The 60,948-nt window shown below is 37.7% G+C and overlaps 1 long non-coding RNA gene across 1 annotated transcript; it reads left to right on the top strand.

The window, feature by feature from the left end:
• The first annotated feature begins 2,099 nt into the window (after window positions 1-2,099).
• LOC120526830 lies at window positions 2,100-54,994 on the top strand. Its single transcript, XR_005633180.1, has 4 exons — window positions 2,100-2,161; window positions 41,086-41,633; window positions 50,653-50,831; window positions 54,480-54,994. It is a non-coding gene; the product is annotated as an uncharacterized LOC120526830 (long non-coding RNA).
• Window positions 54,995-60,948: the final 5,954 nt, after the last annotated feature.

Here is a 60,948-nt window from a genome sequence, read left to right as displayed (position 1 = left end):
ATTGACTTTTATGTAGATTTTGTCTTTAGACATTGTTTTTGTTTTGCTTTTTGGTTTTTGGACATTTGGCTCTGTTTCTGATTTTAAATTCTTGAATTGTGGATCCTTCTTTTGCATTTTGTTTTTGAATATATTTTTGTATTGATTCTTTTTGAATGTTTGTGCCTTTGTGTATTTTGAATCATTGGGAAATTGTTACTACCATTTTCTTTTTATAGTCTCCTTTTTTAATTTAATAAATTAAATATTATTTGTTTTCTTTCTTTGGGCCAGAGGTTTTAAATGGTTACCCACTCCCTTTATGTGTAGGTCGCAAGCCCATGCAGCATTATGGCTTGTTTGAAGATTTCCTGCCTTTTTACGTATAATACGACAAACACATTCACATTCATGTGTAATGTGACAAACACATATTGAGGTTGGAATGTCTGTCTGTGCTCATGAAACAATCTGCTTCTCAGTGGACTGATTTTATTGAAATTAGGCACACTTATTCTTCAAGGAAATTTGTCAGGAAAGTTCAGTTTTCATTGAGATATCTTGTATTGAGCTTGCTGTTCATATTTTTCAAATTTCAAAATCTCCCACTAAAAATCCTTGGAGAATTTGCAAATGTATCTATTTTAAAACAGAAAAATATTCTGTGTAACTTCAATTATGGATTAGTTTATGGTTTCAAATGTACCTTTAAAGAGTTCACTTCAACTTGTATATTTTCCTCTTTTACTTGTCCAACAGGTGCTCCTGATGTCATAATAGTTTCCCAAAACAAAGTCAAAGGCTTGTAATCCAGCTCACTTCCTCCTGCTGCTTGAGGTAAGTTAACCATAAAAGTAAAAATTAAAAAGTCACTAGAAATAAACATACGAGGAAAGGAGTTCTTTAAGTGCCGCTCTGTAAGCACAGAGCAAATCAATATCCAGTATACCCAGTATTTAGGTTACATTAAAAATAACCTCATGGCTGCATCGTCTTCACATTATAATGATTCTGTTACACTATAATTTATCGAGAAAGCTCCAGACCTGCTCTCCACCATGGTTGAAACCAGCCAACAATTTTACCTTGAGTCATCAGCAGAGATATGAACTGTCCATTGAAATTTGAACTACACTAAGTTACAGACCCTCCACGGCCAACAACAGCATATCAATTGATGCCATTTTTCCATCACTTGAATTGGTATCTGCTGCCTATGAAAGCTATTGAGCCACCACCAGCCTATCTGGGCTTTGTTTTTAAATACAAATAACATTGTATAGTGCTATTAAAAATTTGTATTTAATGTCATCTAGTAACTCATGTAATTGCATTCTGTTATTTTTGAATATGGTTTATTGTTACAAAAATATTTAAAAAACAGAAATCTAATATCTGACTTAATTCATGAAATGAATTAAAGAATTTAAAATGCTCCAGCTTTTAAATCAGTTAACTGAGTTCCTGAATACGCCTGAATGTCACGCCAAGTGCATGTTTGCTAAATTGCCTTTAAGTCTTTTAACCGGAGAGCCTAACAGATACCAAGAAAAGAGATAAATCAGCTGCAGCTCATTCAAATGCAGCAATAAGAATCTAAAACCAAGAACAGAAAGTCTGAACTCATTTCACCTGTGTGAGAATCATTATGTTGGCTGCTTATTTCTTTAAGAATTGATGTCAAATGAACTTGTCTATAAAGCCCTCAACTCTATTGCACTTTACTGTGTTACAGAATGTCTGTAATCCTAGTCACAATTCTTCAAACACTGGCTTGCTCAATGTTTCTAGAGTGAAGCATTAAAGATTTGTCATGGCAGCCTTCTGCTTTTATGCAACAAAAGTCTAACTAATAGAGATACATCAGGCTAATACTGTGTATTTCTTCAAACAAGCTATTAAAAAGACATTTTCTTTTAAATTTGGGTTGATCACCGTTTGTAGTACATCTGTTGCTACAGATTAAAACTAATGCTGTATAATCACCGATTTTATCTTTTGCTCTTGTTCTAAGAGGCATGTATGGTTGTTTTTATAGAATACAATTGTTGGTGGTTCTAATTATTCATATTTAATTTTTTCAGCTGCTAATCATTATTTTATTTTTATTTTCTGTTGTAGGTATCCTGTGGTGGCTGCCTGTGATGCTAGAAGGGATGAAGGTTCAGTTAGGGGTTGAATGGTGAGGATGTTTTTTGTGGATCATTTTTAAAGCATACGATTCTTATAAAAAGTATTCACCTCTTTGGATGTTTTTACATTATATTATAATACAATATTAAATCACAATAGATTTGATTTGGCTTTTTTGACAATGATCAACAGAAAAACAGTCTTGAATGTGAAAGTAAAAACTGATCTCTGCAAAGTGGTCTAAGTGAATTACAAATATAAGGAGGTGAATACTTTTTATAGGCACTGCAAAAACATAAAAAGCAGCTTGCCTCTTCTTTTGACAGACAAAAGATGTGCTGCCTCATCTTAAGGCAAGGAAGTATAGTGCAAATTATTTAACAATAGTTAACAACAAGTGTTCAATAAAACAAGTCCTATGTATTTACATGAGTTGCCTTTCTGGCTACAAAAGAGAACCTCGGCTTACTGGCAAGAACATGATGCTTTCGATCATTAAAGTGTTACACTCTCAGCATGTTATTAATTTAGCTGGCCAATTCCTGTTCAGTTTATCTTGCTATTGTAAACTTGTGTTTGACAAAAGACAGCGTTTTTGATTCAGTAATTCATCTCACTACATACACGGGAGTTCTATGATTGGTACTTATCCATTTTATTTTCATGTGTATCTTTCATTTTTTATTGTCAAAAATTTGTATTATATTTTTGATATTTCCATGCCACAATTTACTCTTCTGCGTTGTAACTCGGTTGCTGACATTTTGTGTTTTTGCTCAGCAACTGCACTCATTTGTTGTTAGTAACATCATGGTGTTGGCACAGCTATGGCGTGTAGCATTACGGTCAGGATCATATTTAATATGACTGCATGCTGTGTACTTTGTCCAAGTTCCTGGATTTAAAAACAAATTTTGGTGTTGTGTAGTTATTGGTTTGAATCTTCAGGGAGCTACATCTTGTTATTTTGACTGCAAGTTTTGGCCACGCAATATTCTGCCCTACCATGCCTACCTCAGACAGAACATAGAGGATAACCTTTGGCTTTAACTTGTAATTTATTTTATGCCTGATGTGCCAACTATTATTCTACTGGAGTGGAAAAAAGCACTATTTACGCATTTTGAAATCACTGGTTATAAAACTAAATACTTACAAATGCAATTAAATCTTGTAACAATAGCACCTTCTTGTGCCCATCCCGGCACAGACTCCTACGGAGGCAAGTATTAAAATCAAAATAAAGATTTATTTTTCTTCACTTGTGGGGCACGTCTTCCCCATGAAGCCCACAGGCAATACACAGTCCCAAACAAGCACTGACCACAACCAAAACACTGCCTTCTGGCACTACCACTCCTCCCTTGAAGCTTCGTCCTCTCCTCCCGACTCTGGCCACTGAGTGGTGGTGGCTGGCCCCTTTTATAGCCAACCGGTCCAGGCGATTGACCACCTGGTCTCAATTGCACTTCCGGGTGGGGCTGAAGATTTAGCGGTCACCCCAGCTCCCAACCGGGCTGTGGAGGACTTCATCGCCCATGGAGCCCTGCAGGAGGTTAGGGGATTAACCATCGACCAGGGAGGCTGCCACCAAGCGTCCCGGGGGAGGTGTTGTGTTGCCCATGGTTGCTCCACCGGAACATATGCAGCAGGGCCGCCCGGCCGGGTATGGGACACGGCCCCCCATCACAATCTGTATATCTCCAAAAACTTTACACTGATTTGTCATTGTAGACAAGCACAGTGGTTGACACAGCTGCTTAACACAGTGTTTCTAAACTTTTCTGCTGTTCTGGCACACTGAATGAAACATGAACATCAGAGCAGCCTTACCCCTTTGTAAATCAAGACTGATCGCTGGAGAACTTTGAATGCGATCATTGGAGTGCCGCAACCTGATCACGATCCACTACCACTATAAACAATAGCAACTCGTAATCCACCAGCTGAGAAACACTGACTTAATACATTTGACATCATTGGTTTTTCGATTCTGTTTCAAATCATTGATTCTGTTGGGTGCAGAATTTCTAATGTTCTCTTACTGGGGAAAAATCCAAAATGTTGTGCATGTTAGACAAACCTACAACTCTAAATTTGCCCCAATGTGAGCATGAGCGTGTCTGTGACTGGACCCTGTGATAGACTGGTGACCTTGAATTTATTTAACCTCCTTGACATTAATCCTGAGTGTAACTAGAGCTCAGAATTCTATGCAATTAGAATTGATTGCTGATACTGATTGAGAAATTGTACATTATAAATGTTAACTCATTTATTACATTATGGATTCAAGACTTTCTTTCAAATCATTCAAAGACAGGCAGAATACAGTACATGACACTTCTTCTGAAGTGATTATATTAAGCACAGGAACTCCACAAGAATGTGTTTTGTCTCCATTACTATGTATACTGTACTCGAGTAACGTAAGACAGAACAATGACCATTGTTCCATTGTCAAGTATGCTAATAGGATGCATATCTGGGGAGGATGGAAGTAATTACTTATGTTAAGTAATCTGTTTAGTAAACTAGTGCACAAGGGCTATATTACTATAAATGTCAAAAATGCATAACTCTGTATCAGTGTTCTGGGGGATGAGATAAAAATAGCGTCTGAATATGAATAGTTAGAAACTACTCTAGATAATAATCTTAATTGAATTATAAATACAAAAAATGCATACTTTAAATGCAATCAACACTTATTTCTCCTCCATAAAGTCATTTAAAATATTTAAAGTGGACAAGGACCTCATGTTGTCTTCTCATCACAGCGTGATCGTGTCAGTTATCACTCTCCGCTTCATTGCCTGGTCTAGTGGTGTGACAAACAAAATTTTTAAAAGTTTCCAGCAGATTACCAAACATGCAGCTTCAGTTGTTGGGGCTGACGTAGATGATTTGGTAAATGTGTGTCAGAGGGCAGTTTCCAAAAAACTGGAAATCATCTCAACTGATGACAGACACCCATGACACACAGAACTTAACTATAGTAAATCAGGGAGGATAGTCACTTTAAAGACTCACACAAATCCCTCAAGAAATTAATTTCTTCCTGGTTCCAAGCATGTTTTTAATAAGGTGTATTGGAGATAATAAGAAATTCCAGAAGTGTACAGTTTTCATATGTATCATGTAACCATGTAAGGTAAAAATGCACTATCAAACTGCTAGAAGCAGTTAGCAAAAAATCAGTTTTTCAAATGATGTAAATATTTTAAAATTTCTGTGTAACTTTTAACCTGTCATGTCTCTATGTGTTTGTTTTATTTTAACTTCTGTCTGTTATTGGACGCAACTGAGAAAGCAAATTTCATGTTTTCCTTTGTAAACATAAGTAAATAAAAACCTTGAACCTTGAAGGACATTATACACAACTCCACTGACTCATGTTTACAGAATGTGGTCCATAGCATTCATGAATATGAGGTACCTATTTTATCAAACTTACTCACAAGTGAGGTGAGTGTGTTGAGCAGATGGAAAAAGTACTTTGAGGCTGATGAATGAAGAGAATGAGAGAGAGAAGACGTTGGATGATGTGGAGATAGTGAATCAGGAAGTGCAACGGATTAGCAAGGAGGAAGTAAGGACAGCTAAGAAGAGGATGAAAAATGGAAAGGCTGTTGGTCCAGATGACATACCTATGGAAGCATGGAGGTGTTTAGGAGAGATGGCAGTGACGTTTTTAACCAGATTGTTTAATGGAATCTTGGAAAGTGAGAGGATGCCTGAGGAGCAGAGAAGAAGTGTACTGGTGCCGATATTTAAGAATAAGGGGGATGTGCAGGACTGCAGTAACTACAGGGGAATATAAATGATGAGCCACAACATGAAGCATATGCCAGGGTGCCCCGAGAGGAGCTGTGGTATTGTATGAGGAAGTCGGGAGTGGCAGAGAAGTACGTAAGAGTTGTACAGCATATGTACGTGGGAACTGTGACAGTGGTGAGGTCTGTGGTAGGAGTGACGGATGCCTTCAAGTTGGAGGTGGGATTACATCAGGGATTGGCTCTGAGCCCTTTCTTATTTGCAATGGTGATGGACAGACTAACAGACAAGATTAGACAGGAGTTCCCATGGACTATGATGTTTGCTGATGACATTGTGATCTGTAGCGATAGTAGGGAGCAGGTTGAGGAGATCCTGGAGAGGTGGAGACATGCTCTAGAGAGGAGAGGAATGAAGATCAGTAGGAACAAGACAGAATACATGTGTGTACATGAGAGGGAGGTCAGTGGAATGGTGAGGATGCAGGGAGTAGAGTTGGCGAAGGTGGATGAGTTTAAATACTTGGGATCAACAGTACAGAGTAATGGGGATTGTGAAAAAGAGAGTGCAGGCAGGTGGAATGGGTGGAGAAGAGTGTCAGGAGTAATTTGTGACAGACGGGTATCAGCAAGAGTGAAAGGGAAGGTGTACAGGACAGTGGTTAGACCAGCTATGTTATATAGGTTGGAGATGGTGGCACTGACCAGAAAGCAGGAGACAGAGCTGGAGGTGGCAGAGTTAAAGATGCTAAGATTTGCATTGGGCAGGACGAGGATGAACAGGATTAGAAATTAGTACATTAGAGGGTCAGCTCAAGTTGGACGGTTGGGAGACAAAGTCAGAGAGGTGAGATTGCATTGGTTTGGACATGTGTAGAGGAGAGATGCTGGGTATATTGGGAAAAAGGTGCTAAGGATAGAGCCGCCAGAGAAGAGGGAAAGAGGAAGGCCTAAGCGAAGGTTTATGGATGTGGTGAGAGAGGACATGCAGGACATGGACATGGGTGTAACAGAAAAAGATGCAGAGGACAGAAAGATATGGAAAAAGATGATCTGCTGTGGCGACCCCTAACGGGAGCAGCCAAAAGAAGAAGAAGAAGATAAAAGGACAATGCTCATACATACATTTAGAATATCCAAACTAGCCATTCTAACATTTTGTTTTATTTATAACTAAAATGAAAAAAGAATATTGTAAATGTGCTATTATGCTGTGGAAGTCAGTAGATGGATTGGGAGAGCATGGGAGGTCATGAGGTTGCTGGAAAGGGGTGTTTGGTGCTCCCAATATCTGTGCAAAAGGACGAAGGTCCAAGTCTTTAGAGTCCTAGTGCTTCTAGTCTTCCTATATGGACACTATCGAGTGACCTGAGATGAAGACTGGACTCCTTTGGTACTGTGTCTCTCTGGAAAATCCTTGGGTACCGTTGGTTTGACTTTGTGTTGAATGAGCGGTTGCTCATGGAGTCCCGAATGAAGTACATTACCTGCATCGTGAGGGAGCGTCAGTTACGGAACTACGGCCATGTGGCGTGTTTCCCCAAGGGTGATCCACCTCATAAGATCCTCATTGTTGGGGACCCAAGTGGCTGGACCAGGCCAAGGGGTCGCCCACTTAACACCTTGCTCTGGCAGATAGATAGTCATTTCCGGAGGGTGGGACCAGACCTTGTGTCTGCCTGGGTTGTTGCCAACTGGGATCCTGAGCTATTTCGTTGTGTGGTAGGTGTGGCAACACACTGTACCAGTCAGTGCATGCTCCCCAACTTCACTTGACTTGCTGTGGAACAACAGCTAAACCTGAAACCAAAAGGTTCCCCATGAATGACTGTTTGCTTACCAGGTTCCCCTATTAGTGAGGGTCAGAGTGATCCACATACAGAGACCAGACTAGTATATATGTCAAGCATCTGAAACATTTTAAAGTCAAAATCCTTTAGAACAGGAACAGACTTTGGATGCATACTATGTGAGGTATAACATTTGCAATTCACTTTGTACCTCAAAATTGTGGGCTATTTAATTTCATTAAAAATTTTTATATTCAACACCAAGCACATAATTTGATGATCAATGAGCACCGATATTATTCCCCAGGTTTTCCCATTCAGAAGTTAAATTCATAAATATTTCACATTAATCTATTTATGTCTTACTGTACTCTGCTTAGAGTTAAACTGGGTCAAACATAGATACATACTTCACTATTAAACTATGCCACTCTATTTGAAAAGCTCTAAAATTGTCACTGCCTGAAGGGCCTTCAGCGGTAATAAAGCTTACTGACTGTTGTAGTGTGATTTAATATGAAATCATAGAGACTTCTACTCAACTTTAAAAGGATTTTTTTATCTGATATTAGAGTTGTAAATCAGTAAAGAAATGTTGATTTAACTGTTTCTAGCCTTCATTCTGAAAACTGTAACAACCTGAAACATTAAGGAGGTCTTTAGAAACCATGTTGTCATACTTTAATATTCACTCCTCATAAGTGCTCTAAGGAACTTGCTTGACTTGTAATTTTAGTTCAAGATTAATGAGTTAGTTAATGTGGATTATAGTCTTCTGAAGAAGGCAAACAATGCAATGCTGCTTCCTTGTAGCTCACCACCTTTGTGAAATGTGCATATTCTTTCCAAGTTTTCTTCAAGATAATTCTGTTTTTACCCAAATGGTGGATGGGAGATGAACAGTATACAAAATCAAACTGAATTGAATGGTAAAAACACACATGCTTGGTTGATTGTGTGCTCCAAACTGGTCCTGTACGACAGTATTTAGGGTATGTGTCATAAGCTTGTGTGTATAATTCAGAATTGGTTCCCACCTTGTACCAAAAATGCCAATTTAGGAGTCAGCTTCTCACAGTTGTATAATAGATTTGGAAAATGAGGATTGTGGATATTAATGTACAAAAAATACTATAGTTGCACCCAGAGGAAGAAGTCTGTTTTGCATGAAAACTAACATACAGATCAAGTAATGTTAGAAAAGCTTAAAACAGTGCAAAGTATAAACTTCATGTAGGGGTCATTAACACTGGGTAAAGTCTCCAGAGATGATATACAAGAGGTTGTGTGTTATGGTATGTAGTTATATGTGCACTAGGGACACAGCTGAATAGGGAAGACTTTTGAAACCAAATTGCCAATTCCATAAAAGTGTAAAAATTTATGGCTGTGCATCCTCTGATTGGTGAATGACATTAGGCAAGTCTAGCTGGAAGGTGGGTGACATATTCTGCTTGATGTATCTGCAGCATGATGAAATCTCTATTTAGAAGCATAAGATGTGAATCACTGCTGTAGCTGACATCTCCCCACACCATGATAACCACTGTTCTGGAGATGCTCCAGTAACCACATGTGATCGTCTCCGAAAGAAAGGTGGAAGTGTTGACAACATATGACCCAATGCTGGTCTATGACAATGTATGTTACACAGGCCCAACATTGGTTGAGATGCATTTGGTGATGATGAGTGATGAGTTTCCACCTCAAGATCCCAGGTGTTACATTTTCCTGTCACAATGAAGCACACAAAAGGGTGCAGTCCATCAAAACCAACACAAAAGGTAGACCTAACTTTAATTAAAGTCAATATCCCAGAAACTGGCTCCACACCAGACATCCTACTCAAATGGCAGGCTTCAACCTGCACTGGCCAAGATAAGGGGATAAGGTTGTTAAAATTAAGTTGTAAATGAAGTTTACAAAAAAGATGAGAACTGTGAATTATTATTTTATAGTCATAGAATTTATTTTAGTAAAGAAATAAACAGCACAAAAGATAAAGCCTGAAACAAAATTAACAAAAAAACAAGAAACTCAATCCTGAAGCAGTACCTTAAACAATCAGGGTTCAAAAATCAATGAAGTCCAAACATTAATAATGAAGCAAGAAAACAAACAAGAATTAAAAAACAACTACAATGCCGAGGCTGCTTCTGCTTTATCTTAAATTCCTGCTTGGGTCCTGCCTCCATAGACTCCACATAAAAGAGACAATTATGCAAAATTACAAATTAAGCAATAAACAACACAATATCAAAGAAAAACACACAAAGATGAAACAAAACCAAAAACAACACATATATTAAATAAACATATTTGAGCTAGGGATATAAAACCTTGCCTAGCAGTCCATGGAAAGCACCACATTGATGCAGATGATGGAAGTGTTAGCAAAATGATCTGACAGCTTTTTCCCAAGTTCAATGGTCCTCCCTCTCATTGTTGTTTTTCTATTAGTAACTAATGCACTTTCTGATAGTTGTGAATGCCTATCTGCAATCATCCTCACTACTGTCGTGATTTTATCCTTGTTTTCGCTGTGTTTTGCTTTTTTTATTGACACTTTTTTGATAAGGTCATTTTGTTTTGGCAGGTCTCTTGGTTTTGGATTGATTGGCCATTTTGGATGACTTGACCCTGCAGGCATATAAAATATGCTTGCAAAGAACTCTGTTTATTCTGTTATTGGAATAAATACAAAGAACATGATTTTCATTGGGCGGCATGGTGGCGCAGTGGTAGTGCTGCTGCCTTGCAGTAAGGAGACCAGGATTTGCTTCCTGGGTCCTCCCTTCGTGGAGTTTGCATGTTCTCCCCATGTCTGCGTGGGTTTCCTCCGGGTACCCCAGTTTCCTCCCTCAGTCCAAAGACATGCAGGTTAGGTGTATTGATGATCCTAAATTATCCCTAGTGTGTGCTTGTTGTATGTGTTTGTGTCCTGCGGTGGGCTGGTGCCGTGCCCGGGAATTTGTTCCTGCCTTGCACCCTGTTTTGGCTGGGATTGGCTCCAGCAGACCCCTGTGATATAGTGGGTTGGTTAATGGATGGATGGATGATTTTCATTATTTTCATTGATAATTTAGGATTTTTTGCTTTTGACTTTTTGCTTTGTTCCTTTTTGCCTCTGTTATTTGGTTTATTTTGACCATTTGACCATCTGGTTTTGACTTTGTTTTGTACTTTAAATTTAGTTAGCTCTTTGTCCCCAATCCAATTTTTTAACTGTCTTTTTAAGGAAAAGCCTGTTTATTCAGCTCAGACACAATACCTACTATTGTCCTGCGCATATAGAGTAGCTGGAATGTGCTACAATAATCAGGCTAATGACTCAGCTGCACGAAGACCTGGCTCTATGATAGCAGTCATTTGTTTGTGTGATTGATGAAAGTATCATTGAGAAATCCAGTGACTTTGGATTTCGTAGCTTTTTCTGCTTCCTAAAGAGTGCAGATGGGATCAGCATTTCTGATAAGACATTTACAGACTTTGATCTTATGATTCGATGCTCTGCTCCTTAATTATTGTGGTTGCAATCCTTCACGGTAAACTTGCTCTTTTGCAGGATAGTTTCAGAGCATTGGTTGCCTCAGTAATGGTGATGGATTTCATCAAATCTTTCTTTCTGGAAAGGTCAAAAATACTGAGCCTATTCCAGAAAGCAGGATTAGCAGGTTATCCACAGTTTTAGCATCACAGATCATGTAATTCTGGCTTAATCTGTTCCAGAAATGCAAATTTGGCTTAATCCAGGCTTTCTGTACTGTAACTAACCTAATTTCCGTAAACGCCGATTTACTTTACACAGATATCACGCTAATCCTGTTGCCTTGACTTTTCTTTACATTTTACTTTGCTGTTTCTTCCCAGTGCCTTCCTCTTTGCCTTATTTGTCTGCAAGAATGCTGTCTCTGATTTACAGCTCATGGGTTCTACAGTTATTTGGGCCACAGTTACCAGAGGCCTTTTTAAGTCCCCTTCTGACATTGCAATTTTGCTGTGGTTTTAAGTGTGTTCTTCAACTTCCCTTATGCCTGTCATTTTTTGTCTCGTTTGTAGCTTTTTACCATTTTTGCCTTTGAGTTACTTGTTTTTGACTTTTGCTCTTGTATTTCCATTGTAAGATTTTTGGCCTTTTTTGATTAATTTTTTGTAATTTTCTTTTTTAATTCAATATTTTATTTTAAATTGTTCGGTAAATGAAAAATTAAAGAGAATGGTAATTTGAGTAAAATGACTATCTTAAAATAAGACAGCACTGTACGGTTTTAGTGTTTGTCTTATTGTTGATTTTTCATATTTAAAATTATATATTGAAATGTAATCATATTGTTACGTGTCAGCCTGCATTTGTTCCTTTGTTTATGTATGTTTTCCAGTTTATTGTTGTATTGTTTTGTTTCCGAGTTATTTTTATGTGCTTTTTGTATTTTTGTAAATGTTGTTCCTATTCTTATGTTTATTACTTAGTATTTACATTTTGTATTTAACTCTGTTCTACGTGTTACTGAGGGTAGAACTTCAAGAGTCAGGACTACCCTGATGTCACTGCTGCTGTTGCCACCTTCAGCTTTTATGTTGAAGTAAAATACATAGAGATTTATTGACAAATTGATTGTCGAGAAGATACTTTTAGGGTTTTTCTGTTTTTTACTTTTTTTTATTGTTTTTGCTCTGTCTAATTTTTCAGTTAGGGGTTTAATTTCTGGCCTTGTTAGTTCTAGGTTGCCTTTTAGGCAAATCCTTTTTCTCTGTTTTGTCTTATTTTTTGTGCTTTCTTTTTGTTATTTAAAATCACGTTGGCCTTGTCCCTTAAGCCAGAGGTGTCTCGGTTTTCCTCACTCTTGATCTGCAGTTAGTGCATTTTGTATGTTCATTGCCGTGTCTGCGTGGGTTTCCTCCGGGCGCTCTGGTTTCCTCCCACAATCCAAAGACATGCAGGTTAGGTGGATTGGCGATTCTAAATTGGCCCTAGTGTGTGCTTGGTGTTTGTGTGTGTCCTGCGGTGGGTTGGCACCCTGCTCAGGATTGGTTCCTGCCTTGTGCCCTGTGTTGGCTGGGATTGGCTCCAGCAGACCCCCGTGACCCTGTATTTGGATTCAGCGGGTTAGAAAATGGATGGATGGATGGATGGTATATACATTTCCATTCTGATGATTGATTTTCATCCTTAAAGCTCTGACTTTAGCTTTGTTTTAACAACATTTTTTTTCTGGTCCAACTCCTTTTTAAAAACTGTCAATTCTCCACCTCTAACAGCACACAGAGTGTTATTCATTCCTTCTAAAATCTTTCGCTCCTGCTTTCTCATTCTGGATTCACTTCCAGACTGAAGTATAAAGTCACTAAGATCTTTTTTGACTCATCACACTTCACCCACTATTTTTTCTTCTTGTAAATGGGTTAGGTCAAATAAGACCTGGACTACCAGGTTTTATGAGAGAATTGCTTTTACAAGTTGTAAAATGCATTAACTTAAAATCTTGACCTTATGAGTCTTCTACAATAACTTAATCTATACAGTGGGATGCAAAAGTTTGGGCAACCTTGTTAATAGTCATTATTTTCCTGTATAAATCGTTGGTTGTTACGATAAAAAATGTCAGTTAAATATATCATATAGGAGACACACACAGTGATATTTGAGAAGTGAAATGAAGTTTATTGGATTTACAGAAAGTGTGCAATAATTGTTCAAACAAAATCAGGCAGGTGCATAAATTTGGGTACCGTTGTCATTTTATTGATTCCAAAACTTTTAGAACTAATTATTGGAACTCAAATTGGCTTGGTAAGCTCAGTGACCCCTGACCTACATACACAGGTGAATCCTATAATGAGAAAGAGTATTTAAGGGGGTCAATTGTAAGTTTTCCTCCTCCTTTAATTTTCTCTGAAAAGTAGCAACATTGGGGTCACAAAACAACTCTCAAATGACCTGAAGACAAAGATTGTTCACCATCATGGTTTAGGGGAAGGATACAGAAAGCTGTCCCAGAGATATAAGCTTTCTGTTTCCACAGTTAGGAACATATTGAGGAAATGGAAGACCACAGGCTCAGTTCAAGTTAAGGCTCGAAGTGGCAGACCAAGATAAATTTTGGATAGACAGAAGCGACAAATGGTGAGAACAGTCAGAGTCAACCCACAGACCAGCACCAAAGACCTACAACATCATCTTGCAGCAGATGGAGTCACTGTGCATCGTTCAACCATTCGTGCACTTTACACAAGGAGATGCTGTATGCGAGAGTGATGCAGAGGAAGCCTTTTCTCCGCCCACAGCACAAACAGAGCCGCTTGAGGTATGCTCAAGCACATTTGGACAAGCCAGCTTCATTTTGGAATAAGGTGCTGTGGACTGATGAAACTAAAATTGAGTTATTTGGGCATAACAAGGGCGTTATGCATGGAGGAAAAAGAACACAGCATTCCAAGAAAAACACCTGCTACCTACAGTAAAATATGGTGGTGGTTCCATCATGCTGTGGGGCTGTGTGGCCAGTGCAGGGACTGGGAATCTTGTCAAAGTTGAGGGACGCATGGATTCCACTCAGTATCAGCAGATTCTGGAGACCAATGTCCAGGAATCAGTGACAAAGCTGAAGCTGCGCCGGGGCTGGATCTTTCAACAAGACAACGACCCGTAACACTGCTCAAAATCCACTAAGGCATTCATGCAGAGGAAGAAGTACAACGTTCTGGAATGGCCATCTCAGTCCCCAGACCTGAATATAATTGAAAATCTGTGGTGTGAGTTAAAGAGAGCTGTCCATGCTCAGAAGCCATCAAACCTGAATGAACTAGAGATGTTTTGTAAAGAGGAATGGTCCAAAATACCTTCAACCACAATCCAGACTCTCATTGGAACCTACAGGAAGCGTTTAGAGGCTGTAATTTCTGCAAAAGGCGGATCTACTGAACTAAATATTGATTTCATTTCTTTTTTGTGGTGCTCAAATTTATGCACCTTCCTGATTTTGTTTGAACAATTATTGCACACTTTCTGTAAATCCAATAAACTTAATTTCACTTCTCAAATATCACTGTGTGTGTCTCCTATATGATATATTTAACTGACATTTTTTATCATAACAACCAACGATTTATACAGGAAAATAATGACTATTAACAAGGTTGCCCAAACTTTTGCATCCCTCTGTATGTCTAAGACTATTTGTATTAAACAGATTTATTATTGACTGTATAGGAATGATTGTATGTTTGTATTGCTGATTTATGTATTATTGTTAGCCAGGGATCGTCCCCTGGCTGCTGATCTAATTCATGTTTCATGTCTCTTTTGTTCATTCTTGATTCTTTTATTTATGTTAATTATGTGCATCATCCTTTATTTTTGATTTTGTTTATGTATGTAAGCTGCCTATGTTGTGTTCCATGTGTTTTGTGGGTGGTCCACCCAGGAGGTGGGGCCTCCTGTCAATCACCACCAAGAAATGCTTTCCACCGTATAAATTTAGAGGGTCTCCCCCAGTTGCTGGTGAATGTGCTTAGGAATTTTGGTGAATTTACTGTGATTTTTTGGTTATGCTCAATTTTTTTGACTATGCATTAATTAATTCTATATTGGGACTTTCTTCACTTGGATTGCTTTGTGTTGCTGGTAATTTCCTTTTGCCTTTTTCGTTTTTTAGAGCTTCACAGTGTGACAGAGCCTTTTATGGGAATACACTTTTTTATGTTACAAATGTCCTGCATTTGCCCTAATATCTAGCTGAAGTTTGATTGGAAATCCCCTCCCCAGTAGGCATTTTTGGAATGGGTTTGAGACCTTTGTGCTTTGGGAGTCCTAGTCATAACAGTTAACACTTCATGGCAAAAGTATTTACAAATATTTAAACTTCAGCTATTGAATTCACTGCATGTTAGGGAATCACATGGCAATTCTCAGCAGGGTGTGCGTGAGTGGGTCATATGATGGAAATACTCTGTCCAAGAGTTTCTTCCTGCTGCCTCCCCAATGCTGTTGAGGTAAGGTCCAGCCCTTATCTCATGTTATGTTATGGTAATAATATTCTGATGCTGGGAAACATTTTGGTTGATGTGATGGATCTTTCTTTATTTTATTTTGATAGTTTTCCTTTCTACAAAGTGATACATACTATCTAATGCTGGTGGCATGGCGGCATGTTGCTGACAGTGATCAGCATTACTGCATTAACAACTCCTAGGTTCAAATTCCAGGCTGGTCATCATCTGTGTGAAGCTGACATGCTCTCCCATTTCACTTCAGGTACTCCTTCTTTCCATTGCCCAAACATGAACATATTATGTTCACTGGAGACCCGAAATTGGCCTTGTATATGCCCTTCAATACACTGATGAAATGTTCATTCCAGGTTCCAGCCAGCCACTGTGATCCTCAGCTGCATTAAGTCATTTTGATTATCAGATGTAACATAAATAATTTGATGGTGAAGTCAGTTGTTTTATAGCATAAAAGGCAAATGTCTCCAGTTTATTTACAGTTTCTTCTAAAGCTAAACACTTTACTTGTGCAAAACAAATCCTTCCATTCTGTATCCATTCTGATGAGTGAGGTGATGCAAGTGCAGTTTCTTAATTCACCCTCTGACATTTTACGTCTCAGTTTGCATTGTGAAGCTACTGTTTGATTTTTCTTGCTCTCTGCCTGGTGTGACCTATTGCGACATGTTGTCTGTTGCCTGGTTACCTCAGAAATGTTTCAGATGATTCTAAATTTATCTCAGCTAGGGAACATTGAGGTGACAGAAAATTGAGTTGCTGCATAATCTTGGTACAGAACAGTTTACTAATGCTACGAAGTTACCAGTTTTCGTTAAAGAATGCATTAACATTATTTAAGTGGATTATATTTATTAGTTTCTTTAATATTAATATAATAATTGACATTTATGTAAAAATATATAACGTTTAAGAAAGCAGCTACCTTTAATGTTGAATCTCTTGGTAGCATTTATCCGATTAAATACCCAAAGAAAGAAAGAGACAGAGAGGGGATAACATATCTGGGTTATAGAAAGATGCTACAGTGCTGTTCCAGTTCTATGAATGATATATAATTAGGAAACTAATTGTAGCTTTGTTTTCAATATTTGTAATAGAGGAAGTTTTTTTTTTGTTTTTTTATTTATGATTTGTGCTCCAATCTCAGTAATAGTTTTGTTGTGCTTTTCAATTCTGTTTGTCAGTCTTACTCTACATATAATGCATTCAGCTGAATAAGGGACAAAATATTAGCAACTACATGTTTAACTTCTCCAGTTTATGTAGTTTTTACTTTTATTGTTATTGTTCTTCCCTCTTTGAAGTGTAACTGCCCAAAAATCTGCATAAAATGTGGTAGACTGTCTATTGCACTCTTAATGTTTTCTTAATTTTAGTAGTGGTTTCATTAATTTAGCATAAACAATTCACTCTTACTAATGCACAAAAACAAAAAAGACACTTTTTTCTGTTTTCTCATAGCATTAAAATAAATATACAATATTGATATGATTTTTTTTTGTATTATGAAAATTTCCGGTTGTGAATTTAATGGCATAACTGTCTCACTTTGTTAAGTTCTTAATAGCTCATTGAAATCTTCAAATAAACTAAGTTTCTTACTTTAAAACCTCTGAACTTTTTTTAGCTCATTTTCTATTTTCAGCTGTGAACTTTGAAACGTTCAACAAAAAATTGGTAAACAAGATAAATTTATTTCTTTTTGGTACTCTTCATAAGAAGATTGGGAGCCCCAACTGGGGAAGTCCTATTTCATTGCAGAGTGGTGGGAAGCAGATAAGATAAACTGAGTTGTGGAGAAGTGTCTCCATTGTGTTCCTCACGACTGTCACTGTTCTAATGACGATCACCTCCTGTTGTCGTCTCTTGTTACTTCACCCAGCCCAGAATTTCTAGAGTTGTGCGTAAGTGGATGCCATGTCACTATTTCTTGGGAAATGGAAATTCTTGTCATACAGCAGTCACTGTAGTGCCTTTTCAGGTTGGTCCTTGTAAGACACTCACAATGACCAGATGCAAAATACAAATGCATTTTCATTTTTAATTTTAATATATTTTCCCCTAATCTATGAATGTTTACAATGGTAAAGTAAAACAATATAAATATCAATATAAAATAATAATGGGATGCTTGAATTAAAATATCTTCCAGTCAAAATGAAGAGTTAGTAACACTAAAGATGTCTTGGATTCTTATTTATTGGCAACTGATTGGCTTGTCTGGCACACGCCTAGTAAATATGTGGACATGCAGACTTGCAGTTATGCAGCAGATACACCATATGAGAGAGGAGTAGATCGCAGTATATATTGCACAAAAGAAGAAATCAAACATTTTTAACTGTTATAAAACCACTTAACAGAAATCTTTATTCCAAGCATTTATTAGGGTAAGTGAATCTGTTGTTTCTACTTTTTTTTATTTTTTAAAGCTGCTTTGAAATACACTTTATGATTTTTATGGTTATTGTCCAATATCATGGAACAAGTTGTCAAGCAGTTAAAAGAATCACTAATTTGAACTTGTTTTTTTTACTTCATATTCACTGTAATCAATAGCTTCCAATTGATTCGAGTTTATTTCTGCAGCTTTAACTGGTGACAGCTGGCATTGCTGCATATCCACCTCTGAATGAGATGTCACGGGCTGCAGACTATGTAATATGGCGGCCCACAGCACAGTAGTACATGTTTAATTATTCTATCCTTCACGTCAGTCCCAGTGAAGAATATAGATTATTTAAATGAAGTTAAAGTTTTATCTGTATAATATAATAAACATATTTTGCTGCATTTCATCTTAAAAATGATATCGTCATCATATGTAAATACGCGCTTTATAAAGTGGCTCAGGTTGTGCAATATTATAACTGTTGTGCTAGTTTACAGTGAGTTGTTTTTTATTTCCACCACTGTGCGCCTTTGTGAACATGAGCTTTCAAGTTTCTCCAACACGCTATGTCACTCGATCAACTTCCTTTTGTTGATTATACCACGGTTTAAATCAACAAATAGTATGTTTTTCCTTTGCCTCCATTTGGTATTCGCTGAAATTCTTATATTTTCCCCCGTGCTTTTCCCATTGTCTTTTCACAGAAGGCTGAGCTTAAGGGCGATTTATATTGATTTGCATATTCAAAGAGGCGTAATTCTGGGAGGAGTTTGGGTGGGACAGAAGGTGCATGCACGTGCGTTAGTTTTCATGCTGATCGGGATTTATGTAGCAGAAGAATGCGGAAGTTGGAGGATGCACAGATTCCTGCATCTGGATTTTTCTGTGCGTAAGCACATTTTGGCTTTTGTGCTTACGTCATGTTATAGTGCGAATTCTACGCACGGTGTTATACATGAGACCCCTGGTGTTGAGACTTTAACAAGTTTGGTTACCTGTTGCAGGCCATTGTCTCACTGACCTGTATTTAACATATATACAGTAATTCAGCTCAGCCCTTCCGTGAAACACAAAAAAGTGACACCTAAATCTATGAGTTCAAAACGATTTAGGAATCTAGATCAAATTAATATTAAAACTCCTTAGTGTATTTATTAAAGCACAAGAGTAAAATACAAAATTAGAAGATTAAAAGTAAAAATGTAAATAATAGAACAGTGATATTCTTACAACAATTTAGCAGCAATGGCACAGATTCAGTCCTTCCTCTTTGTCTTTAAGATGATTTCTGCTCTATTACAAATCTCATTCTTTTATATAAGAAATATTTTGTGCACTAGTGCCCAGATGCTCCCATTCATTGATTCATTTTCACCCTACCCTGAACTTTCCTTTCTGCGGTGGTGTACCATTTCCCTTCAGTCTGTTACTCCAAAATATAACAGTTTAAAAATCGCTTCCTGTTCTACAGGCCTATATATAAAAAGACAGCTCAAATGTTCAGTTCCCTGCTCCTTAGTGTGGTCTTTAATTGTCACTAACACCCTCATGTTCACAAAATTACTTCATTTTTAAATTTCCTAAATTGATAGTTAATTCATCACAAACCAATTTTAGGATTTGTTTTTCTGAGTCTTTCCAGCCTACCTGAGGCCCGGTGCAGTTTTTCAGGTGAATTCTCACTAGTGGGCCAGGGTGGTCTACATTCAACAATAAAATAGGTAGATTAGTAAGTATGATAGAGTCAGTGACAGCTGTAGAAAAGGATCTGAAAAAAATACAATTAATTTAAATAAATGTTAAGTTTTGCAAATGGGTTGGGAATATATTAGCTGTATGTTGTCACAAATGTGCGTCAGAGGACTCCTCACAGGCTCAGTTGAGGTATGTAATAACCTGCCAGGACGAGAAGGGGCGCTATCACTAACACCGCTATTGCCTTCCTTCTCCACAGTGCCAAGAAGCCATGAAATTCAACCGCTATAAAAACCCTTGAAAGGAGGCATCATTACTGCCGCGAGCAACCCACCAGACAGAGCTCCACTAACGATATGACATTGGCTAACCAGTCAGACAGCCTTGCTTTTGTTGCCTTGATTAACTTGCATAACGGGAAGAATGCCAAAGAATGTTTTGTTTTGGTTTTCTTTGGACTTCGGACAATAAACGTGATGACCTGGTTAGTGCCCCAGATTTTCCCAAGCAGTGGAGCTGTCATTCTTGCACACGGCCACAATGTACAAATGAGGCTGACTTGACATGGCTTATGAAAGAGATCTGGGAGTCCTGCTCAACTCGTCCTTGTCCACATACAATCAGTGTGCGCAAATTAAGAAGGCTAATGGGATACAAGAAAACTTAGCACAGTGAGTGGACTACAAGTGAAGTGACATTATTACGTGCAACATATTAATGAGCCCATATCTAGAATATTGTATGTAGTGCTCCTTATTACGAATAAGATATAATAGCACATGGGAAAATAAAGAGACGAGCTACCAGACATTTTTCAGAACTGACTGGTATGAGAAGAGATTGAAGGAGTTGAATCTTCAGCCAAAGCAGACAGAGCTTAACAGTAGTTAGAGCAGATGTTTTAAAAATTTCAAAGGAATTACAAGATACATAATGGCTGTTATTACTTTAATAACATTCCACACAAAAAAAGCAGTTATTCAAATGTAAATTTTAGTTCTACACATTAGGAAATCTTGGTATATGGAACAAGGCAGATGAAGGTATGACTAGTTTGAAACTGTCAGATCACGTCATATTTAATTAATGGCTTCTGATTAATTCAAGTTCATATTCTGCTGCTCTAACTGGTGACAGCTGGCTCATGTGTCAGCTCTAGCCTGCTTTGATAATCTCATGACACAGGCAGTATTGTTTCAATAGGACAGCTGCTGACACTCTGCACTTGTTTGTTTTTAGCAATTTATTTTTCAAATACTTTAACTGACAACATAAAAAAATACCCAAAACACTTCTCTCATATTTATATTTTTGAACAAAGCTTCTCAAAGGTCTTTATGACTGTTATTGAACAATGTTTCAGAGGTTTTGCAGCCTAATTTGCCTCTCTGTCACAGTTCTTCATACATATCTTGTTTTTCCTAGTGCCTGGTAACTTTTATGGCCAATTCCAATCTCATGTCACAGATTGCTTCAGGAACAAGGCGGTATGGGGCCCAGCAGTTGGTGCTGACAATCTGGCGGGTTGTCTCCTCACATTTCTGTGTATTTCTCATGTATAAAAGCTAAAGAGAGATACTAAGTGAATGTACATGGTTGTATTTGCAGCATATAATAGACTGAAACCCAGAGTTCTCATTCACATCCATCTCTACCTGGGGTTGTCCTTCCATGCATCTTTGAACCTTCTTAATACAGTGCCTCATCAACATTGGGCATAAGGTGGGCTCCATCACAGGGCACAATCATGCACATACCTACACATGGCTAGTTCAGAGTTACCAAGTTGGCTAGAATGCATTTTTTTATTTAATTTATTAAAAGTAAGTGACATTCAATACAAACAAGTCAAACTTAACAATATTAAAATCAATTCTACCCCTACTCAGGAGAAACAGTGGAAGGTCTACAGCTAGAAGAAAACTTTAAGAGTAGAAAAGGGAAGAGAAAACTTATTTGAAAATGTTACTGATTAGATCCTGACAGGTTTTTAAAAAGTTTTGCACAGATCCTCTAAATGAGAATTAGATTTTTTTCCAATTTCAAATAGTATATAACATCAGTTACCCACTGACTTAAAAGAGGTAGGCCAGGATTCTTCCAGTTCAGCAAAAGTCTACATGCTAATAGTGAAGTAAAGACAATTACAATTTGTTTGTCCTTCTCCACTTTAAACCTATCTAGAAGTACGCCAAATACTGTTGTTAATGGATTAGTTGTGATTGTGACACCAAGGCTGTCTGAAAAGCATTTAAAGATTTTTGTCCAGAATGATGTTTCATTTTATACACGCCAAAAACATGTGGCCCAACGAAGATGGAGCTCAATTGCAATGTTCACAGGTCGGATCTTGCCCTGGAAACATTTTTGACAATTTTAAATGAGATAGATACGCCCCATAAAAGATTTTAAGTTGAGTAATTATATGCTTTGCATATGGAGCTAGAGTGAATCCTATGTATGGCTGCTTTCCACTCCTTTTCTGAAATACTGAGTAAGTGATTCTTTTCCCAGTGTACTCTGGGATCTTTGAAAGGAAACAACTTTAAAATGTTTTTATACATTATAGAAATGCTGTCTGATTCGTCTAGACTAATCAGTTTTTCTTCCGGGATAGAACTAGGTAGTAGGTGAGGAAAATTGGGCAGATTTTGTTTAGCAAAGTTTCTAATTTGGAAATAATAGAAAAATTGTGTTAATGGGAAGCTAAATTTGGAGTTTACTTATTCGTAGCATGCAAAGACTTTATCTGCTATACAAATATCTAAGTGATTTCATCTCGTACATTTTCCAAACATTAAAAACTGTGTAAGTTTGAGAGGGTGGAAAAAGGTGCTTATCATGTAGAGGTGCCACAGATAAAAGCTTGTCTATCTTGAAGTGTAATGGATAAAAAACAGAGTATGTAGAGAACTCCTGAAAGCACAGGGACAAGGTGCAGACTCCACAAGGACAGAGATCAGTTATGGATTTTAACACAGGATTCTGGAGCTATGAGGTAGAAGTGCCACACACCAAGATAAAGTACTAAACGGAAATGGAAAGTGGCTGTGAAGTCAACAATAAGCTGAGGCTGGAACTCACTTTGGATAAAAGTCAATGTTAAAGTTCAAGGCCTACAAGTTCAAAAATAAGATAATGTCAGTGAGATGACACATTTAATCCATATTGATAAAACAAAAATACAGGATTGTTTAAGCTTACAAGCAGGATTGTGGAGATGAAGCCAGTATAGTGGAGTCTACTATTTTTTAGCAGAGTCAGAGTTGCAAAATATTTGTGCAATTCTACCTCCAGGACTTGAGTCTGAAGAAGGACTCCAACTCCAACTGTGATATCTGTTCATTTTTAGTCGCCCAAAGACTAATAAAAGCACATCAATTTGCCAACCAACTGCAAATGTAAATGGTTGTAAGCATAAATCCTTTATAAGAATGTCTAAAGTTTCATCCAGCTCAGTGGAAGAGGCTGCCACGTGATTTGACTATTGCATCACACTCAAGACATGCGAATAAACACAGGGATGACCTTGAGTGTCAATGCAGTTCCAGGGTGCAAGTTAACGTAAATCAGAGTGTGAGCGCAACTGTTTAGTCATCCCATTGCTACAGATACTAGGACTGCTTCCATCTGCTACACTCTTTTCTAATGCCCCCACATAAACAAATGATAAAAGTAATTTAAAACCTTGCAACAGACGATTTTTATTATAATGAAAACAAATCCTGTAGCTTTGTCAAAGAAATATTGAGCAAGCTTCACAAAGCCCTTAACAGCTACAAAGTGATACTGTGGCTGCCTACAAATTTTTAAATTCATTCTGGCGTTTGCATTATGTTCAAGATGCCAGCAACTGTTATATTATACTGTGGACTTTCCTATTTTGAATTGGCCATTATGTGTAACTCCCAAATGTCCTACTAAATCATTTAGAAGAATATCAAACTTTTAATTATGTATGTGAGGGAGATATGTTCTAGTCTAAGAAAATAGAATACAAAACGTCTTACTTCAAAGTTAAATAATGCCATCGCTATATGAGATTTCCTTAGGCGTTCATTCTTGTATTTCATAGATTGTAATCTGTAATATGCGTATTTATTAGCTTTGAAAGATATCAGTAGATTTCAAAAGCATTCTGGTGGTTGCATGTTTATAGTAAAAGAACGCCGAATAGACAGGTCTTTAAAATACCTAAACAGGGTACCTAATAGAAGGTTATATTTGATATCAGGAATGGAGGTTACTTATTGAGGTTTAACTGTTTTAAATGACACAGTAGTGCATGTTAAATAAACTAAAACTTCAGAGACATATTGAAAGTTAACAATACTAACATTAACATGAACATAAACATAAGGAATGTGATAAATGAGACAAGTGAATTCAGAGAAAAAAATATCATGTAGAAAACATAAAGGGAAAAACAACCTATGTAACAACCTATTTCTTGAACCTGCTTAGTCCATTTCAGGGGCACAAGTCCCTATTGTGTCAGGCTGCAAACTCTAACAGGAAACTGACATGGTCAATTATTGAACCCTGTTTCCCAGAGCTCTGAGTTCTTACCATTGTGACAGTGGGCTATTCTGTCAGTTTTTCTATATAATAATTACAATATAAGGGATATTTCCTATGTCTCCGTCTACCTTCTTATTTATATAGTGACATCCATTGCTTGCAAAATTAGAATAAGCTTTTAAAAACAGCATATATTAACACCTGCAGAAGAAAAGCTTTATTTTTTTCTAAATCATTATATGCGAGATGTACTAACTAATCTGTTTATTATCCACAATAGAATAAGCATTGTCAGTTTCTTTTTATCCCATTAAACAGGCGATTTGCAATTTAATTATAGAAAGGAATGACCATAAATATTAAGCGGGTGTAAGACTTTACAAAATTAGAAATGAAAACACTATAATACCGATTATTGGTTGCTACATAACAGTGCACTACAACTTAATATAAAGATGCAAATACAGCACTAGTTTTAACCTGTCTGAAAATCGTGCGTAATTAAGAAAAAAAATATTTCCATGAAAATAAGAAACGCTGTATTTTTTTTTTGTGATCATTTTTTTATTCAGCAAAAACAAATTGATAGGAATACATAGACATAACATACAGTAACCCAACCCACCCAGCCTAAGCCAAGGGATTATTAAAAATAATTAAAAATACCAAAGCAGTTTAAACAATTGCTAAAGACATGACAGGATGGTGCATCAATATGATGTCATGGGCATTCTCCAATATAAAATGGCGGTGCACAGGGCTCAGTATCCACGTTTTCAAATAATTTCAAAATCCCCATTTTCTGTAGGTTTAGTGTTAGTTAAGGGACTTAGCTTGTACTTACAGTTAGAATTATTTGTGTTTATGATTTTGATATTTGGAATTCATTTTTGGCTTTGGTCTTTGGCTTTTTTTTTTTGCTCTTTTGGTTTTGGGCACTCACATACATTTTTGTTCATTCTGCTATATAATCCCCTTATGATTTATGCAGTTTTCCGGTTCTGACCCTTTAAATTCAAATTTTAGTTTTCCACTCCAGACACAGTATCATTGTTATCACTCTTGAAGCGGAAATTAAAATACCGTATATCTTCCAATAGTAGCCCCGGCGTTTATTCAAAAAATTATTTGGACGGCCCGGTGTTTAAAAGAGACCGGCGGTTGTTGGAGACCGGCTATTATTCGCCTCGCAGACGAAATGGTGATGGGTAAACGGGATTCATTTGGCAGTAAAATACGGTATGGTACCGTATTTACGGTCACAAAATGTAGGCAACAACACCGGATGAACATTTCAGGATTTAATGAAATTATCAGTACAGCAGTACAGTCTTATTAAATCAGTATACAGTACGGTACTACCGTAAGCATGAAAAACAGGTACGGTAGACGTCAACTTTCTTGCCAATGATGCCACCAGCACTGGCCTGCACCAGTCCGAATTTCGCATGAAAGCGCTCATCAGCCCGACAAGTCCCCTGCGGAACATAAGGAAATGCAATAAGCTCCAAACTCACGCATATACGTATACATTACGACATGATACTGGATAAGATACAATAAAGTACAGTACTTACCATCTACTCGTCGTCTGAATAGGTAATGATTGCTTCATTATTTGTGAGTTCTTCTTCATCTTCCTCTTCTTGTGATGGTAATACAGGTACTCCCATTGCTTGTTGTCGCGCAGTAATCAGTTTTATCAGGATTAACGTGTCGAAGATGGCATTTTCATGTTCTTCCCGCCACCTCTGCCCTCCCTGTGGGGTTATGAATTACGTGGAGACGAAAGGGCAAAATGTACACAAAGAAATTTCTTTTTGACTTTCTCGCTTCCTTGATAGCATCCGACAACAAAACATTTTTGACACGAAAAGGTACTTACCGTATGATTCACTGCAGGAGGGCGGTAGCCCAGGTGGTATGAAAAGAGGATTAGCGTACGAAAAAGGCGGTGGGTCATTGGAGATCGGTTTTTACTACAGACCAGAGCTTACAGGAGACCGGCTACTATTAGAGACCGGCATCTATTTGTCACGACAACTCTTCAAACCCGGTGTTTATTGGAAATGGTCGTCAATAAGAAGTCGGCCACTACTAGAAGATATACGGTACCAATCATTCCTATAAACCTCTTTCACACATGTAACCTTCCCAACTTCCAGGTTAATCTTAACTGTTCTTCACTCTTTCTCACATACCAAGCTATGGCAATTCCTGGATTGGTAGAATCGATGAAACTGTCATCCTAGGTAAGTGGTGGAGATTCTGACAGGTATGTCAAAGATCCATGTCCTCCTACTACAACTGACTTTTTTAGGTCATTGAGGAGAAGTGTAAATTCTAACAGTTCAATTTATTTAAAGTGCTAAAATCATAAAGTCACACGTGATACATACATTAACCACACGCAAAGAAATTGAAAAACAGTAGAGACTAATATGAAGCAACAGGAACCCCATTTTCTAGCAGACACATACCATTCACTGCATAGCTTTACTGGCACTTCAGTGCTGCATGAACTTTGAAACAATATCCCATACTTCATGGCTTGGATGTAGAGTTGTAATCATATTTCAAAATCTACATGACACTTTCCAAATAGCTTACCTTAGAAAACAACTCATATTTTGAAATATGATCAAGCTACAGTAGTTGCTTTAGTCTCTTGTGATTCATTCACTTGCATGTAGGTCAGCATGTCTTCATGTGGATTCAGTGATGTTTTTTAGCCTTTACTTAATAGATATGTTGCTCTGTCCTCACATACGTCAACCCAAAATTTTCTGGTACATGTACAAAGTCACAGTCTGGAAAATTCTAGGTTGATTTTCCTGGGATTGTTAGCAAAAATGCACACAATCCTGAAATGTTGCCAAAGTTGACTGCATATGTGAAAGCAGTGTCATAAGGCACAGTTCTTATCCAGGGAAGTGATAAATACCAAAAACATCTATTCAATGAAACAACATCAAACTTAATTATATATTTCTATTGTCACAGATCTATCTAATATAATCTAATCTGTAATATAAAGAAGCAGAAACATGGCTATCTACTGTCTGTTATTATTCACTATCAGCTCAGCAAAACTAAAGAATTAACAGAAGATTTTTTTTTCATTAGGTAAGCTAGTTATGACTCCAATTAAACCAGTTTCCATAACTGTTTTGTTATTTTGCAATTTTGGGTCATGGAGCTAGCAGCATTTGGCTAACGAAAGAAACCACATAAAAATGACGAGAAAGCTTCAGTAAAACTGTAAGTATTCTTATAAGCCACCAAATGGTATACATTTTCAGAACATTTATAGTTTTTACTTTGATTCAATACCCTTTACCTTTAACTCTTATCATTTTTTCTTTGCTCCCTTTGTCATTCTGGTTTTCCTTTTGCTTTGTTATGAATTGAGTTTACTTAAATTTTTTAAGACTTTTCAAACATGTTTTTGAGTGGAATTTTGACCTCTAGTGTTTTTTAAATATATAAATTCTGATTTTTTTAATCAATCTGAAGCAAGAATATTGCTTTGACCTTGTTGAAAATTCTCAGTGTCATTTTGTTTTTCTTATGGATACCAATATGTTGTACTAATTTTGCATTCCACCGATACTCTATGACTAGTCATGTCATGTGATATCACTGTGTAAACAGTTTAAAGGTCAGCATCACACACTTCCAGGTTGTCCAAGTTTCCAAATAGAAAGCAAAGCGCTCATGCACTATTAGTAGAGTTGATTTGTTTTTTGTTAATGAATTTCTTCATTTTCATTTTGTATACAAATTTGGTTAGTGTTTAGGTGTTGGTTTCCTGGTAGTTCTTGACTCTTGCTAACAACCCAAGCTCTGTATTTTGACACTGATATTTGATTTGCCTATTTCTTGGTTCACTATTCTTTTTGTTATCTGGCAGAACACACTTTCATTTTATATTATCATCTTGTTCTAAGATATATAATTTCATTTAACACATTTTTTTTACTATAATGCTATTTTGTTTTTGCTATGGGCGCTGCCATTTCGTTTCTGGTTGCTGTGATGATGTTGTCTGATCATCAGGGTCTTGCCTCTGGAAGTTATGCTTATTGACATTATTGGTACAACATTATTAAATCAGCAGGCTGTTTTAATGGGCAGCACAGATCAACAATAAAAAGGTAAAACTACTTCTCTCTTAGTTGAATACTTTCTAATTCAGTAACGACATTTTGATCACAGGCTTTATTTAGAGTATTGCAGTATTGTCATTTGGTATTGTTTAGACTTTTACTATAAATTTTACTACATTCTTTGAATTTTTAAATTTTTTTTTAGTGTTTAGGTTTTTGGTCTCGACTACTTGCTTACATTTTAACTCACAAGTTCATCTTCAGAACCTATTATATCATTATTATCTATCAGGTTTGTTCTATTAGAGCAGAAAACAAAAATTCCAAAAAATAGAGAGTAACTGTCAAAAAAAAAAAAAAACACTGCTTAATAACTGAAATCATTTATTTAACACAAAGTCTAACTACAAAATTAAAAACAATTCTGGGGATAAATCAAAAGCATAAAAACAAAGAATCCAGAAGTACAACACAAGAATCCAGATTCCTAAAATGAAGAAAAAATATCCAACTTACAGATCAGAGTCCACAAAAAAAATCTAACCAAACAAAAGGAGCAGAAAAACAGTTGAAGAAATCTATATCACTGTGAGGAAACAGTGGCCCAATAGAACATCGATCCATCCATTATCCAACCCGCTATATCCTAACTACAGGATCGTGGGGGTCTGCTGGAGCCAATCCCAGCCAACACTGGGTGCAAGGCAGGAAACAAACCCCAGGCAAGGCGCCAGCCCACTTCAGCCCAATAGAACATTATAGAGAAAATTAAAGCACCTGGGACTCAATGTCCAGTCAAGGGTCTCATCCCACCATCAAACACCAGCAGAGACAGTAGAGAAAAGGGAATAAATCTCACAGAAGGTAATAAGTGTCAGTGATTAACCATCATAAATCAGTTAACAAAAAGAAAAACAGAACAGCACATCTTAAGAAAAACAAAAGAGACAAAAAACAAAAAAGCAAATCACAAAACTTTAATGTGAGATCCATGTAAAACCATAAAGCAAAGACCGTAGTTAATAGCAAAATAGGAGCAAAATGATTTGCATGAAACTGAAATTGCAGAAAATCTTAAGAGTTTTGCTGCACAAAAAACCAAAAAATTGTAAAACAAGTGGTGTTTCACCATAAACAATTTTTTTCCATTAGCACATACAGCATATTTTTACTACTACTAATAATACTTTCCATTTATATAGCACTTTTCTCACTATTTAGAGCACTCAGCAATTGCAGGTTAAGGGCCGTGCTCAAGGGCCCAACAGAGCAGAGTCCCTTTTGGCATTTACAGGATTCGAACCAGCAACCTTCCAATTGCCAGGGCAGATCCCTAGCCTCAGAGCCACCACTCCGCCTAACTTACTTCATCTGTAACCTCTTTTCCAAAAGCATGGCAACATCTTTTGTAGTGCATGGCATATTCAAAGGCGGCCACGGCTAGAGAGCACTTACTTTGGAGGAGGTTCTCTGCTGCTACAATTCCCTTGCCTGGCTACATGGCAGCTGGTAAGTCTCTACAAGGATTCTGACTGTTCAGCTTATGGAGTTAGGGGATGTGAGCACACATGGTGTTACTTCTGAACCAAAATGTGCAGAAAGGCAGTGGACCAGGCAAAAGAGAACTCATGGGGGCACATGGAAGAAGCTGCGGAAGATTGGGGTGTTGGCAGGGAAGGAAAAGACATCTTCAGACATGGAACAACCCATGGGAGCAATGTTGCTTGCTTTTCACTCTAAACAACTTAAAATAAGATTGTAATTTTAGCAAGTTTTGCATTACATTTCATGTGACACAAATATTAGGAGTAATGTTGCCAAAACTGTAGGTAAAATGAAGCTCCACTAATTCACTTATCTCTTTAGTAGTTAATAAACAGCTAATAAACATATTTATTAGCCAGTCACAGTAAAGAAAACAACTCATGGTGAATGTAAAAAGTTGGTAGTATTTATATTAAACAGACAGAGGGATGCTGGACAAGTAAAGCTCAATCATTGATGAAGTAAAAGACTGCACACAACCTGTAATTACTATATATGAAAGTCACTGGCACCAGGACAGTCAAGTCACCTGCCATGGCCTTCCAAAGACTCACCTACTATGTAATGCTGGCTGTCATATCCTTTCTCAGTGTATGTACTCCCTGCACAATACACGGGACTCTTTGGCTCTGATTATCCTTTTTAACTAGCAGTTTTATGTCAAATGACATTTAATCCTTGCAATCAGCGCTTACGTTTCTTTTGTGGAGGAGATTCTCAAAGGAGTTATTGAACAGACTTGTTTCATTGTCAATAAAACATCATTTCAGAATATCACTATAGTGATATTATATAACTCATTAAATGCTTCCCAAAATGTTTGCTGCCACATACTTTTCTTGTGCACCTGACAGCATTACAAAAAATGAAACTGCCTTCAGAGAAAAAAAACCCTAGTAAAGAATGCTCTGTTGTCTTATATTCTGAGCCCATAAAAATAATTTGTTCCTTGGAGACAAAGCAATGTATTATTTCTCAAAGATAAAATAATGAATAGAGACAGATGTGCAGCAATAAAAAATAAAGACAGGAAGATGTGGTCCAAACCATCAAGGGAACTCATTTATAAATGATATCTTTGTTATACAACAAGTGCAGTATAATTACAAAATGTTTTAATGTGTATAAGGCAAAAGATCGATGTGATAGCATTCTTAAAAAATGTATATAGCATGTAGATGAATGTGCAAAATGGGAAAAATTATAAACATTATACAAAGAACAAGCTCACGTCACTAGCAGCCACTGGAATCCAGCTGGGCCAGTGGATTCTAAATATAAACACAAAGCCATTACTTCTGTGCAACTTTTTTCCAAACCTTCAATCACATTTCTAACTCTTCCAGACACACAGATTTTAAGTCGCAATGTGCCAAAGTCAGATTTGGCCCAACTTTTTGCTAGCTCGGTCAGGCAGGAAACTTTGACCTGCCTGCTAGTACAAAGACTGAGAGCTCTATTATCGATTCATTGTAGCCTAGGTCAACAAAGCAATACTAAACAGCATTCAGGGCTGTTCAATGTAAAAACTGCCCTGAACTTCTCTTCTTTATTTTGTTCAAATTTTGTCTTTGAAGAAGCTGGCAGCTGCACAGCTAGTTGGTAAAGGAAAAAGGAGGAAGGTCAGACTCAGATCTGGGACAAAAAGAACTGAATGTTTCCACATAGGGAGTTCATGACATTGCAGGATGCATTATAGTAGTGGATACTATGGTTCTGTTAAAAAACTGGTTTCTCCCAGAACAAAAACTGCTTTAACATCTTTGTCAAGGACTGTGCAAGGATTCTCCAAAGGTCTTCTTCTCACATTAATATTTGGTACCTATTATGATCTCCAACTTTTATGCATTTTTGTGCAAATTCCAGTTTAGTTTTTGAACATCTATATTATAGGGTTTTGAGGCACAAGTAAAGTTTATTTTGATATTTAATTGTATGTAGAATATACCTTGACATTGTTTTCTAATTGAAAATATCTTATTGTGAAGCCAGTTTTTTCTGTATGGGCACCACCATTTGAAACAACTGCTTTAGTGATTCCCATGGTGACACTTCCAAGAAATTCCCTGCAATGTGTCATTTTAGAAATAATATAAAGGGCGCCCTGGACACTTCCAAAGTATCCTAGCTTAATGGATAAACCTTTGTGACCTTGTGACTGCTCAGCCCAGAACACCAAACACAACTGCCATGAAGACAGTTTCAAGTTAAAACAATGTTCCTTTATTTTACAACTGTACCTCTCCAGGATTTTAAAGTCAGATCAACACAGAATGACACTTTTCTCCTTCCACTCCTCCTCAGAAAGCGTCATCCTCATCCTCCCTACTCTGACTCCCTGAGTGAGTTGAGACTCCACCTTTTATGGAGGACAAGGGAATCGAATATCACTTCCCTAGAAATATGAGGCATTTTATCTAATATAATGATGAGATAAGATGCTCTAATTAAGGAAGATGTCTGCTATTCTTCTAAAACACAAAAGGCATTTACTACTCCTAGAGAACAATTTTAATTTTCCCTTCACTAATTTCATGCTAATTCTTGTCTATAAGTAGAGCTGGAAATGATTCCTCTGAAATAGTTATTGGTGTGATTTTTCCAGAATGACAAAGTCTCAGAAAATTGATGAATGAGACTTTTTCTCACACATACAATCCTAGCTAACCTTAAATTTGGTATTGGTAACCATGTGAATTATTTTCAATTATTACTTGCAATTAAACAGACAAACTACAAAAACATCCACATGAAACATTTAAACATCCCAATTCAATGCTCACAGATATGACAATTATATTCATAAATCCTTAATCATTTCCCTTAATATTTTAACTCATTTTAAAATCGGACATCAGGAGTTTTAGGGATAACACTGTGTCCTAACTTGTGATACTGAGATTAGATAGATAGATAGATAGATAGATACTTTATTAACCACCTTAAAGGCTGAACAAGGCAGTGCCATTCCACAAGCCCTGGAACATTAATGGCACTTCTGCGTAATAGTAAACAAGAAAGTATACAAAAGACCTAAGGCTGCAGCACGAATTGAAACAGTGCTTTAGCACCGCCTAAAAGTATTGCTTGCCTTTAAGTTACACAGACTCCGCCTCCTGTGCAATTGCCCAAACAAAGGAACTACTTCATAATGATCACTACTATAAGAAACAGGCCCAGAAGTGATATTTAGTAATGTCATAAAGGTAAAGTTTATTTAAAATTGCTGCAAATCACAACTCTGTATTACGATCAAAGCCTAAAAGCAGAATTGCTTTACCATGGTATGGATTTGTATAAATGTATAAATAAATGTTTACCAACAAAAAACAGTAAAAGTTACTAATGACTTTTACTCACTCATACACACTGTTCTAAATCATCATTTTTCTATTACATTTTCAGTTAGAGTGACTTAGCATGCACTAAAGAAATTAGTAACTTGTTTGTAGTATTTTACTTATCATACATGCGCTCATTACACCACGAAAAATGAGTAATATTCACAGTTTATTGGCACTGCAAGCTTAGTGACCTCATGTAAGTGGCTAATGCTCCTGGCTCTTTCAAATATCAAAGGTTTTGATTTAACAATGAAATGAATGCAGTATATTCAGTGCACTCCAGATGTATTGTTATGTGTACAAAGTACAATGGAATTCTCATTTGCATGCTTGACCAACACACCACATATGCCACTTACCGCCCCCACGATTCTCCCTTTAATTTAATATGTAGGAATATATTTAGACATCCAGTGGTACTGCACACAGGCTGTGGGCTCAGCTGATGAAACAAGGGTTTGTAATCCTCACAGCAGCTTAGAGGTTGTCCCTGAGTGGTAGAAGGAGAGATTTATTTTGCTTTAATTGTGAAGCAGTTGCTTATAGGCTGTTCTTTGACTGAGAGATAGAATTTTATTTGATCCCAAGGAGAAATTTCATCTTCAATAAATAAATCTATAGATAAATAAATATATTCACATGCACTTACACTATGGTCTGAACCTACACCAGAATGACTAAAAGGAAGAAAATTAACAACAACAACAAAAACAGCAACATTTATTTATGTAGCATGTTTTCATACAAATGATGTAGCTCAAAGTGCTTTACAAGATGAAGAAAAAACAAAAAAATCTCCAGAGGGCTGGAGAAAAAATCTAAATCTGCAGGGGTTCCAAGGCCACGAGACCGCCCAGCCCCCATTATGCATTCTACCTAACATTAATGATCTAAATCAGTCCTTATGTTTTTCAGGCTTCACGAAGAATAATTAGACAATGATGGCCATGTAGACCTCTGGCCTACAATCCATCAATGTAGGGTCCTGTGTTAGCAACAGCACCCCCTCTCTACTCGAGGTGCAGTTACTCATCTGAACAGAGCCCTGAAGATATCCTTAATATTGTCATGAGCATCTGGCGTCTGAAATACATGCAGAAACGTATTTTGGTTTGACACACCCTCTAACATAAAATAACATTTGGAACTCTCCAGAAGACCTTTGATCAGGTGTTGGTGGCACAGATTGCAGCCACAGAGACCTGGAAAAAGAACAACAGAGAAAGTAGGGGTTAGTATGGATTTCGGAGCCACCATGAAAGATAATGTTAATTAAATGCATATACAGAATATCAGGGTTACACTAAAATGACGCTATCAGAACACCGTGTTAAAGTAATGGGTGCTCTACCATATTAGCCTGGTGAATTTCTATCAGTAAGATATTCCAGATTTTAGGTGCGTAACAAAAGAAGGCTGCCTCACCACTTCTTTCAGGTTTAGCTCTTGGAGTTATAAGCAGACACTCATTCGAAGATCTAAGGTTATGATTTGGAGTGTAAGGTGAAAAACATTCTGAAGTACAGGATGGAGCGAGATTAGTTAAGGCTTTGTATTTTAAAGTCAATTCTAAATGGCATGGGTAACCAATGTAGTGACATCAAAACTGGAGAGATGTGATTGGATTTTCTTTTCCTATTTAAGATTCTGGCAGCTGCACTTTGCACTAGCTGCAATTGATTGATGTCTTTTTTGGGTAGTCCTGAGAGGAGTGCATTGCAGTAATCTAGTTGACTAACGAACAAGGAAGAAGACTTCTGCTTTATCAGTCACAGTCACAGTGAGCCATTATGCAGATGTATTATTGTTGATATAAAGGAGCCCTAATAGTGTTTCTTAACACACTTCTGTGGGATTGGCCCCACGCTACTGGGTCCTTCCAGGGAGCCTTTTAAACCCACTTCCACTGATAACATAACAGAGGATGAGCCAGCGGATGAAGAAACTTACACAAAGAAAGGGGTAGGTGCATAAAGATGCTTTTATTAATAAACAATCCAACAAAACAGTGTGCAAATTGCATTGCTCTCTTCCATAAATAAATTAATAATCCATAAAAACAGTGAACATCCATGTGATTAAAATCCAGAACTTAAAACAAGAATAAAACCATCACAGTCCAGGGGCCTCATGTATAAACGGTGCGTACACACAGAAATGTTGCATAAGAACGTTTCCACATTCAAATTGCGATGTATAAAACCTAAACTTGGTGTAAAGCCATGCACATTTCCATGGTACCTCATACCCTGTCGTATGCAAGTTCCCCTCTCAGTTTTGCAGACTGGCGGCACCCAGCGTCAAAGCAGTGCTACTGTTCCTGTGTGGTTTATCTTTCTTTTTCAGATCCACATCCCTGACACAGCTCTATAAATACACTGAAATTAACCGCATATTGTTTATTAGTTTAATGCATCTGATTGTAATTAACCAGTAACAATATAATGGTCCATGGAATGGTCAAACTATTGCAAATACCATAACTGCTTTAACATTGTTGCTATCACTGCACCATATTCTTCTTCTTCTTTCAGCTGCTCCCGATATGGGTTGCCACAGCAGATCATCTTTTCTGTATTACTCTCACTGCACCACTTGGAACAGCTGATTGGAAAGATTCCTATTTGAACATCTTCTTACATGGCAAACGCTTCAAACCATTCCTGTACGGACCTCGCGGTTCAGAAAGAGTTTCATCCCAAGAGCTCTAAATGCACTCAATCAGTCCATCAACTGCTCCTTGTACTTATAAGTACAATCACCTCACTGTAAACTTGCACTACAGTTATAAAATTGCACAACCTGAGCCACTTTATAAAACGCATAATTACATATGATGACAATATCATTTTTCAGATGAAATACAGCAAAATATGTTTATTATATTATACAGATAAAACTTTAACTTCAATTAAATAATCTATATTGTTAATAATTAAAGGACACGGTGTTGCTACACTAGCAAGAATCTGGTGCTCCGTTCACGGATTGTTCCTGCCTCGCGCTGTATTCTTGCTGGAGATGGCGCGACAAGGACAGGATAGATGGATGGAATAATTAAACATGTACTATGAAGATATTTCAATGTTCCTTAAAAGTTTTAAAGAATCTGCGTTATAAGTTTACAGATGGCTTAATGTCTATTACAGAGCTGATTGTGTGACGATCAGTTACTTGGAGAAAGAAAAGGAAGGACAGGAATTGGAGGTTAGTATTTTTGAAAGAGACAGTACTGCAGGGGCGGCCTTAGGCATGTGCAAACTGTGCACCTGCACAGGGCTGCCACGCCAATATATATTGAATATAAAACAGAAAGAGAAAATAACGATACAGCTAAAAATGCAGCAGCAAATTTCGGCAAAAGTTAAACGCTTGTGTCATAAGCACAAGGTGGCTATGCAGTGTCCGCAACAGATGTGGCCATCCGCCATGCATAAGATACCATATTGACACTGGCAAGCGAAGGGACCACCGATTCTTTCTCTGCCCAGGGCTGCCATGAGCCTAGAGACACCCCTGAGTACTGCTGCAATAAATTTTCATCAAAGGTCACGCACAATCACTTCGCCACCGTGTTCCCATGTTTAATAATGTGCTTTAACTCCTATCATCATGAAAATGATATCACGTATACATCTCTGTATTTTAGTTATTCAGAGAGCTGTAATATCATGAATGTAATGGATTCTGTGTCCTGTCAGAGGTAGAGAAAGCCGGTTGAAGAAGCACTAGTGATTCACACACAAAGAGCACATAGAAGAACACATACAAAACAAAACATTTAACGTGCTACTTTACTTACGATGTGATTTGAGAAACTGATTAATTAAACGATTTTAAGATGAAGTTTATGATGTTCTACTTTAATGACAAAATAAACTACGTGATTAAAGTGGAAATTTCGAGATTGAAGTTGACATGTCGTGCTTTTTCCCTACTGTGTGCCTTTTTTTTTCTCTGTACCCTAATAAGCTTTCATATGACACTCAGATGGTGGGCTACGACTCGCCTTTTCACGGCAACTTTGATATCTGACAACTTCGTTTTTATTTCGGGCACTGTGCGACTTTGTGAACTTGAGCTTTCCAGTTTCTCTGACATTCTATGTCAGTCGATCAACTTCCTTTTGTTGTTTATACCACTGTTTAAACCAACAGATAGTATGTTTTTCCTTGCCTCCACTTTATATTCGCTGAAATTCTTCCATTGTCCCTCTTGCTTTTCTCATTGTCTTTTCACAGAACACTGAGCTTAAGGGCTATTTATATTGATTTACATATTCAAAGAGGCGTAATTCCTGGAGGAGTTGGGGCGGGACAGCAGGCACATGCACGAGCGTTACTTTTCACCCAGACTGAGATTTATGTAGTGGAAGAACGCGGAAGTTGGCGAACGCACAGATTTATGCATCTGGATTTTTCTGTGCGTAAACACATTTCGGCTTTTGTGCTTACATCATGTTATAGTGTGAGTTCTACGCAGGGTGTTATGCATGAGGCCCCAGGTCCTTGTTCCATCTGATGAGCCCAGTACTACTCCCACTTCATCTCCCTAGCTCACCCACCGCTTGCTCAGCTGGCGGGGACACTAGCAGCCATGGTCCTCTCTAACCTGACCCCCATTATTGCCTTAAAGTACTCAGTGCTAGTGTGTCACAGAGAGTAACCCAAATGTTGTGAATTTGTGGCTGGCGACAGTTGATTCCAGAGGAGAATGTCAGACTGGAACAATGCAGAATATGACGGGCTAAAAGTAGCCCCCCCCTGCAGTTCCATAGTCGGTGACTTTGAGCAGACAGTGCATTCTGCCACTATGCAGAGAGGAAGCAAGAAAAGGAAGCTGCAGGCCAGGGCCAGTCCTCTTCCCCTGTCAGACTAGCCTTTCAAAATGTATCCTACTAGAAAACCACAAAGCAAGAATAATATGCAAAGATACATTTTAACAGTGAATGAAACTTTTACAGTGCTTTCAAATGTTTCAGGATCTAATTGAATCTGACACTGAAATTTGGGCAAGGACAGATAATGATTAGTTTTCTGTGCTGCTGCAGTAGCTATCAAGTTAAATATGGATGTTGTGGTAATGTATGTTTTTAAATGGAAACCAAGCTTCTATTGGTCTGTAGTTTTGATATTGTGTACTTCATTTATTGATATATACAGGGGTGGGCAAAAATAGGTTTACAGTTGTTTGTACGGAAAAGGACATACAGGTTATGATTAATACAATTGCTTTACTAACTCAATAGCTTATTAACTTTATCAACTCAAAATGGCACATTGTATTTAGGTGCAATTTTGCAAGTGCTGAAATTGCAGGCCTCGCATTCTCACAACTGTCAACCTACTTTTGCCCACACCTCTGTGTTATCAAAATATATCCAGCATCTGGGAAAATGGGCAAAATAGCTCTGAGTGCATAATACTTCTAAGAGTAATGCATCCTCTGTGGTGCGGCACACTGATACTGCAGTTAGAGGTATTTCCTCATAGCCTGTGTTTGAATCCCCCTCCTCAAGCAGTCTGTGGGAAGTCTGCATGTTCTCCAAATGGTGTTTTTTCTCCAGTACACTAGGTATCCAAAAACACATCATTTTTCCTTGTTTGTGCATGGTGAGCCCTGAGATGATTGGGAACCCACTCCTGGGTGGCTGCTCTATAGATGTGCTCCGGCCCCTCAACTGGATTAAGTAGATTCAGTGAAGGGTGGCTATCCTATTATTGTCAATTTTAGATCTTGTTGAAGAAGTCTGCAGCATTCAAAAAGTTTATTATAATTTCTACCATTCATTTTAATTTGTATCCTCATGACTGATGTTTCAAACAGGGAGTTACACATAGTTTGTATGATTGACAAAAGTATGATACTGGCAGTTGTAAATGACAAACTTATCAAGGGTAGCTATTTAGGCAAGCTCATTTTGACTTAACATAACTTGTGCTGTTGGCAGTAATCCACTGACCTTTGAACTGTAGCTGAAATCATTTGCTTCCATCTAGAGCTACACACCAGAGACCAACATTTCATCAGCTGTAGCACAGGTGGCATTGACGTATTTATACTGAGAAGGAAATGTTTGCTGACACAAGCAGAATAGTAATAGTCTCAGACAGGTGAAACTGTGATCACCCCCTTGGAAGTTTGTCTCACTCTTTAAATCAAGATCACAATCAGTATGTCAGTATATCAGTTTCCCATACATAAAAAGCTGGGGTTTATTATGGTTTTCATTGCACTATAAATGTTTTTTATCGTATATCATTGTTTTCTTTAAGGGTCTCAGCCACACAGTTATTTTTCGTCCCCAATGCAGGAAAAAAGTGAAAGTCTAAGTTCAAGTTTATTGTCATGTTAACATAGTACAATGAAATTTTTATTTATATATAACCTGCACTAGTGACAGTAATACAATAGAAACAACAAAAAAGTAAAGGACCATGGGTATAATATAATTAATTTAATAAAACTTATTTATATCATTAATATTTACTTTATTAAGTGTATATTCTTTTTATATATGTATATTGTGAAACATGAAAAAAGAGAGAGTCAGTTAAAGTGTTACAGAGTTCCAGTTGGAAAGCCTCTTTAATCCTGGAAAATGAAAGAAAATAGCACACGAGGGTGTAAAAAGGGTTGGCATAAGCCATTAACAAAAGAAAGAAAATTTAAGGATCAGAGATTGCATCTATGAGAGCAGTCTTCTACAGATGTGGGTGCAAAAGTGAAAAGTGATTTCCAGTGGCCAGATGGCTTATATATTAGTTTCCTGGCAGTTATTCATCTTCTGGCTGGAGTCCTTCTGAACTGCCGATGAAAAAGGAAACTGTGTTAGCAACAGCACCCCCTCTCTACTCAAGGTGCAGTTACATATCTGAACAGAGCCCTGAAGATATCCTTAATATTGTCATGAGCATCTGGGAACTGAAATACATGCAGAGAAGTATTTTGGTTTGACACACCCTCTAACATAAAATAACATTTGGAACTCATCGCAGAGCTATTGATGTTATTTCCTCTCTTTCAGAAAACTAGAAAACCCAATGCTACAGGAAGTCCAGTGGCATTCTCCAGCAGATGTCTGACTGGCAAGGCTATGAAGTTCCTTCATGTTACAAGCAATGATTTGCTAATTTTTTAATCACTTTGAGTTATTTTTCATGCTGGATATTTAATAGGCAGGCTCTATATAGGCACGGAGCTGGATAGTTTGACATCTGTGGCAGAGCGACGGGCACTGAGCAGGCTCCTGTCAGTCATGGAGAATCCACTGCATCCATTGAACAGTGTCATCTCCTGACTCCAGACTTCTGTCACTGTCCTGCTCCACTGACAGACTGAGGAGATCGTTCCGCCCCCACACTATGCGAATCTTCAATTCCACCCGGGGGGGTAAACGTTAACATTATACATTGTCTGTTATACCTGCATTTTTATCACTCTTTAATTTAATATATATTTTTTTATCATCGGTATGCTGCTGCTGGAGTATGTGAATTTCCTTGTGGGATTAATAAAGTATCTATCTATCTATCTATCTAGCTAGCTAGCTAGCTAGCTAGCTATCTATCTATCTATCTAATGGGGCTACCTGTGGTATCCCAACTCTCTCTCTGTTGTCTTTTTTTCATTATATGTAGTATATATAAATCTATATACTGTGTGTATATACAGTATATATTGTCACACACATGCGTTTAGGAGCCAATCAACAGGTCCTGAGGTGAGTGAATGGTTACAAGATGGGGGGGTTGTATGACGGTGCTAATGCCTCTCTTTCTAATCCTACAGAACTAAAGAAGAGAAATAATTATCACATACCCGTATCAGACAATTTCCCATTCATGACCTCACCTCCGGCTACCTTTGATGACATCACTTCCGATCCTGTCATGATGGCGTCACTTCCGGCTCCCGTGGATGACATCACTTCCAGTTCCACCATGATAACGTCACTACCGGCTCCCGTGGATGACGTCACTTCCTGCTACTACCATTTCCTGTAGCCATCTTTGTCAAGATATAAAAGCCGGCAGAAACTCCATCTCATTGTCGAATGTCTGATATCTTTGATAGTCATCTTGACCATATATTTGTGTGCAACAATTTAATGGTCCAATCCCCAAACTTTCATAATAGTAATTGTGAATTATTTCATCACAATTGGCATAGTCTGCAGGATATTTGTTCATCATGACTGAAGGACAGGACCTGAATACCGTCTTGAACACCTTGGCAGTGGAGGTGCAACAAGTAAAAATACAACTGGGCAATACCCAAATAAGACCGACGGAATCCGAGGCACACGCAGCAGCAGCCAGCGGAGGGGAGACATAAAGGTCAGTATCTCCTCAATTTAATAATCTAACTGAAGACCATGACATGGAATCATACTTTCTAATCTTTGAGAGAACCGCCAAACGTAATGCTTAGCCAGAATCAGAGTGGGCATACATTCTGGCTCCCTATCTGAAGGGCGAAGTGCAGAGGGCCTATTATGATCTGACTGAGGAGCAGTCCTCCAATTATGATCTGCTTGAACAAGAAATATTTAAACTTTATGGCATATCTGCGGCACAGCTGGTGAGGGAGTGGCTTGAGTGGAAATTTGACCTGGACAGACCGGTACGTACACAAGTGTACAAGGTTTGGGGCAAGGTGAGCCGCTGGCTACGGCCAGACGTGAATAGTGTTCAAAGAATGGCCAAATTGCTGACAATCGAGACATTTATTAACACACTCTCAGAGAATCTCGCCCAGCAGGTTCGCAAGCAGGAGGTAGCCTCGATGGACAGTCTTGTGGCAGTGGTGGATCTACAGAGGGGTCTGTAAATCAGGCGGATCAGAAAGGTACTCTCGCCCATCCCAACAGGTTCATGTGCCTTTTACTGAGCCCACCTGATTTAATATTGATGTCTCCTCCAGGAAGAAGTATAGAATCGCCCCGCCTCTGCACTGTTTCAAGTGTGGAGGGCTGGGATATGTATTTACAGCATGCCCTTCGCCAGAGCCGATGGATTGTTCCCTGGGAAAAGGAGAGAGGTATTGTGCTGTTGTTATCCCCTTATCTTCCCCATGTACAGGAACACTTATTTTTAATGGAAAAAAGTAAGGGCACAGTTCGATTCCGGGAGTAACATATCTATTGTTGCTTGCCGTTTTGTTTTACCGCGACAATGGTTAAATCATAAGATCAACCTAAAATGTATACACAGGGACACCCAATACTATAGAGCTGCTCCTTGTGTTATTACAGTTGGATCAGTCATGAATAGACTAACGGTGCCCATAATGACCGATCCTCCATACCCAGTAATATTTGAAAGAGACTTGTCCCAAATTAATAGTGGAAAAACAAAAGTTGTTCCTCTAGTAAAAAAGGCCCTGATAATGAATGGTAATATATCGAATCCGATTACCTCCATGCCGTGTAATAGCTCCCATAATAACGAAATTGACACTATAGAAAACGGAGATGAAGGCACATCTGACACTGCTAGAGGCATTCCACTTCTTGCAACGCCTACTACGTCAGTAGCTCCGCCCCTAGGGATATCCCCAGACCTCATTAGCGATTTAACTGCTCAATTTCACCTTACTCCTTTGTCCTTTAAAAGGGAGCAATGGAATGATGATTCCTTGAAAAATACGAGAAATGCAGTTGTTTCAGTAAATGGACATACAGTAAGTCTGGAGAAACTATACCACAAATGCCTTACTTTGTTATTAAAAATGATTTATTATATCGCGTGGCTGAACATGAGGGAATAATAATGGAGTTGTTGTTAATTCCATGTTCCTACCGTCGTCAGGTGTGTGAATTAGCCCATGCTCATTTACTCGGAGCCCATTTGGGGACCGAAAAGACTTTAGAACGCATTAAGTTCAGATTTTATTGGCTGGGAATAAATGAAGAGGTCAGACGTTTCTGTACTTCTTGTCCAGAGTGTCAGATTCGTCAGATTCCTAGACAGGACCGTGCTCCTCTTATTCCCCTCCCCTTAATTGATAAGATGGGGGGATGTATGATGGTGCTAATGCTTTGATGACACCACTTCTGGTCCCGCCATGATGACATCACTTCTGGCTCCAGTGGATGATGTCACTTCCGGTCACGCCATTTTTTGTTGGACTTGTGCATTAAATGGGATGACCCAGTTGGTGTCTCAACTATTCTTTGCATCTTAGACCTGTCATTCATACAATCGGCCACAATATATACAGATTAGATTATACTTAATTTCCCAAGTGGAAATTAAAATTTTACAGAAAAATATAAATGTAATAAAAACAAACAGCAACCTCTAAAAACACATATAAAAACTTCTCACAAAGCTGCTGCTGTCAATAACAGTCTTCTAGGCGGCACTAAGATGAGGTCAGATTGTACCACAGGTTTATATTTAAAGTCATTAATATTTGGATAGAGAAGGTCCAGTTTGTATCTGAGTTTTTCTCAGATATCTAAGAAAATAAATGTGAGTCTTCTAAATAGCTGAGGTGTGTTGTGCTCACTTTGTCAGTTATGGCTAGTCAAGGAAATTTGACATTTCCAACCCTCTGTGTAGCATCTTCTCTGATGTAGATTGGAGTAAGGTGTTCCTCCTGCTTCGTGATGGCTATATCCAGCTCCTTGTGTTTGCTGACATTGAGGAAGAGATAGCTGATGTGGCACCATTTTCTTAGAAGACAAAAATCTCTTCTCTGTAAACCATCTCTGCCATGATTTTGTTGAGGACTTAAATTTTTTTCAGATTCTTCCATGGTCTTTTAATTTCTTTTAATATCGTTTCAAGTATTTTGAAGAACAACAAACCCATTGGTTATATCTGTTTTTTAAAGTGTTTTTAATAATGTTGAAAATTATTTATATTCTACTACTACACCATATTAGATTCTTAAGGATGCCATCCATTTTTGCTGATGGTTGCAGCTACTAGGCAAGATGATCATGAGTGTGCAATGTGTAATGTCATCTTCACTGTATAAAGGTTAGCGCGTGCAATTCCCTGATCATGTGAGATTTTGGATTCCTCTTTAGAAAAGCCTTGAGTAATTGTTCTTATTCATATAATATAGTTACAAATTCTTCTTCTGTTCCTTGACTTTGTTTAATGCCTGCTCAATTTGGCTCTGGGTACGTGTCATTTTTTGACTATAAAATCCTAAACTGTATCCTGACATCAGTCTTTGAGTCATGTTCTGTGGAGCTTTGCTTATTTATTTCATGTGTTCACGGTTTCAGCCTTTGGTTTGTTATTTTGATTCAGAGGTTCCTCCCAATGCTATATTTTCATTTAAAGTGGCTATTACCCATTCCAGATAGTAAAATCTCAACATTTTCAATGCTAAGGTTTACAATTGTGATGTCACATGGAAATTGAATAAAGGAGCTGGATCTGTGTTTGGCTAAGCATTCATAGATAAACAAGGAATGTAGGCGGTGACACTATCCTGTGGGCTGCCTTAGAGGATCATTGTAGAGGAAGTTATGCTGCCAACCTGTACATGGTGAAATTTGTTTAATAGGAAGTCCAAAATGCAATTACAAAGTGTGTTACCAAGTGACAACTCTAAGAGCTTGGTGATCGGCTTTGAAGGTACAAAGATGGTTCATACTAGATTCCCTAAAGATTACAGAAATATTTGTAATGCCGGGCCACCTTAAGTTCCCTCACACCTCTTCATCAGTACCTTTGTTTTGCAAATGTGTCAATCAGTACCAGCAGTAGGTAGCCTGCTATCCCATCCTCCAGCAAGGCAGCAGAAGTCAAGTCAGAAGCAAAATTCTTAGAGCTAAATTCTGTTTATCTGGTAGTTAGGTGTCTGGAATTGTATAGGGTAAACTTTGGAATACATACATTTCATGTGTGTTCCATGTCTATAACGATCTGTGTAAATGTAGGATGACAGGAAATGTGAGGCAAGAAATGTTGAACAAATAACTAAAACAGAAACTTTTTCCATGATATAGTAATAATGACAAAATGCTGATGTGAAGTGAATAATGTGTGAAGACTGAAGTCCAAATATCAAATAAACACTTTCACAAAATGTTTAACAAAACAAGTGCGCTTTTATTCAAGAATATAACCAGAAAAAAATTAATTATTCAGTTTACGTATTGCTGTCAATATGTAAAAACCAAGGTCCAAATATCAATCGACACAAACTATACATATCAGCTTGTAGTTTATAAATGGTACTCTGGCACAGAACTTGGAGTCATGAATGACTAAAATGTTACTTTACTCACATATGATTATTGACACATAGTGGCTCACTTGCATTATGCTTACTAATCTGGTTGCAGTTTGAGAACCATTGAATTAGAGAACTGGAGACCTGAGAATGTTTGCTGTATGGCTCATATATCAAAGCAAACACAGTGTGTGCATCCACATCAGCCTGCAGGCTTGTCCTAAGTTTTGCAGTAGACTCTAGCTAAGGACCTCCAGGCTCCACTCCATTGAGGAAGGTGTCAGTGATAACACCTAGTTAAGATAACACTAACATAAGATAAGATAACACTATGGTCAAGATTAGGGTTGGAGGAGGCCTATATGACTCAAGTCAAATTAACCAAATGACACAAACCTGCAATCCAATTTGGCCGTCCAGCAGAGTTACTGAATCGAAGAACTGCGGAGGTCTGCAGCGGCAGTTGGATATATCTGTGTATTTAAAGAAAACAAAATGCTAAAACAGAACATTATTCAATAAACAAGCATAGCAAGTACAGTAATATGCCATAATCCAGATCAAGGTCACAGGGGAGTGCTGGAACCTGTCCAAGCTAGCATAGGGTTTAAGGCATGAACAATTCCTGGACATGACACCATTCAACCACGAGGCACAATAATATATTCCTATGGGAATCCATGAAATAGAACAGCCAACCCTCACCTGACTCTGCTGCTGTGCGGCAAGAGCGCTTCTGCTAAAGTGGTTAGTTATATAGAATAAAACAGAAAAAAAGATAAAAAGACTCAGGAAATATTCTGTATTATAATCATCCATCCATCCACCCACCCATCAATCTATCTATCCCTCATCTGTACGTATTTTGTTCAATTCAGGGTTATGACAGAAGGAGTCTATCCATTTAAACAATTAAATTCCACCCATTCTCTTACATTTACTATAATGTCATATTTAACCCAGATTTTTCATATAACATTGTGCAAAATTGTTAAAAGCTGTACTTTTTTTCTAGTGTGATCTGAAAGTTATCTGAACTGGAAAATACTTGGTTTTCTTTTGGAACATTATGACCTAATTGTCATTTTAATTTAATCGGGAATGACATGCGTGTTGGTTCTTTAAAACAAATCTGATTCCTTCTCCCCCATAATCTAAACTGAACTGAAGGTAAATGTGGCCTGGGTAATTTTACAGCTTTGGTATTCAAAAAAGAAACATTGGCCTAGCATGAAAATTTGTTATAGGAACTTGGTCTAAACTGAAAAAATAAATATTAATAAATTGTTTCCAATGTGCTTATATTTTCACTAAAACACATGACCCTTCCAAGTTTATTTTAGTGCTTGCTTTACTGTATAAAGTCTTTTTAGGGATTCCCAAAGATATGAAGCCATTTTACAAAACACTGGTGAAGATCAAATCAAAGAGAGCAATGTCCCTCACTTGTTATAGATATTTTTGTGCTAACATAAAGTTAATAAGGAAGTAATAGCACTTGATTAAACATTACCAGGTATTGAAATAAATCATGCAATTTAATAATAGTCACACATTTCTTGTTTGTTTTTACCCACTACCTGTTCTTGTAATATCTCAGGAACACAAAAACTTAAATCTGCAAACACTGGCCTATTTTTTTTTTTTTTGTATTTTGGAAGAAGCGTTAAATGCATTTACACTTTGATCCTCAGGTTACCAAAAAGTGAAAAATTAGCTTGAACTTTCTTATGTGGTAATAGCAGCCCTACATATAATGATTTTCTTATTCTGTTACTGTTCAGCTTCAGAAAGTAAAATAGTTCTGCACTTAATCTAATCAACATGTTTTCATAATACCACATAAAAATATTAGTACAACACAGCTAAATGATACAAAAGGAATTGCTAAAAATTACCATACAAGTTTGAGAAAACAGCTTGATTGAATGCATGAGCAAATATAAACATACTGGGCACTATGTGTAATTTAAGATTATAGCTCAAACTATTCTGGTATAAATTAATAAATAAATACCGTAAATACTCACATATAAGTCGGGTCTTGAAACCCGAAAAATCGATCATAAAAGCAGATCCCGACTTATACGCTTGTTCAAAAATGCAACACTTAATTTTTATTTTTTTTTTTACATCTTTACAGCCTCCTCCAATCTCACATCAGTTTCTCAGACGCATCGAATTTTGTTGCAGCAGCACAGTTACCAATTTCTTTCGCCACTTCAATGACTTTTAATTTAAAACCAGTTTCATATTTTCTTCTGATTGAACACTCTATTGCAGATAAGGGATGCTCTTATGTTAAAGGGTATGAGATACAAAAAACACAAATCAGTACAAACGTTGCTTCAGAATAGTTTGGCTATTACCGTGTGGTCACTTAGGCACAATACATACAACAAAAAGGCAGCATGCTCTGTGGTTACTCTCTTAGGTGGCATTAGCATATCATAATCCCTTGTACCAATAATGTGAGTGTTCCATATTCGACTTATACGGCCAACATTATAAAATGGCAGAAATTATACAGTAAATTATACCACTGGAGAACTTATCCACAAATATATATGGTAGACCCTACATGAATATGCATCCTTCAGTCCAGACCTTATTTAAAGGTGTTGCAGCTTTGCTGTTTCAATTCTGAAGGAACGGGAGTCAGAGATGTGTGCACCCAAGCAGTGCTGCCGCTTGCAGTTATAGGTGACGGTGCACCACTGATTTTCACAAACATTTAAATTAGAAATGTGAGGCCAAACTCAGCTTTAGGACAGTGCAAACTGTGCCCTCACACTGAAGTAACAAGCTTGGGACCTTTTTTTTTTTTTTAAATATTAAAAACCTTTTGTTCAGCAAAGAGAATGTGTGCCAGCCAAGCTTTCTTTCTAAATCCTCCTTCTACGTTATCAGAGGTGGGCTTGCTGCTGATCCAGGGAGAGAGATGATGACAGTCATAAGTCAGTGGGTGCAACTGTTTCTTCAGATTCTTGGGAGTCATGCCACAGCATTAAATTTACTTAAATTACAAGTGTTGTGTTGAACAAGGGTAGGAAAGGAAAAGTGTGTTTACTCTTTCCAAAGTGATATTTAGTTCCTTATTCCTTAAATTAATATATTAGTTTCTCAATATGTTAAACTGTATGTATTACTGTCTTCAATAGGCTGATTTAATGTCCAACTGTTTAGCTTTTGTGGAAACATCAAGATGCCAGGTATGTCTCTATTATATACCTTAATAAAAGGATAAAGTGTCTGTGTGTCCATCCCGTTGCTATGCCTCTGTCATTCCAAAAGATGGCGCCTCATAAACATTTTTAGTAATAAGATGCATTGCATCTGTCATTCCAAGAGGTGGCGCATCACAAACATTAACACTGCTTTTACGAATCCCATACCAAATGGCTTATAACTGATACATATGCTTTGCAAGTGTCATTCCAACAGATGGTGCAACACAAACATTAACACTGCTTTTACGAAAACTGATACCAAATGGCATTTAACAGAGAAATATATATTGCATGGTGCACTGCAAATATTCATTATGAGTTCTGCATTGGTTGCTTAGATCAATTAAGGAAGTAATTAGAAAAAAGAAAGAAATCAGTTTTAAAAATAAAATAAACTAGGGGGTTCTGATTCACTCTCCAACCCCTGGGGCCCACTATCTTGCAGCTGAGCTGCTCGAAGGGTGTTGGGGTGCCACTCTGTTAGAGAAAGCAATTTTATTTAAAAAGGTGGTATATAGAAGAGTATGCAGGGCGCGGGAAATAGTTTGGTCCTTAGTTATTATAGATGTAAAATCAGTTACTTGAGTATTTCACTATAACTGTCTATTTTAAATGCCAATGAATAATAAAACATAGTAAAAAGTGCAAAAGTAGAATAAAGTAAAAGTAAAAAAAAGTAAATAAAAAATGTAATCTGCGGTGGGCTGGTGTCCTGCCTGGGGTTTGTTTCCTGCCTTGCGCCCTGTGTTGACTGGGATTGGCTCCAGCAGATACCCGTGACCCTGTAGTTAGGATATAGCGGACTGGAAAATGGCTGGATTGATGGATAAAAAATGTAATTACAATAATGCCTCATCAAAAACAATATTATGAATTACTTTATCCTCTAACTTAAATTCTATAAACATTGCTTTTTAGCATTTCTGTTCGCATATTGTTCGGGATATTTTTCTCTTTCTCATTTATTGGACAATTCCTTTTGTTCTTGATTTTTATTTATTTATTTTTTCAACATTCATTATCAGCTCTTGCGGCTGTATTTCTATTGCAATCTGAAATTAGATGTTTTTGAATAGATAATTTCCTTTTCTGGTTTGCCATTATAAGGAACTACATTGAAGTGCAAGTTATTTTAAAATATCCATCATCCTACCTGCTATATCCTAACTACAGGGTCATGGGGGTCTGCTGGAGCCAATCCCAGCCAACACAGGGCACAAGGCAAGAAACAAACCTCGGGCAGGGCGCCAGCCAACTGCACCTAACCTGCATGTCTTTGGATTGTGGGAAGAAACCCGAGTACCCGGAGGAAACCCACGCAGACATGGGGAGAAACTCCACGCAGGGAGGACCCAGAAAGTGAACCCAGGTCTCCTAACTGCGAGGCAGCAGCGCTACCCACTGCGCCACTGTGCCACCTATTTTAAAATATGTGATTTTATATTAGTAGTATGTTAAGATTATTTAATACATCATTTGTGAAATAGTCATACATTTAAATCTAAATAAACAATTTATAATACTCAGCTTTATTTGACATGTCACTTTTTTGTTGACTAGAACATTCAGGCTGTGCTGTACTTGAGATGGACAAGGAGGTGCTTTGTAGGGTCACTAAGGCTGGCCCTGTATGAGACCTACTTGCAGTCTAAGGCCGCCAAGAGAAGCTGTGGAAAGACAGAATGTAATTTGCCTTTGCTTGCTTCTGCTCCTTGTAAAGTTATAAAGGACCACATAAAACAAACACATGAAAGTCATGTAAAGAGTTGGGGTTTAAGACTTGGATAAAGATTTTTAATATCAAAAAACTTTGATTTACTTATTTTAACCAGAATATGTTAGTATTCAGATACACGGTACAATAAAGAGGTACTGTATATTTATACTGCATGATATATATTACATAGTGTTTTATTATTTATTTTAGCATGGACTCTGTTTGTAATCATCCTAAGTCTCTCCAAATGGAAGTGCACCATTCAAAAAATATACTATTCAAAGTATACTATTCAAAATGCAAAGGATGTGGAAGCAGGAGGACATAAAGAAGGGGAGAAGTGGCAGAGAGAAAAGTAAATGGTTGGAAAACCTCCTGGCTATTAGAAGGTATACAGTCCAAGGAGAACATACATATTTACCATGTTCATCTTTCCATTTGCTTTGGTACTGTTTGTTTTTGCCAAGTTCGTGTCTCTTTTATTTCACTTGTTTAAGGCCCTGTTTTTTAATTTTTTTTGTAATTCTGAGTGGGTAGCATTCCAAATAATTCCATCTTACATGTCCAGCATTAACAGAGAATGGATTTTAGTTCTGTTAGGCATTCATTTTATTAAGTGGACAAACCCAGAACACATAATTCGCTTGTTAGGACTGGTCTTCTAGGTGTGTCACTCCTAATCAGAGTTTCTTCCAGGTTAAAGTGACACACTATACAGTATATGCCTTTTTTGTTTTCTGACTCTGGGCCATTCTTCTCACCAAGAGATTTAAAAATTAGAACATGTTACCAGAAAAACATGGCATCATCAAACATTATACATTTCCACCAGCAGGTTATGCATACATGATGCAAATGCTATCCCTAAGAAACAGAAGAGAGGGAAAACAAGAAAAGTGAGCAGGAAAAGATCAAGAGAGGTGTGTCTGCTTCTATGTAATTTACCTGTTAACATTGACTTAGTGTGCTTCATTCTCTTACAGAACCAGCTGGCCAGCAAGTGTATTTAATTAAAAGTTTCTTAACTTTCAAAATACTTATAACTTCACCACTGTTTTTCATTAATACTGTGTTTGTGAAACTTGCTGTATTTCTGAATGAATCAAATAAGTATTGGAAGGCTGCTAATCCTGTCATGTAAATACCTAAACCAGTGGATTTCAAGTTTAGCTCCAAGGACATCTATAGCTGCAAGTCTTTATGCCAACCAGTTCAAAAGCAGTGTGACATTTTCTTAAGTCATCTGGCCTATGGATATTTCCAACAAATTCATAAATAATTATATTCTTTGCTTTAGCTTTAAATACTTACTTTTTTGCCATTTTCTACCCTCCCAGTACAGTTTCATTTCCTAATTGTATTCAAATGCTTATAAGCTGTGCAGACATGGGTAAAAACAACTTTGAAACTAAAGTGACGCAATCACTTCACTATGTAGGGGAGGCAAATGAGAAGCCAGATTAATAAAAGTTGGGTGCCAACTGGACAACCCTCTTTAATTTAAAAAAAAAAAAAAAAAAAACCCTGCACACTGCCATTTTCAAACAAAAGCAGCCAATAGCTTCTTATCACCTTCTAGAAGTGTTCCTAATAGTCAGGCACTCAGGTACAAATGAGACGCTGCCTTCCAGGGACATCTCCCTTTTATATTACCCTGAAGGGGGTGGAGCTTTTCTGCCTGTCTTTCCATCAAGGGGTGGTTCTTTGGCGTTGTGAGGGACAAAGTAGATAAGACTGATAGTGACAGCAGGGTGGCATCGCATAGCTTAGGTGAGCCTGAAAGGAGACTCTCTGGCATGCATGCGTGACAACTGCCATTTCTACTTATCTGTTTATTAAAGAACGTGTCATTCAAATGAATAAGGTGAATAAGACACAGGTGTCATTGCTTCTTCTTAGCACATAGTTTGCATTTAGATACAAATACAGTATGAGGCAAACAGTATAGGAAAGGATGAACTAAAAAGACAGTGGTTAAAAAGGTTATGGCAAAAATACAAATATTAAAAAATTTCTTAGACTAAAAAAACAAAAAAGGTCAACTTGCTAAACCAGCGTTTCTCAACCTTTAAGTATTTGCGACCCGAGTTTTCATAACAGTTTTAATCGCACCCCCTCTAACGTTTTTTTGAAAGAAGCCCACTAATACAAATTTGTTCTTTTTTAATTAATGATATATCATAGACTGCATATTTTATTATACCTACTTAACTTTTATCGACATTTATCTAACTCTATATTTATTTTTCTAGTATCAGAATGTAGTTTAAGTTAATTTGTTTTGGTTTCAATAGATGTATTTTTCATATTTTTGATTCTTGTTTTCCTTTTTCACATCTTTGCGCCCCCCCTTTTTGTTACTTCGCGCCCCCCTAGGGGGGTCCGCCTCACAGATTGAGAACCACTGCTGTAGGAGATCAGTGAGGTAGGGGGGAGCTTTAAATGTTAAGAGCGGTATTTAGTATTGTATTCTGTAGTTAACAGGGAACCAGTGAAGTTGAGAAAGAAGAGGTGTAATATGTTCAGTGGATTTAGAACAGCAGGTTATTATCCTGGAAGCAGAATTTTGAATAAGTTGTAAGCGATGGATACGTTTTGTGGGTTGCCAGATAGAATAGCATTACAGAAATCTATACGTGAGGTGACTCAGGCATTAACCAATGCTTCAGTACTGTGTTGCGTAAGAGCAGGACAAAGTCTAGAAATGTTTCGGAGATATAAGAAGGCAGTCCGAGAAATGTTACTTATATGGGAGGAATTACTTAATAATAATATTAATAATAATTATTATTATTTAATAATTGACACTATTAGTGTAAAGTGAAATAGTGAAAGAAGCCCACTAATACAAATTTGTTCTTTTTTAATTAATGATATATCATAGACTGCATATTTTATTATACCTACTTAACTTTTATCGACATTTATCTAACTCTATATTTATTTTTCTAGTATCAGAATGTAGTTTAAGTTAATTTGTTTTGGTTTCAATAGATGTATTTTTCATATTTTTGATTCTTGTTTTCTTTTTTTCACATCTTTGCACCCCCCTTTTTGTTACTTCGCGGCCCCCTAGGGTGGCCCGCCCCACAGTTTGAGAACCACTACGCTAAACAATGAAATTTGAAAATAGTAATGATACACTGCTTTTGAAATTGGTTGGAATAAAAGATGCTTTGGATAAAATTGTCAGCCAAGTAACTCTATCATTGAACTTGAATAGATGGGTGAATAGATTTAAAGAACTGCACTGTGTCACTGTGACTAAGGTGGTTGCCTTACAGATTTTAAAGCTCAGTTCACTTTTTTTCCAGGAAGACTCCTGTGCAGAGCATTCATGTTGTCACAAAGTTTTCCCTTCCAAGCGTACTCTTTTTCCCACTTTGCAAAACTGCAGTACAGTTGCTCCCCTTGCTTGTGTCACACAACATATAATGTACTGTAGATAAATATTGCTAAAGGTTACCTTGCTGTGTAGCAAAGAATGCTAAGGGATGACTCACTAAAGTTAGCAGAACTGGTTTTGAGCTTTTAATACCCCAGGCTGTGCTTTTGTTTTTTCCCAGTCTCAATGCCAAGCTTCACCTAACTAAGGGATCCACCCAAAAAGGCCATTGGGAACAATGTGTCTCCTTAACAGACTGCCGTTCCAGGATCAGATTGTTGCCATTGTGTCAATATCATTGTATCAACAACATTCTTAAATTATTTTTAAAAGAACTGCAACTGCTTCCAATCCTGATTAAGAAAACTATGACTGTCTACCTATGCGATTCAAGAAAAGGCATTTATAAAAATACAAATCTTAGACTCTTGATGTCAAGCACTGTAATAGAAGTGTAAGGCTCTCGCAAACATTTAATCTCACAATGTTTTTATTCATTTTAACTGAATATGAAAGGAAAAATAGCAGAGGAAAAATCAATCTCTTTTTTGCAGTCTGACAGATGTTATGAGTGCTCAGTTTGAAATTTTTGCATACTTTTCCCTTTGGCTTTAGAATAATTTTTTTATTTTCTGTAATGGCTTAAATACAGGTGGAGGACAAGATGGTGAGCTGTAAGACAGTGATTGACAGCATCACCCTTCATGGGTGGGATCTTGAAACATCTGTCTGGTGCTGTTACGATCATTATCCAATGACGAGTCTGAGTGCCAAAATTCAAAAGGGGAGAAAAGAGTAATGTGGAGGAATGGCTGATCTACGTGCCAGTTACAAATAAGGGAAGGAGAGAAAAGACGGATTCTATCAGTGCCAATCAACAAAACATAGAAACAACTCACCCGTTGTCAGCATGGACAAGGTTAGTGATGTGACCACCTGCACCCCTTTTGAAAACTGTCCTTACACCCTGACTAGCCAGTCTTCAGAGATGAGATTTGAAACTTTTTTGCTTTCAGGATAGTACCTTCTTCATATCTGCCTTTATTTATAAAATCTGCCTTTCATCTTCTGATGTCCTCCGCTACCCACACAGACAATACAAAATTGGATTATTATGACTGCTTTGAGTGTTTTTGTATGTATTTATGAATATATGTATAAACAGTACAGGCCAAAAGTTTGGACACACCTCCTCATTCAATGTGTTTTCTTTATTTTCATGACTATTTACAGCACTCCATCACTCTCCTTCTTGGTCAAATAGCCCTTACACAGCCTGGAGGTGTGTTTGGGGTCATTGTCCTGTTGAAAAATAAATGATCGTCCAACTAACCTGACTTCTGCAGAACACAACTGCTGGTCCCAACCCCATTGATAAAGCAAGAAATTCCACTAAATAACCCTGATAAGGCACACCTGTGAAGTGAAAACCATTTCAGGTGACTACCTGTTGAAGCTCATCGAGAGAATGCCAAGAGTGTGCAAAGCAGTAATCACAGCAAAGGGTGGCTATTTTGAAGAAACTAGAATATAAAACATGTTTTCAGTTATTTCACCTTTTTTTGTTAAGTACATAACTCCACATGTGTTCATTCATAGTTTTGATGGCTTCAGTGAGAATCTACCAATGTAAATGGTTATGAAAATAAAGAAAACACATTGAATGAGGAGGTGTGTCCAAACTTTTGGCCCGTACTGTATATATATATATATATATATATATATATATATATATATATATCTGTTGTGGCAGTAGGGGGCGCTAGTGCTCCCTTGAACCCTCAGGTACAACACCAGACACCAGGTAAAAGTCCAAGACTCTTTATTGTTTTCTAACAATGTGCACAAAGCACCCTCCACACTACTCATTCAATCACTACAAACTACAATAAACCAAATATTCTCTCCTCCTCGCCCAGACACTTGCTCCTCTACCTCCCAGCTCAGCTCAGTGTCTGGACTGAGGCATCGTCCTTTTATAGCCCCTGACCCGGAGGTGTTCCTGTCCCAGCAGTCCACAGTCCCTTATTCCTTCCGGGTCAGGGCAATCAGTCTTTTACTTCAACCCGGGAGCACATCGTTCCTTCCCGTCACATGACCGTGACGTACTCCCGGGTCATAAGGCACAAAAGAGCCCATAAGCCCTCCCACAGCGACTCCTGGTGGCCCCCAAGGTATCCAGCAGGGCTGTGTAAAAACATTACATAGTCCATAAGGCCCTGCTGGAACTCGGGGCATGATCCTGCCGTCGGGAGAGCTCCTCCTGGCGGCCTGGGGGTGAGGGCCGGAGCACAAAGCCGGCAGTCCTCCACACTTTATATATGGGACGAGGCGAGACTTTTTAGCCTGGGACAAGATGTGACTTTTTCAGAGAGATAATTTCAAGTCCTGCGAGACTTTGTGCCAAGAGATTTAACCATGCCCAGGGCCAGAAATAAAAGACAAAGAGCAGATGACAAAGTAGAATGTCATAAAGAGGTTCAAAAATAGGACAACATTTTTTTCACTTAAGAAACATAGCAAAAGTTAGACCTCTTATATCATTGAAAGATGCTGAGAAATTAATTCACGCTTTTGTTTTCAGTAGACTAGATTACTGTAATGCACTCCTCTCAGGACTACCCAAAAAAGACATAAATCACTTGCAACGAGTGCAGAATGCAGCTGCTAGAATCCTAACTGGGAAAAGAAAATCCGAACACATTTCTCCAGTTTTGATGTCACTACACTGGTTGCCTGTGTCATTCAGGATTGACTTTAAAATACTGCTTATGGTTTATAAAGCCTTAAATAATCTCGCTCCATCTTATATATCGGAATGCCTGACACCTTAGATCTTCAAATGAGTGTCTCCTTATAATTCCAAAAGCTAAACTTAAAAGAAGTGGTGAGGCGGCCTTCTGCTGTTATACACCTAAAATCTGGAATAGCCTGCCAATAGGAATTCTCCAGGCAAATACTGTAGAGCACTTTAAAACACTGCTGAAAACACATTACTTTAACATGGCCTTTTTATAACTTCACTTTAACTTAATACTGATACTCTGTATGTTCAATTCATCATAATAACTATTCATAGTGGCTCTAAAATCCATACTGATCCCAACTCTCTCTTCTGTTTCTTTTTCCGGTTTCTTTGTGGTGGCGGCCTGCGCCACCACCACCTACTCAAAGCATCATGATGCTCTAACATTGATGGACTGAAAGCCAGAAGTCTACGTGACCATCATCATCAGGTCCTTTCATGAAAACCCTAAATACAAAGAGGACTGTTTGGCTTATGTTATGATTGCCCAGAGGGGACTGGGCGGTCTCGTGGTCTGGAACCCCTACAGATTTTATTTTTTTTCTCCAGCCGTCTGGAGTTTTTTTTTTGTTTTTTCTGTCCACCCTGGCCATCGGACCTTACTTATTCTGTGTTAATCAATGTTGACTTATGTTTATTTTTTATTGTGTCTTCTATTTTTCTATTCATTTTGTAAAGCACTTTGAGCTACATTTTTTTGTATGAATATGTGCTATATAAATAAATGTTGATTGATTGATTGATTGATTGATTGAAAAACGTTGGCACGAAACACATGCAGAGCAGGTTAGAGATGATAAAAGTACAAAAATTTGAAAGATTTAAAAAAATGATTGTAAAGATCGCATTAGCGCAAACAAATGGAAATTATTATATTATAAATTATATAACGGAACAGCGAAAAGAAATTGAATATATTTTTCGGATTTAAACTTTAAGTCGGAGACTTGGAGATCATCTAATTCATGTTGCAATCAGGGCAAAGTAGTGTTTCTTTCCAATGAAGAGGCGTATCCGCGAGAATTAAAAGATTTGTTGTTTGGTAAAAATGAAATCCACATACGTGAGCGGCAGAGATGTGAAGTGGCTGGCACGTAGCGCAGGCTGGGGGGTTGGCAAGCGAAGCGAGCAGGTGGCAAAGCCCCCTAATATATACATAGAGTACTGATATATGCATATATGGGGTTATCAGTTCTCTACTGAAAAAAATCAGTTATTTTCTGTTATGTCTCAACATTTTATTGAACCATGCGATTTGTGTTGTGATTGTTTTGGTAGTACAATGCTTGCTTTGCCAGTTATGATGACAGCCACAATAGTAAAGATGCACTGCAGACAGAAACAATACTCAGTATATTCCTCAGTGGCACTTGCAGTAATTACATCCTCAGCCTCATCTTCAGGAATTATGAAGCAGGAAAGTGTTCTTGCTACGTAACGCAAGGAGTGAGATTCCATTGTGGTATGTTTTTCTGTGAAGAAAATGCAGTAATGTGCATGATTATACATTTTAGTATGTCTTTGTGTGGAAAATGTGCAGCATATCAGTTTTTTAAAAAATGTAGAGCGCTCCTCAACTGTAATCTGCAGAAGAACCACAGAATAAAATTCATTTTCTGATTTGTATATTTAAATGTAGGAATCATTATGCCTTGCTTTCCACCATAAGAACTCCATAAAACATCTTTTTACTCAGTTTTGTGATTGCAATATTGCATATGAAAAACATTTTAGCATCAATTTCACCAAACTGTATGAAAGTTTAATTTGTCTGCTTCACTTATTACTGGTTTTCATTAATCTTTTTTAATTAATGGCTCATTATTTATTTTTCAATTGCAGTCTCTCAGATCATGTTATACTGGTGTTGCTGCTTTGGGTACACACACTTTTAATTCTTGAGTCTACTTACCTTCTTAGTGCTTTAAAGCTTCTTAGGTTGTTCCTGTACCAAAAACAGAATATTGTTAATTTATTCCACCATTGTATTTTCTGTGTAAAATCCTAAAGTGCAATATTTCCTCTTAACTAAAATTACTGATGACATCACTCAAATGAGTCTCATCACAAATTATGATGAGTATATATACAGAAATGAGGTAATAGAACTTGTGTAGCCTTTATAAATTTATTTACAGTAAATGTCAAGAAAATAAGAAATATTATGGTGAAAGCAAAATTTCAGTGTTACTATTATACAATGACCATGTTATGGAAGTATGGAAGTGATGGAGAATTTAATTCACCTGGACACCATCATTTATAGTACTGCACAGATTAACATAACTTTTATGGTCAAGAAACCTCACAAGAGTTTTGATCTTCTCCAACATAATTACCAAATATTACACATTATTGATGCAGTGCACCAACTTCCCTGTGTCCCAGCTTTGCTCTTCTTAAATCTGAATAGACATTTGACCGAATGAACTGGTCTTTCTTGTGGTAACTTATGTATCGTATGGGGTTTGGGGAGGCTTACATCAATATAGTGAAGACACTTTTCTCATCTCCTTTCTCTATTAGTCTCACTAACGCAATTACTTCACAATCTTTTCTAATTTTGAAAGGGGGCAGGCAGGGGTGCCCACTTTACCCTCTCCTCTTCAATCTTTCTCTAGAGCCTCTGGCTATTGCTATATGTGATTCACACCTAACCACTCCCATCATCTTGCATCGTACTCCCCATAAAGTTGTGCTTATGCTGATGATATTCTGCTTTATCTCGGTGATGCCCCTTCTGATCTCTTATATGTTCTTAAGTTATTTGACTTCTATGAGTCTTTATAAAATCAATGGGTTCAGGTCAGCTCTCCTTCCTCTTAATTTGTCTAATCATCAGTCTTGCTCCTTCTTATCGGCGCCCCCTTTCAGAGTCTATTAGATACTGGAGGATTAACATTTCCCCTTCCCTCCCTGACATTGGCGCATCAAATTATAAACATATCTTAAGAAATGCCAAGGACTCCATCTCCTCCTGGTCCTCTCAGACAATATCTTTCAGGTACAAATTGGCTATTATTAAAATTAACATTGCCCCCCCAATTTAATTTTATTAGCAGAATTCTCCTTCTTTTGTCTCCAAATAAATTTTGGTTTGATGACAGATCTCTTTTATCAAGATTACTTTAAAAAGCGTAAAAAAACCTTCCAATGGACATTCCACATTAATTCATGATAGGTCAGATGGGGGTGTTGTCTTGCCAGATTTGGAGATGTATCAATGGGCATTTACACTTAGATCAATTTGGTGCTGGTTAGAATCTCACAGTATTCCTCCATCCTGTCTCCCAATTGAAGTCAAATTGGTTTTTCCTAGATCTCTCTCACTTCTCTCTTTTTGTCTCTCTGAGATCAAGACACCTTTCACTAAATATGAGCTCTCTAATTTCTTATGCTCTCACTATATGGCGTAAGGTGGAGAAATTGACCAAAATTACATTCCCTCACGCCCGTTTTTCAAAATCCAGCCTTGCCTATTGGCAGCAACCCTATTGTTTTCCCAACCTGGAGGCAGCACAGTATTTCCATGCCTGATAATATTTTTGATGGCTCAGGGCTCCAAACATTCCAAGCACTAAGATCTGAGTTCTCTATTCCATCTTCTTCCTTTTTCTTTTATCTGCAGGTTAGGTCTGTTCTTAAGTCTCACTGTGTTTCGTTGTCTTCTTCTTTTCCCTTTCATCCTTTGCTTTCTTTTTTAGCATGTGGCTGGGGCCCTTGCCCATCCAGGATGTCTCCATGCTGGCAAGCGTGGCCAGAGCATGACCTCCCCCAGGACGCTAGATGGCAACCTCTCTAGGTTGCAACGGTGCCTCAGACTCCCACAGGGCTCCTTGGGAGTTGGAGTTTGGTGTAGCCCTGTTGGGATCCGCAGACACCACCAAGGGGGTGCTGCAGCAAAAGCTGCTGAGCCCTTATGGGCAGATCTTCCGCCACACGAAAAAGTGCTGCCAGAAATAAATCATCAAGCACCTGGAGCACTTCTGAGTGTGTTATAAAAGGAGCCAGCAGCCACTACTCTGGGAGCCAGAGTCGGGAGGAGGGAGGCAAAGCTTGCCGGAGAGGAGTGGAGGAGAAAGAAAAAGAGGAAAAGAAAGTATAGTAGTGTGTGGATTGTGCTTGTGTTCGGGACTGTGTTGTGTGCCTGTGGGAACAGGGAAGGCATTGCCCACAGGCAAAGGAAAGAAAAATAAAAGCACTTTGTTTTCATAAGTGTGCCTCCCGTATCTGTCTGTGTCGGGTCAGGCACTGGTATAGCGCCTTTGTCACACTTTATTCAGTCTCTGTTTCCTAAAACAGAGCCTTTTTGTAT

Source organism: Polypterus senegalus, chromosome 3 (genome assembly GCF_016835505.1).
Source record: "Polypterus senegalus isolate Bchr_013 chromosome 3, ASM1683550v1, whole genome shotgun sequence".
Taxonomy (NCBI): Eukaryota; Metazoa; Chordata; class Cladistia; order Polypteriformes; family Polypteridae; genus Polypterus; species Polypterus senegalus.
This window is presented reverse-complemented; position numbering and strand designations above follow the sequence as displayed.